We start from the raw sequence: 72,089 nt of genomic DNA on the forward strand, positions 1-72,089 counted from the left end.
AGCAAGCCATATAATATCTTTGCTCTGAGTTTGTGCATCAAAAGTCTTATTTTTAATTTTATATTAAGTTTGAGTTCTTAAAGCTTTAAGTACATCTATTTTTGTAATAAACTGGATTCAGGTTTGTCATTTCTTTATAATTAAAGAAAAGTGGCAAAGTACATAAGCAAATATCATAAGCACATAAGCAAATATGCAGCAGATATATATACACAGAAATACTTATAAACTGTATACATAGATATGAACAAGACAATTTTTTATCTAACATTAGAAATAAAATGCTATTATTGACACACACATATATATGGATTTCTCAGAGAATTATCCAGAACACTTATATTAAAATAAGCTAAGTCGCTTCAGTCGTGTCCGACTCTGTGACCCCACAGACGACAGCCCACCAGGCTCCCCCGTCCCTGGGATTCTCCAGGCAAGAACACTGGAGTGGGTTGCCATTTCCTTCTCCAATGCATGAAAGTGAAAAGTGAAAGTGAAGTCGCTCAGTCCTGTCCGACTCTAGCGACCCCATGGACTGCAGCCTACCAGGCTCCTCCGTCTGTGGGATTTTCCAGGCAAGAGTACTGGAGTTGGGTGCCACTGCCTTCTCCATATATTAAAATAAGCAACGGTAATTGTGAAAATGCACATTTGTACTCCAAATATTCTGATTCAGCAGGGCTAAGGAATATGCATGTTAAACTAATAGTACGTAACATACTTATGCACACTAACATTTAAGGACTTCTGATACTGAGACTCCAGGATAGGAGAGAGCTGGAGCTTGTCACCATGTGGCCCTAGATTGGATAGAGAGACTCATGTTGCAGGGGCAAGGTTGGCAGGAAAGAAGGCAGGCACCCAATCTCCCAGTGGAGTTAGGTACAGAAGGTACCTGATAAGTAAGTGTTCCAAGTGTGTTAATTTCCTTTCCTCTGCCACACCTCAAATATAACACAACCAGCAGCTGAGCATGCCTGGGGGCTTCTTACCGTTTTCTCCTCAGTTTAGTGTATTTTATTTTGTCTTCATATGACCTCACTTGGGAGGAGATCCCTAGATTTTCTTCTGAGAGATGGGAAATCCTTGTTGTTCAATCGCTAACTTGTATCCGACTCTTTGCGACCCCATGGACTGCAACACACCAGGCTTCCCTGTCCTTCACTATCTCTTGGAGTTTGCTCAAACTCACGAGTCAGTGATGCCATCCAACCATCTCATCCTGCCTAGTCTAATTTACCCATTGATTTTATTATTTGTTTTAATGTTTGTTAAGTGCTGATAAAAGTTCAAATACCAGGGTACAGAGGCTTGTGGGATTTTACTTCTCACATTTCACAGAAAAGTTTAACAGCCTACTGGTTTCAGATCAAAACTCTAGAAGCCTCCATCACCACATTTCCTGTTTGTAACTGAACAAAGTACACGCAGAAGATTTTAAGAAGAGAGAAAAAACTGAGGTACAGATAAAGTTTACTGACACTTATAACAACAGAGCAACATTACTTAGAAAAAAAAGCTTGCGGGAGTATTTTTAATTCATACACTTGCTTATGGCTACATAAGGATTTCTCAAAGAAAAAAAGCATGTCAGGTAAGTGGCATTTTAAATTTTGCTCAATTCATATGCCTAAGAATTTACATAATAATGTCTAAGCCTCTAGCAAAAAGATACTTAATAAAGATTTGGAAAGTAAGTTTACACAATTATTTTAAAAGTGTGAGATGAACTTTATAATAATTAGAATGTATTTGAAGTATATCAATGATCATAAATTGCCTGTTTTAAAAAAGTTGGATAGTATTTTATAACATAAAGCTAAATGTAGCTATTGGGTATGTGTTCCTTGATGCATGGTAAGTTGCATCGGTCACGTCCGACTCTTTGTGATCCTATAGACTGTAGCCCACCAGACTGCTTTGTCCATGGGATTCTCCAGGCAGGAATACTCCAGGCAAGAGTGGGTAGCCATTCCCTTCTCCAGGGGATCTTCCCGACCTGGGGATAGAACCTGGTCTCCTGCATTGCAGGCAGATTCTTTTTTGCTGAGCCACTGGGGAAGCCCCTGTTCCTTGATAATCATCCCATTTAAAGTACTTGTTATTTTTAGAGGATCTTTCCTTGACCTTGCATATTCCTTTTTATAGTTTAATTATAAAGCAAGAAAAGCATTCTGGGATTGACATTTATGCACTGCTATATTTAAAATGAATAACCAACAAGGACCTACTGTATAGCACAGGGGACTCTGCTCAGTGTTCTATAACAGCCTAATCAAGAAAGGAATTTGAAAAAGAACAGAGACATGTATACATATACCTGAATCACCTTGTTGTACACCTGAAACTATTAATAACATTGTTAATCAACTATACTCCAATATAAAATAAAGTTAAAAAAATAAAGCAGGTTAGAAGTAACAACATTCTAATTCCTTACACTTTAGGCATTATCTTCCCAGAAATCAATTCAATCATCAACTTTCAGAGAGATGACAATTTGCAAAGGCCAGTGAAAATACCATCACCTTTGGAATGGACTATAAGGGTTGAATCCACATTTATTAGCCTAATTTCTGCTCCACATTGACTATCATTCCTCCTTTATTCTTTAATGTACTTTTAATTTCTTTTTTTTTAAGTTTTTTTTTTAACTTTACAATATTGTATTGGTTTTGCCATATATCAACATGAATCCGCCACAGGTATACATGTGTTCCCCATCCTGAACCCTCCTCCCTCCTTTTTAATTTCTTTAAATAAATGTTATAAAAGAAAAGTGAAAGTCTCTCAGTCCCGTCCAACTCTTTGCGATTCTATGGTCAGAATACTAGAGTGTATAGACTTTCCCTTCTTCAGGGAATCTTTCCAACCCAGGGATCGAACCCAGGTCTCCCAGATTGCAGGCAGATTCTTTACTAGCTGAGCCACAAGGAAAGCCCCAGAATACTGGATTGGATGGCTTATCCCTTTTTCAGCCGATCTTCCTGACCCTGGAATCGAACCAGGGTCTCCTGCATTGCAGGCGAATTCTTTACCAACTGAGCTATCAGGGAAGCCCCATTATAAGAGAAGATATGTATAATATATAAAGTAGGAGAAGTGTGGAATACAAATGAAAAAATTTCGTTTCCGTCACTTTAGAAAATATTATGTTATATTTCCTTCCAACTTTTGCTTCTCTGTATTCTACTTGGTTTGCTTTTCATAACTAAAATAATAATGTTTATAAAATCATATGTTCAGTGTTTTTCACTAACATTATCACCATCTCCATCTTCATGGTAACTTCTGCTTAGTTGTTTTATATGAATGCACAGTGACATCAATTGAGTTATAGTTTACTTAGTCATTTGTTTATTGTTAGACATTTATGTTGCATCCAGTCTTTTTGTATTTTAAATGACAGAGGGATGAACAACTCTGTAGCTTTTTCTATATTAAGGATATTTTCTTAGGAAAGATTCCTAGACGTAGAATTACTGAATAAGAAGTTATGAACATTTTAAGTATCATTATTGTCAAATTGCTTTTCCAAGGTTGTTGTCAATTCACTCTCATCCTAGAAGTGTTTCTCCTTAACAAGCTGGTCTCAGTTTTATAAATCTTTACTAATTTGATAAGCACAACATGCTAAGCCATTGTTTAATATGTATTACTCTGATTATAATGAAAATGAACATTTTTGCATGGGTTTTTAAACTGTTTATAATTCTATCATTTGTGAATTATCTGATTATATCTTTTGCTTTTAATTGTGCTAATAGTATTTTTAATATCAATATGTATGAGTCATTTGTAGAAGATAATAGATATTATAATATCTGTGAATTTGCTTCCCAGTGTTTGGTTGATGGATTTTAAAATTGATTGATTGGATTATTCCACAGGGAACATAAATTGATGTATGATTTTCACAATTCTCTTTATCTTTCCCAGGTACATGTACATATATTAGCAAAGAACGAAAACAATTATACCAGTTTTGCTAGTGCCCTGCAGAAATGAACATAACAATACTATGAATAATTGCTATGAGCTAACAGTCATGGGGAACTTGGCAAGTGTGGGAAGGCTGAAGGCAGTGAATTTGACATTCAACTATTTCCCATCAATTAATTTTAAATTTGGAGGAGATGATAAAATTTTCTCCTTAGGATTTCATAATTTATATTTAGATTTTTTCAGTGTAATGCAGGAGTTCCTCCATTAACAATTAAGACCTAAAATTCCACAGAAGATAAAATATGTACAGTATTTGCCATTAAAGCCTCATAGATCTTAAAAGCCAAGAAACAAAATGAAACATGCTTAATATGAAAGGAGAGACTCAGATTATAGTATTTTTTAAATTAAATAGGTGAAGTAAAGGAGAAAATAAATGTGAACACCATGGAAAAGTGAGATTATTCCTAGTTGAGTGAAAACAATGTATGAAAAATAAAATCCAAAGTTTTCCTTCTCTCCTACCTAAATGGCTTGTTGGTAAAGAATGGGCCTGCAATGTAGGAGACTCCAGTCCAATTACTGGGTCCAGAAGATCCCCTGGAGGAGGTCATAGTAACCCTCTCTAGTATTCTTGCCTGGAGAATCCCCAGGGACAGAGGAGCCTAGCAGGCTACGGTCCATGAGGTCACAAAGAGTCGGACACGACTGAGCGACTAAGTACAGCACAGCACCCATGGCTTGTAGTCCCCGCATCAGTAAATGTGCCAGCATCCCAGTTCCTACTGTGCTTCTGTATTCACATAATCAGGATTCGCTGAATCAAATGGCAAAAACAACTCCTTTGGGCTGCTATTAATTTAATTTAAACAATGATTCACTCTAGTTACACATTGCTGTTTTTCGAAGGAAAAAAAAAAAAAAGATTTTCATTGTCTTTACTCAGTTTCTTTTCCCTTGAGTCTCAGTCATCTTTTGAGAGCAATGAAAGCTTGTCTTTTAGAGACTAGATAGGACTTATTTATGAATCTTTTGAATGCAGATGTTCTTTAAAAGTAGGTCCAACACAGTCATTTAATCAGGTAATAATTGATAGTGATCTTAAGAACAGTTAACCCAGCAATGATTGTCACATAAAGCTCACAACTCTAAGAAATAAATACCTACAAATTGCTAGTTAATAATAAATAAATATTGAACTCTTTTCCAGACATTTTTTTTCATTTAATTTTCTCAGCATTCCTGACTTAAAAAGGAAAGAAACAATTAACAGGCCTTCTTAAAACATTAAAGAAGTGTAGTAGTTACAGTATTTTGTTGGATGAAGTTGCACACACCTGTGCCATCTTCAGAGGCTCTTACCAAGGTGGTTCTCCCGCAGGAAACAGTAAGTACATATACAAGATGGAGCAGCTAAAAGTACAGAAAAATACAAATTCATCTACAGTAGGGAATTTGGCAGACTTCAAAATCCCAATAGGTCTTCCCAAGCTTACCAATTCTGAGTTTAATTATGAAAGAAATGACGAGTCTAATACTAGAGGAATCATAACATGCTGTCTTAAAATCTACCCTCTGTCTCACTCCCCTATGTACACTTTCCTCAGGTAAAATCAATAAGTATTGGTTAATAGGAATCATGATGTACTAGAAAGAGGGGACCTTTGTGTCACATAGATGGTTTCTGAACACCAGATTTATAGTTGGCTTAGTGTGACAGTCGGGCTTCCCTTGTGGCTCAGCTGGTAAAGAATCCACCTGCAATGCGGGAGATCTGGATTTGATCCCTGGGTTGGGAAGATCCCCTGGAGAAGGTAATAGCTACCCACTCCAGTTTTCTGGCCTGGAGAATTCCATGGACTGTATAGTCCATGGGATTGCAAAGAGTCGGACACAACTGAGCGGTTTTCACTTTCACTTTATGGTGAGGGTCAGTGATCTGCAGAAAGTCACATCTTCTGCCTCTTTCCCTATACACTGTTCCAAAACAGACGTTCCAAAGCTTCATATTGCTAATGTCCCTCTTCCCATTATGGCCCCTTCCTAACATGTATCATTCACTTTTCAAATAACCTATTCATAATAGGCACATTTAAGTTTGGCAGTTTTCAACTTTTGCATTAACAAGTTTGTTATTTACTTGAAAGCCTGGGACTAGATTTGAGAATCTCTTCCAGTGATCCAGTCCATGATTCTAATGCCTTTTATTGATGGGATAATGCATATGGACAGTAGTGGCAGAGGCTGTGTAGACAGTGGCAGTGTGCAACAAAGAGTCATCAGTAATGTGCCTAGTTTGCAACCAAATGATCACCACAATAAGAAATGTTTATTTCATGAGTAGAATCCATGGAGACTGTAATATCAGAACTTTTATGTTGAACTATCAGTTCAGTTCAGTTGCTCAGTTGTGTCCAACTCTGTGCGACCCCATGGACTGCAGCACGCCAGGCTCACTGTCCATCACCAACTCTTGGAGCATGCTCAAACTCATGTCCATCGAGTCAGTGTTGCCATCTAACCATCTCATCCTCTGTCATCCCCTTCTCCTCCTGCCTTCAATCTTTCCCAGCATCAGAGTCTTTTCCAAGGAGTCAGTTCTTTGCATCAGGTGGCCAAAGTATCTGAGTTTCAGCTTCAGCATCAGTCCTTCCAATGAATATTCAGGACTGATTTCCTTTAGGATGGGCTGGTTGGATCTCCTTGCAGTCCAAGGGACTCTCAAGAGTCTTCTCCAATGCCACAGTTCAAAAGCATCAGTTCTTTGGCGCTCAGCTTTCTTTATAGTCCAACTTTCATATCCATACATGACTACTGGAAAAACCATAGCTTTGACTAGACAGACCTTTGTTGGCAAAGTAATGTCTCTGCTTTTTAATATGCTGACTAGGTTGGTCATAGCTTTTCTTCCAAGGAGCAAGAGTCTTTTAATTTCATGGCTGCAATCGCCATCTGCAGTGATTTTGGAGCTCAAGAAAATAAAGTCTGTCACTGTTTCCATTGTCTCCCCATTTATTTGCCATGAAGTAAAAGGACTCGGTGCCATGATCTTAGTTTTCTGAATGTTGCATTTTAAGCCAACTTATATTTAAACTCGGAGAAGGCAATGGCAACCCACTCTTGTACTCTTGCCTGGAAAATCCCAGGGACGCAGGGGCCTCGTGGGCTGCAGTCCATGGGGTCGCTAGGAGTCGGACACGACTGAGTGACTTCACTTTATTTTTTCACTTTCATGCTTTGGAGAAGGAAATGGCAACCCACTCCAGTGTTCTTGCCTGGAGAATCCCAGGGATGGGGGAGCCTGGTGGGCTGCCGTCTATGGGGTCACACAGAGTTGGACACAACTGAGTGACTTCACTTTCACTTTTCACTTTCATGCATTGGAGAAGGAAATGGCAACCCACTCCAGTGTTATTGCCTGGAGAATCCCAGGGATGGGGGAGCCTGATGGGCTGCCGTCTATGGGGTCACACAGAGTCGGACACGACTGAAGCGACGCAGCAGCAGCAGCAGCAGCATATTTAAACTACTACTATTAGCCCCTGGTGGGTTTTCCTGCTGGCTAAGCTGGTAAAGAATCTGGTTGCAATGTGGAGACCCGGGTTTGATCCCTGGGTCAGGAAGATCCCCTGGCAAAGGAAATAGCAATGAATCCAGTATTCTTGCCTGGAGAATTCCATGAACAGAGAAGGCTGGTGGGCTATAGTCCATGGGATCACAAAGTCAGACATCACTGAGCAACTCGCACACACACATTGGCCCCTGGTAGTTGAAAACTAGTTAGAAACTTCAGTCATAGTTTTTCTACCTGACATTGCCTCACTAATAACGTCCCAAAACTTTTAGTTTTTTAACAGTATAGATAACTAAATTAAAATTGTGTAAGAGTACTTTTTAAAAGCTATATGAAAGTAATTACAATTAATGAATAATGGTAATAAAGATTGCATTTGTCAGGCAAGAAATTTTAGGTACTTTGCACATCCACTGTTATAAGAGGCACTGTTAATATTGAACAGCCACCCACATGGGCATACTGTATATGGAAAGTAACTCAGTAAGAGGAGGTAAAGTATATGTGTGAGTCTGTATATGTGAACATTTACACAAAACTACCATTCAAGTTGAAAATCTCCACCATTTGGTTATTCAATATCTTCTCATCTCTGTGTTTTTTGTTTTGCTTTCCAAATAGGGCATTTATTGTTGGCAATCAAAAATTTTGAAAGATATCAAGAGTGTCCTGAAATACAAAGCTTCCAAATAAAAATATTCCTACTTTTAACTCTGATCGCATTACAAAAGAAAAGTATCTTGGGAAATAGAAGGGTTACACAGGAATCATAGACTCCTAAAATCAGGGGAAAACTAGAGACCATGTGAAGCAAATCCCTACATATTAGAATTTAGCCTGTTTTAAAACGTCTGCAACTGATAAAGCAAATTTACTGTTCTACAAATGACAAAACCCAGCCTAAAGGGATGTACAGTGCGGTCCAAGTTCTTTCCTTGGAGTTGCTGATGTATTTCATGAAAATTATTAGGGTTTTCCTAAAGCCTTTAGTCGGAGAAGGCAATGGCAACCCACTCCAGTACTCTTGCCTGGAAAATCCCACGGGCAGAGAAACCTGATAGGCTGCAGTCCATGGGGTCGTGAAGAGTCGGACATGACTGACTTCCTTTCACTTTTCATTTTCATGCACTGGAGAAGGAAATGGCAACCCACTCCAGTATTCTTGCCTGGAGAATCCCAGAGACGGGGGAGCCTGGTGGGCTGCTGTCTGTGGGGTCGCACAGAGTCCAACATGACTGAAGCGACTTAGCAGCAGCAGCAGCAAAGCCTTTAGTATAAGTGTAATCTTGTTATATTGCTTTGGTTATTTCTTTGCTGCTCAGAGCAAAATTATCTTCTTGTAATAATTAATGGATGAGGGAAACTTCATCAGTGAAATATATTTTTGTGAACGATAAGAATTTATAGCTAGAATCAGTGTACTTTTAAAATGAAATTGGGATTTTCTGCGTGCTGCTTTGAAGTACACCTTTTCCTACTCTGCTGTATTTTATCTACACAAAGCACAACTATTTATTGAGTATATACTAAATACTAGATTCTGTGGGAAATGGAAAGGGAAAAAAAGGTAAGTACAAAGGAGACTGATTTTGTTAGTTTCCGAAGGATGATTTTATTAGTTCTCCCAAGGATGATAAATTCTAGAGATTTATTATATTTTCTATGTGTTTATTTGCTCTCTTACCCTTCGTCCAGAAAGAGAAGTATTAGTATGTAGAATAGTACATATAAATAATACATAGAATAGTACACATAAAGGAGAACCAAAGAAATCAGTACAAAGAGAAAAAGAGCAAAGGGTACAATTAATTCACAAAAGTGAGTAGCATATAATCCTATTGTGTGTCAAATGATATACAAGGTTAGACAGATGATCAGTGACAATATTGACCAGTGACAATATTCACATGGATTATTAGAGTTAAAATTTATCCTTTCTTGAGGAGATCCCCAGAGTCTTATGCATTTTGTAACATGGTCTGAGTTACAAGTAGGAAGATTTTCATTCAGAAGCTTTGTATTTCATGACATTTTTTATACCAGTGATGTATTAAACAATATCTTCTAGTCCATAGCATCTCTATAATTAATGAATTCAACAGCAAGTTTCATACAGTTGGTTCTTTTTCTTAAAATAAGTTTTATTTTGTCCTGATAACAAAGGCAGAAATTGTAGAAAATGGAAGATAATAAAAAGAGCAATAAAGAGTTAATTTTTATTTTCTGACTACAACCTGAAGTTTAGCTCTGTTGCTGTTTTACACAGGTCATCAGCTGAGATGGAAGTAAGTTCTATATTCTCTTAAGAAATCTTGGGAACTTAACTAGGGCATGTCCTGGTGTAGAAATAATCAAAGCCTCCATTCAGAGGTTGACCTAAGGAAAATCTGCAGGGAGAGTCAAAAAATCTTCCAAAATCTGTTTTGCACCTTTTAACCATTTGTATAAATAAATGAATGATCAAATCCCTAAAATATATGACATGATGATTAGATGCAGTAATTCTAGATGGCCAGTGTGATCAATGCAAAGAAATAGAGGAAAATAATAGAATGGGAAAAACTAGAGGTCTCTTGAAGAAAATTAGAGATACCAAGGGAAGGTTTCATGCAAAGATGGGCACAATAAAGGACAGAAATAGTATGGACTTATCAGAAGCAGAAGATATTAAAAAGAGGTGGCAAGAATACACAGAAGAACTATACAAAAAAGATCTTCATGACCCGGAAAGCCATGGTGGTGTGATCACTCACCTAGAACCAGACATCCTGGAATGTGAAGTCAAGTGGGCCTTAGGAAGCATCACTACAAACAAAGCTAGTGGAGGTGATGGAATTCCAGCTGAGCTATTTAAAATCCTAAAATATGATGCTGTGAAAGTGCTGCCCTCAATATGCCAGCAAATTTGGAAAATTTAGCAATGACCACAGGACTGGAAAAGGTTAGGTTTCATTCCAATCCCAAAGAAAACCAATGCCAAAGAATGTTCAAGCTACTGCACGATTGCACTCAACTCACATGCTAGCAAAGTAACGCTCAAAATTCTCCAAGACAGGCTTCAGTGGTATGTGAACCATGAACTTCCAGATGTTCAAGCTGGATTTAGAAAAAGCAGAGGAATCTGAAATCAGATTGCCAACATCTGCTGGATCATCAAAAAAGCAAGATAATTCCAAAAAAAAAAAATATCTACTTCTGCTTTATTGACTATGCCAAAGCCTTTGACTATTTGGATCACAACAAACTGTGGAAAATTCTTACAGAGATGGCAATACCAGACCACCTGACCTGCCTCCTGAGAAACCTGTTTGCAGGTCAAGAAGCAACAGTTAGAACTGGACATGGAACAACAGACTGGTTCCAAATAGGAAAAGGAGTACGTCAAGGCTGTATATTGTCATCCTGCTTATTTAACTTATATGCAGAGTACATCATAAGAAATGCTGTACTGAATGAAGCACAAGCTGGAGTCAAGATTGCCAGGAGAAATATCAATAACCTCAGATATGCAGATGACACCACCCTTATGGCAGAAAGTGAAGAAGAACTAAAGAGCCTCTTCATGAAAGCGAAAGAGGAGAGTGAAAAAGTTGGCTTACAGCTCAACATTCAGAAAACGAAGATCATGGCATCTGGTCCCATAACTTCATGGCACATAGATGGGGAAGCAATGGAAGCAGTGACAGACTTTATTTTCTTGGGCTCCAAAATCACTGCAGATGGTGATTGCAGCCATGAAATTAAAAGACGCTTGGTCCTTGGAACATAAGCTATGACCAATCTAGATAGCATCCTAAAAAGCAGAGACATTACTTTGCCAACAAAGATCTGTCTAGTCAAAGCTATGGTTTTTCCAGTAGTCATGTACGGATGTGAGTATTGAACTATAAAGAAAGCTGAGTGCTGGAGAACTGATGCTTTTGAACTGTGGTGCTGGAGATCCAACCAGTCCATCCTAAAAAAATCAGTCCTGAATATTCATTGGAAGGACTGATGCTAAGGCTGAAACTCCAGTACTTTGACCACCTGATGCGAAGAACTGACTCCTTGAAAAAGACCCTCATGCTGGCAAAGTTTGAAAGCAGGAGGAGAAGGGGACGACAGAGGATGAGGTGGTTGGATGGCATCACCGACTCGATGGACATTAGTTTGAGTAAGCTCCAGGAGTTGGTGATGGACAGGGAAGACTGGCATGCTGCAATCCACAGAATTGCAGAGTCGGGCATGACTGAGCCACTGAACTGAACTGAATTCTAGAGGGACCATTTCTAAAGCAAGGCTATGCTGTGCTAAGTCACTTCAGTCCTGACTTTTTATGACCCTGTGGACTGTAGCCTGCCAGACTCCTCTGTCCAGGGGATTCTCCAGGCCAGATTACTGGAGTGGGTTGCCATGCCCTCTTCCAGGGGATCTTCCTGACCCAGGGATTGAACCCGCAGCTTTTGAGACTCCTGCACCGCAGGCAGATTCTTTATCACAGAGCCACCAGGAAGCCCAAGCAAGACTACAAGTCACCCTTAATTTGGCCAAAGGTAAATTATTAAAACATCTATTAAATTCTTAATTGTAGGCAGTGCAGCTTTTTGGTTAATATGCTATATTCTTAGATAAGTTATACTATACTACACTATATCATTTTCTAGGCCCCAAATAAAAAGAAATCATAAAGAACATCTACCAAAAACTTATTTGAGTTTTAAATGCAGGAGTTAGTCTTCCAGTATTTTCTGACAAAGAATAGCTAAAACAACTATCTTATGAGGCAACTCTTGATTTATGTAGATAGAACCTTGTTGTCAGCTTATAGGAAGACATCCATTTTTCTGTTCTCATAGTAGGAAAGAAGTGTACATTTAATACATAAAAGTAAACATATGAGTTTTTTAAGGTAAAGGTTGAGAAGAGAATGAAAGCACATCTCCATTTCATGCTTTTCAACATGATTATGTGGTCTGTGACAACTGTTTCTACTCACCCTGACTCTTGTGTTTTATGCAAGCATCCCAGTTTTATGCAAGCATATGTATCCTGGGTTGCAATAGAGTTCACAGCTTAGCTCAGCTAATGATATTTTCTAAATTCCTTTTTTCACGAGATTTTAATGGACACTACTCAAACTCCTCAAAGACTGATTTTTTAAACCAGAAAATAAAATTTTACCTTTATAGTTGTGACCACCCATAAATTTAATCAGATAGCCAGCTGTTAGCACTAGCTTACTTGTATCCTAGGATACAACTTATAGGTAGATTTTTTGCAAATACAGGCTCAGGGCAAAGAGAATTAGGATGGTAAATTGATGAGTAGCCTCACCAAAGCGACAATGAGTTACTCCTTTCTCAGGGGTTGTTTCCTAGCTTCTGGGAAATAGGTCATCTTCTCAATAGTACTAGATACAAATGTAACAGAATCTTCAATCTGTCTTTTCCTGGGTTGTGGATGTGTCTAGATTTGATACTTGAGCAGAACCCTTCTGTTGGCCCTGCTTATTAAGTTGCCCTCTTCACTTTACTCTTCATTTAGTCAGTTGACACATAATTAGTGAGCACCTACTTGTGCTGAATAGGATATAGAAATAATAGTAGGAGTCTTACTATTATGTGTGTTCAGTCGCTAAGTCATGTCCAACTCTTTGTGACCCTGTGGACTGCAGCACACCAGGCCCCTCTGTCCCTCACTGTCTCCTGGAGTTTGCCCAAGTTCATGTCCAGTGAATTGGTGATACCATCCAACATCTCATCCTCTGTCGCCCCTTTCTCCTTTTGCCTTCAATCTTTCCCAGCATCAGGGTCTTTTTAAATGAGTCAGCTCTTCACATCAGGTGACCCAAGTAATAAGATAATAACAATAGCAATAGCTACCATATATTGAGCATTTTATTAGTGAGAAACATCATTACACAAATCTCTTTATATGAGTCTTATTAACAATAGGTGCATTGAGGAAATTGAAGTGTGAAGATAAAAGATCAATAAGATACTCTTTCTCTCCTTTAGGAAGTTCAGTCTAGCAGGGAGGAGTTTTTATACACAAATGATTATTTTGATATTTGTTGAAATGTAAAGGGATATATGAGATGTTACTTGGTGAGGGACAGGTGGTACTGAGTGAGTGCTTCAGAGGGAAGGCACTTTTGAAGGATGACAAGGAATTTGTCAGATGGCCAAGGAGAAAGGTATTTCAGGAAAAGGGGCAAATGTCCAGACATAAAGTATGGTCTCTATTGAAAACTGCAAGTGCTTCAGAATGATTGGAGCATGGTCTATTATTGGGTGTGTATAGTAGACAAGTCCTGAAAGACAGACAGAAAACTTAAAGTAATATTTTGTAGAAATAACTTTGCCGACAGAGGTCTGTATAGTCAAAGTTATAGTCTTTCCAGTAGTTGTGTATGGATGTGAGAGTTGGACCATAAAGAAGGCTGAGTGCTGAAGAACTGATGCTCTCAAATTGCGGCGTTGGGAGAAGACTCTTGAGAGTCTCCTTGCACAGCAAGGGGATCCAATCAGTTAATCCTAAAGGAAATCATCCCTGAATGTTCATTGGAAGGACTGATGTTGAAGCTGAAGCTCCAGTACTTTGGCCACCTAATGGGAATAAGCCAGCTCATTGGAAAAGACCCTGATGCTGGGAAAGATTGGAGGCAGGAGGAGAAGAGGGTGACAAATGATGAGATGGTTGGATAGCATCACCAACTCAATGGACATGAACTTGAGCAAACTCCAGGAGACAGTGATGGGCTGGGAGGTCCCTCAGGCTGCAGTCCATGGCCTTGCAAAGAGTCGGACATGACTTAGTGACTGAACAACAATGACAAAACTCATGGTAAAGAAAGAAAAGGGATTCCCAGGTGGCCCAGTGGTAAATAATCCATCTGCAATGTAAGAGACACGAGTTCAATCCCTGAGTCAGGAAGTTCCCCTTAGAAAGAAATGGCAACCCACTTCAGTATTCTTGCCTGGAAAATTCCATTGACAGAGGAGCCTGGCATGCTACAGTCTGTGGAATCACAAAGAGTTGGACACACCTGAGCACACAATCGGAGAAGGCAATTGCAGCCCACTCCAGTACTCTTGCCTGGACAATCCCACGGGTAGAGCAGCCTGGTAGGCTACTGTAGTCCATGAGGTCGCTAAGAGTCAGAGATGACTGGGCGACTTCACTTTCACTTTTCACTTTCATGCATTGGAGAAGGAAATGGCAACCCACTCCAGTGTTCTTGCCTGGAGAATCCCAGGGACAGAGGAGCCTGGTGGGCTGCCGTCTATGGGGTCGTACAGAGTCGGACATGACTGAAGCAACTTAGGAGCAGCAGCAGAGCACACAATATGCAAAGAAAAGTGTGATGTCCTCTATGTTTAGGGCAGAGGTAGGAGCAGCCACCTTCTCCTGAAGGACCTATGTCACAGGCTCCAGAGAAAAAAATAAAGGGACAACTTTCTCCAGAAACTCTGGAAAAGAGGAGTGTATGGGAACAGGGTGTGTAAAGATAGTAGTTGGGTTAAGAGTGGTGATTGATGGAGCAAGGATTAACACAAAGAGCCGTAAAGTCAGGGCCAATTGAACTAATAGGAACAGAGGCCAAACTGACCTGAGAAGGGTCTGCTTAGTACTCTGTTTTCAAACACTGGCCCTCAAGATGGCAAAATTCTTTGATCCAGTAATTCAGGAATTTTTACCTTAAAATAAATTAAGATTGGGTGTATAGTTTTGGTTAAAGATAATCATCACAAAATTTCTTACATAACTAAAAATTAGAAGCAACTTAAATGTCTAAAAATAAAGGATTGATTAAATTATGGGAAATCCATACAATGGAATATAGGGCAGCTAAAAGAAATGAAGGAATATTTAGCTTATAGGAAAGGAGCATGCTGTATTAATTATCAGGGGGAAGCAGATAACAGTATAGTCAGTATAATTAAATCATACGCCTCATGACCAAAACAGCTTCTACACAGAAAATAAGTTTGAAAGTGCATTAACCAAAGTGTTCACGGTGACTGTCTCTTGATAGTAGGATTATAGTTGATTCTTATCCTTTTTTTGCTTATCTGAGTTTACTAATTGTTTTTAACTTTGAACATGGATGATTGTATAAGTATGGCTTTTTTGTAGCAATTAAAGTTCATTTATTTAAGTGTCACCAGATGGACATGACTGAAGTGACTTAGCAGCAGCAACAGCAGCAGACACAGTGAGTGTAGAGGTGATGATGAGAGTCTACATTTGGTTGCGTGAACAACCTAAAATAATAGTTGTGACATACCGCAGTAGAAAAGACTGTGTGCACTCAAATTGCTTTAAAATGTGGAAGAATCTAGACTGTATCTAGACTGTGGTCCTAAAGGGACATATATAAGGAAAAGAAAGGAAGAAAAATCTTTAATAATAAAAATCATTAGTTTAATGATTAATAACAGAAGTCAGAAATTAATAACCCTGTATTGCAACAGTGGCAATTAAAGCATGGGCTTCCTAGGTGGTGCAGTGGTGAAGAATCCACCTGCCAATGCAGGAGACAAGGTTTCAATCCCGGGTTGGGAAGATGGCAACCCACTCCAGTATTCTTGCCTGAGAAGTCCCATGGACAGAGGAGTCTGGTGGGCTATGGGGTTGCAAAGAGTCGGACATCACTCAGCACATACACACACACGTTATGACAGCAAAGAAAGAAACTGAGAACCATCTGGCAAGAGAGAGCTTGCTGGTTCCATTATTCATTACAGTTAAATCAACCACCTGAAAGGGGTTGTTATCAAAAGGAGGTGAGGAACAATTAAGCTCCGAAAGTTTGCGTTAAAAATTTGCTTTAACCCAGCAATTCTACTGCCAGGAACCTTTCTGCAGATAAGCCTGCATACGTGGTAAATGTCCATCCGATAGAGTTTCTTGCATTATTGTTTATAAAAGAAAAATGTTTTTAAAAAATCAGAATGTCTGTCATAGAGAATCGGGTATGTAATTTATATTACTGCAACACTACGAAATTCTATATAACCACTAAAAGTAACATACTAACATGGTAAAAATCTGCCAAACACTTTGGCAGGTTTTTTAAAAAGTCTCAGTTCAGTTCACTTCAGTTGCTCAGTCATGTCTGACTCTTTGTGACCCTATGAATTGCAGCAGGCCAGGCCTCCCTGTCCATCATCAACTCCCAGAGTTCACTTAAACTCATGTCCATCGAGTCGGTGATGCCATCCAGCCATCTCATCCTCTGTCGTCCCCTTCTCCTCCTGCCCTCAATCCCTCCCAGCATCAGAGTATTTTCCAATGAGTCATCTCTTCACATGAGGTGGCCAAAGTACTGGAGTTTCAGCTTTACCATCATTTCTTCCAAAGAACACCCAGGACTGATCTCCTTTAGGATGGACTGGTTGGATCTCCTTGCAGTCCAAGGGACTCTCAAGAGTCTTCTCCAACACCACAGTTCAAAAGCATCAATTCTTTCACACTCAGCTTTCTTCACAGTCCAACTCTCACATCCATACATGACCACTGGAAAAGCCATAGCCTTGACTAGACGGACCTTTGTTGGCAAAGTAATGTCTCTGCTTTTGAATATACTATCTAGGTTGGTCATTATTTTCCTTCCAAGGAGTAAGCGTCTTTTAATTTCATGGCTGCGATCACCATTCGCAGTGATTTTGGAGCCCAAAAAATAAAGTCTGACACTGTTTCCACTGTTTCCCCATCTATTTGCCATGAAGTGATGGGACCAGATGCCATGATCTTCGTTTTCTAAGTATAATATTAGTGTCCTGCGTGCATGTGTGCTCAGTCATGTCTGACTATTTGCAACCCCATGGACAGTAGCCCACAGGCTCTTCTATCCATGGAATTTTCCAGGCAAGAATACTGGAGTGGGTTGCTATTTACTACTCCAGGGGATCTTCCTGACCCAGGGATTGAACCCTCATCTCATATCTCCTTCATTGGTGGGCAGGTTCTTTACAACTAATGCCACCTTGGAAGCCCACTATTTGTTTTAAAGCTGTTCATTTGCTTAGTCATGTCCAACTCTTTGTGACCTCCTGGACTGTAGCCCGCCAGGCTTCCCTGTCAAGGAGATTTCCCAGGCAGGAATACTGGAGTGACTTGCCATTTCCTTCTCCATTATTTTTTAATAGAGGGCCTTGAATGTTATTCTATATTTTGATAGTCAGACTTTTTAAAATTTGTACTCAATAAGCGCTTGTTTTTTTTAAAAATTAGACATAAAAATCAAATTCTTCTAAAAATATATGCAGTATCATGAAATAACTAGAATTTCTAATATATTTAAGATAATTTACTACATTATAGAATTCTATAAATATTTATGGATTATGTGCATGATGAGTAAACTAGGCCCCTCCAAATCTCAGTGTTTTAAACCAAATTAATTTGAAGAAGACTAGGAGAAGGCAATGGCACCCCACTCCAGTACTCTTGCCTGGAAAATCCCATGGACGGAGGAGCCTGGTAGGCTACTGCAGTCCATGAGGTCGCTAAGAGTCGGAGATGACTGAGCGACTTCACTTTCACTTTTCACTTTCATGCATAGGAGAAGGAAATGGCAACCCACTCCAGTGTTCTTGCCTGGAGAACCCCAGGGACAGGGGAGCCTGGTGGGCTGCCGTCTATGGGGTCGCACAGAGTCGGACACAACTGAAGTGACGCAGCAGCAGCAGCAGCAGCATGCCTATCTATGCTCATTTAAAAATAAATGATTCTGATAAATAAATAAAGCAATCAAGTACACAGAAGGCAGTTTAACAACCACTGCAAAGTCAATAATTTAAAGGAAATTAAACAATTCAAATGTCAAATCTGAGATACAAAAAATAAGTGAAATAGAGCAACACAAAGAACATTTGTGCTAGGGAGTCTTTATTTGATGGTTTAAAGGTAGGTTAAGGGCATAGAACTAATTTTCCTCCTATTAAGTTTTTGCCTCTACTATTTATTGTGTTTAACATCGTGGTATTTGGATTTCTCTGAAGGGGCTTAAAATGTTTAGGGAGTCACAGAGAGAAAGAGAGTGGGAACTATGAAGGAACATAATCTCTATTGCGATTGCTTTTTACACTGCACTTCTAATTATGTGTTTACACAATCATGTCCCCAACTAAACATGGTTCCTTGAGGACAAAGATTCTGTTTTCTTTACCTTTGATTCCATAATATAGGGCATAGTTCCTGGCATGAAGAAATGTCTAATTCATACTGAGTGAATACACAAATATGTAGTATAGAATCACATGCTATTTTTCTGGGGTCAGCATTCACATGGGTATATGAAACTAAGATAATTAGTTGAATTTTATACATGTATGCAAATATATCTCATTTATATTTTATAATATATTTGTAATTAGGCTAATTATCTTAGTAGCCACTCATCTATTTGTCAAGATTGACATAAATAACCCAGGGCAGCTGATGATCACTGCTGCTGCTGCTGCTAAGTCGATTCAGTCGCGCGACCCCATAGATAGCAGCCCACCAGGCTCCCCTGTCCCCAGGACTCTCCAGGCAAGAACACTGGAGTGGGTTGCCATTTTCTTCTCCTATACATGAAAGTGAAAAGTGAAAGTGAAGTCACTCAGTCATGTCCAACTCTTCGAGACCCCCTGGACTGCAGCCTACCAGGCTCCTCTGCCCACGGGATTTTCCAGGCAAGAGTACTGGAGTGGGTTGCCATTGCCTTCTCTGAGCTGATGGTCAGTATCTCACAAAATCCCCTTTATAGCTCAGGAACAAAGAAACACCTTCACAGAGGGGAAGGAGAACCGTAATCAACCCACCATTATCTCTTCTTGGGGCTCCAAATAGTATGAGAAAACTCCTTATGACTAGTCTTGACAAAACTGGTTACTCTGATTCCAGTATTATTGTTTTTATCCCAACACACAGCGTCCTGTAGTACTGGGATTAATAGAAGGTAATAAGTGATTCTCCACAGTAATGAAAGCATGTATGACTACACACAGAGGATTTTAAAAAAAGGGGATAAGTGTAGCCAATTATTGTGGGGAGCGAGCTCTGCCCGTGGCAAAGGTCATGAGGAAGGAGGCTCGGCATACGCAAAGGCGGGATCGAGCCTCAGGAGTCCCCCTGGAAATTCTCGAGCATCTACCCCCAAAACCAGAGTCTGCCTACTTTCTGCTTTGTGCTTTCACCTACACCTCTGACTTTACAGGGGGCTGTCCCCCACTACCTCTCTCTGAAAAAAGAGTTAGCTTACAGCTCCAGCTAATAATTCCTGGGTGTGACAGTGTTTAACCTACAAACTCCTTGGGAAATCCTCTAGCCTGCCTGAATAGGTTTTTCTGGCCACATGTGATTGTTCAGAGCCTCCCAACTGTGAGAGGCAGGAGATGTTCTAAACTGTCTAAACACAGATTCCTTTGAGTAGTTAAAAGATTGATTAGAAATTGTATTGGTGAAGGGTTTTTCACTTCTTGGGCCAATGTTTGCTGCTAAGTCTCCATACTCCTTACCTACTGTGTCCTTGGCAGTGTATTGATTGATATAATGGGTGTATAGAAATGTAAGTAGTAGCCTCAATGTTTGTAACCTTGGACCCTTGAGTTAAGTCTTTTCTTGATTGAGCCCACCTCACCTTTGCCCTATAGGAATGCAGCTTTGTCCAATGCTTTTTTGGAGGCTGGTGCCTGACTTTGGAATAATCACCTTTAGAGAAAGATAAGTTTCTTAAAATGTTAACAGGCCTCCTGGCCAGAAGATGATGTAATTCACCTGAACTTTTGCATATGATTAGTTTGAAAGCCTGGCTTCAATTAGGACCAGGAACTGCTGTCCTTGCATGACTCCACCCCTTCCCCCATTATCCTCTATGCGTAACTTAAGGTATAAAAACTACCTTGGAAAATAAAGTGCGGGCCTTGTTCACTGAAACTTGGTCTCCCCATGTCGCTCTCTCTCTCAAATTCTGGCTGAGTCTCCATCTGGAGCGCGGAATCCGCCATGCTTCCTAATTTTGCCTGGGCTTCTAAGATCCGACCGGGGAGGCCTTAGTGTCTCCTCTCCTTCAGGAGAACAGGAGGATGCCTGCGGCCTTCATAGGTGACATTAATTCCCTGCTTTGGAATTTTATTCAGCCTCTTTTCTTCACTGAATTTTCCTACTGGGCTATCCTTATTCTATTACTCTTTACATCTCTAATTAACATCTAATTGAAGCTATTGTATCCCGATCGTCGCCAACGCCGTCCCCGTTTCGAATACCCTGGATCAGCCGGGGCTGGTCCCCGGCAAATTATGATTCTGCATAATTTGAAGTTCTTGATTTAGAACTGAATCTTTAGTAGCTAGACTAACAAATGCTAGCTTATTTCTTGACGGGTTTGTCCTTCGTTCTGAAAAAATACAGTGGTTTTGATTTTGAGAATACCCAGTTCCAAAAAAATGAGTAAGCTAATATTACTAAGCATGTGTTTGCTTTTGTTTGCAGGAAACGCTGAATGCCACTTTTCCATCTGGGCAATTCTAGCCTTCTTGGGCTTAGCTCTGACTATATCGCTGATCTTCAACATTTTTCACTGTGTAGAAAAGCAGCGACAAGGTAAGACATTGAGAAATAGCCATATGATACCTGCTTAAATGGAGATGGAGTCACTGGAAAATCTGTAGAATAAGATAACTTTATAGAATGTTATTCATAATATGTTTTTATCTATAGAAAATCTATTTGATACATTTTTTTCACCCTGAGGGTTTGCTTAAGCATGTATTCATGTTAGAAATGTAGACAGAGTCCCAATTTTAGCTCTTTAAGGTTCCACTCAAGTCTACTCAAGCTTCTCAGGATTATTCAGGGCCTCTAAAGTGCAGCAGGCTTGGCTGGAGGATCAGAAGGGAATGGAAAAGTGATAGATTGAACCACAGGCTTGTGATCAAACAGTCCCAGGGTCAGCCACTGACAGCTTCTCTTTTCAATAAACGGGGCAGAAGTTTTAACCATGTGGCTTTCACCCTCTTGTGCCATGATTGAATTAGGGTGATGCCCAGTAAGTGGCACAGTATTTGCACACACTAGGCACTCAACGTAGGTATGTATGTTGAATACAAAGATGGGTGGATGGAGGAATGAAAGTTCAACTATTTCTAAGTGCTCTTAATATTCTAGAACCAAAAAACTCTTGGAAGTGGGACATTTAAGTGATAAACAGAAAATGTAAATACAGTTTCTTTAAACAGATGAAAATAAATAAAACAAAGTTAACAAAATCGAGTTAGACATATGTGTTCAAAAAAAAGTACATGAAGCTAATTTGGAACCAAGGTCAGTTTCCAGGGAGTCTCTTGCATTGGCAGGCAGGTTCTCTACCTCTAGAGCTACCTGGGAAGCCCACTTTCAACCATGTAGTCTCTTATTTCAGCCCTATGACTGCATTGAATTGTGGTAAATATGAGTGTGTAGAATCAATTTTCATTAACACGATAAGATCAGGACTGGTCTAATTTTACTGACCTGTTACTGCTGCCCCAAAAGTATTTGGCTGTGCTTGTCTGTTACAACACAATGTGAATAGGTTTTCCAGTTCTCATTTTTGATTATGCATTGGAATTTATTAATGCATATTCATACCATTTTACCACCATACAAACTTTTATCGGGAGTTGTTTATGATGATTAGTTGGCCATGGTTAAAAGACATGTTGCCTAAACTTAAAAAAAAAAAAAAAAAAAGGCAGGTTTTTTAAAAGACAGACATTTTTTCCCCTTATAATTGCACAATCCCTTACCACATCAGGCATGCTATAAATGACTCATGCCTAAAATCAGCAGAGTGGGAAAGAACATTTAAAAAAACCAGACAATTGTAAATTATGTTCAGTTCAGTTCAGTCGCTCAGTCATGTCTGACTCTTTGCGACCCCATGAATCGCAGCACGCCAGGCCTCCCTGTCCATCATCAACTCCCAGAGTTCACTTAAACTCATGTCCATCAGTTGGTGATGCCACCCAGCCATCTCATCCTCTGTCGTCCCCTTTTCCTCCTGCCCCCAATCCCTCCCAGCATCAGAGTCTTTTCCAATGAGTCAACTCTTCACATGAGGTGGCCAAAGTACTGGAGTTTCAGCTTTACCATCATTTCTTCCAGAGAACATCCAGGACTGATCTCCTTTAGAAGGACTGGTTGGATTTCCTTGCAGTCCAAGGGACTCTCAAGAGTTCTCCAACACCACAGTTCAAAAGCATCAATTCTTTGGCCCTCAGCTTTCTTCACAGTCCAACTCTCACATCCATACATGACCACTGGAAAAACCATAGCCTTGACTAGACGGACCTTTGTTGGCAAAGTAACATCTCTGCTTTTGAATATGCTATCTAGGTTGGTCATAACTTTCCTTCCAAGGAGTAAGCGTCTTTTAATTGCATGGCTGCAGTCACCATCTGCAGTGATTTTGGAGCCCCCAAAAATAAAGCCTGACACTGTTTCCACTGTTCCCCATCTATTTCCCATGAAGTGATGGGACCAGATGCCATGATCTTCGTTTTCTGAACATTGAGCTTGAAGCCAACTTTTTCACTCTCCTCTTTCACTTTCATCAAGATGCTTTTTAGTTCCTCTTCACTTTCTGCCGTAAGGGTGGTGTCATCTGCGTATCTGAGGTTATTGATATTTCTCCCGGCAATCCTGATTCCACCTTGTGATTCTTCCAGCCCAGCGTTTCTCATGATGTACTTTGCATAGAAGTTAAATAAGTAGGGTGACAGTATACAGCCTTGACATACTTTTTTTCCTATTTGGAACCAGTCTGTTGTTCCATATCCAGTTCTAACTGTTGCTTCCTGACCTGCATATAGCTTTCTCAATAAGCAGGTCGGGTGGTCTGGTATTCCCATCTCTTTCAGAATTTTCTGCTGTATCCACACAGTCAAAGGCTTTGGCATAGTCAATAAAGCATAAATAGATGTTTTTCTGGAACTCTCTTGCTTTTTCGATGATCCAGCAGATGTTGGCAATTTGATCTCTGGTTCCTCTGCCTTTGGTTCCCTCAATTGTTTTTAAAATCATGACTTTTGAAATCAAGGTGACCTGTATTAGAACTCTGCTATTTACCTGAGAGATCTTGTTGGAGTAATGTAACTTCTGAGTTTCAGATTTTTTATCTCCAAAGTGTCGGAAATACTATCTAGACCGTGGGGTTCTGTGAGAAGTATGTAGTCACCTTAGCACAGTCCTGGGGATTTAGTAGGTGGGTCCTGCACAAGGCACAGCCCACGCCACTGTTCTGTGGCTCTGGTCCTTCCTTCCACAAATGTTTGCTAAAGTCTTACTATGGCTTCATGTTACCCCTTGTTTCATTTGGGTATAGTTGCTTTACAATGTTATATTGGTTTCTGCTGTGCAATGGAGTGAATCGGCTATGTGCTGTGCTGTGCTTAGTCGCTCAATCACGTCCAACTCTTTGCAATCTCATGGACTGTAGCCTGCCAGGCTCCTCTGTCCATAGGGATTCCCCAGACAAGAATACTGGAGTGGGTGGCCATGCCCTCCTCCAGGGGATCTTCCCAACCCAGGGATCAAAGCCAGGTCTCCCTCATTGCAGGCAGATTCTTTACCAGCTGAGTGAGAATCATTTTTCTGTGTACATATATCCCCTCCCTCTTGGACCTCCCATCCCTCTGGTTTAACACAGAGCGCTGAGCTGAGCTCCCTGTGCTACAAGCAGCTTCCCACTGGCTACTTGTTTTATACATGGTAATGTAGATATGTCGATGCTACTCTGTCAGTACTTCCTACCCTCTCCTTCCCCTCCTGTACCCACAAATCCGTTCTATCTGCGTTATTTATTCCTGCCCTACAAATAGGTTCTTCTGTACCATTTTTGTAGTTGTCACATTACATGTTAATATGATATTTTTCTCTTTCTGACTTACTTCATTCTGTATGACAGATTAGATCCATCTACATCTCTACCAATGACTTAATTTCTTTCCTTTTTATGACTAATATTCCATTGTATATGTGTACCACATCTCCTTTATCCATCCCTCTGGCTTCGTCACCCCTCCTACCGTCCCCAAACTCTCCAGCTTTCATCCCAATTCCTGCCCTGTCTCTTATTTAACATGTCTGTACAATAACCTGGGTTTTAGTGATAATAGCTTGTTCAAATCACATACAGGTTCATTTTAGAGAATTTTCTGTAGGCTTCTTAGAATTCGTTCTAAATATCAACCCGGCTCAAATTAATTTATTTGAGCAGTAAAGAGCTAAAGACTTCTGGAATGTGTCCTTTTTCTGTATCCACACCGATTCCTTCATGGTGATTTTTATGCTTGCAGATGTATGAGCCCAGTGTGCTGCCCTGCTGCAGACCCTTTGTCTCCCTTTCTAAGGATGGTGAGAAAGAGAGACCCCAGGGATGGGGAGAAACAGACACCTAGAGGGAGGGGAGTGGAGCCACGCCCGAGTATCCCACTCCGGCCACAGGCCCCTGATGCTCAGGCTCCTCAACACAGCAGTGCCCCATCGCTTCCAGCCCAGGACTCTACACCCTCCCGAGGTCTGAGCCAGGTCCAGACTGTCTGACTACTCCAGGCAGGATGAGGTTTTCAGAAGGGAGTCCCAAGTTTCAGCACAGGGTCAACTTCACACATGGGTGTTACCTCACACCATTATGTGCACCTTCCCATTCTTAGATACCCTCTTTCTCCCACACCCGCTCCACAATCCCTTAGACCTGCAATCTGTTAGAAATTATGGTACCACTCTCTTCCACCAGGGGTTGGGCAGGGGTTGAGTTATGGATGGGCTCACCCTTGAGCTCATGGATCCAGGAAAAACAAAAGACTTTTTTTGTTTTGACTTTACTCGATCCTCACTCTTCAGGAGGAGCACATTACCTCGGGTCTTGCACTTCACCGGTGTGCAGACCTAAGATTAACCTTGGAACAGTGTTTGTGGATGTTCTTATCCCATCTCCCCCTTTTCTCTCTGTAGCCCATTCCCAACCACTGTGGTATTACAAATGATCACCATCCTTTCTACTTCACATGAGCAAAGAACACTATCTTTCTTTCTTATCCAGAGATTCCAAGGGGATTTGGGATTAGTCCTGCAAACTGTTTGATTCCTTGGCAGTCAACCTGAGGACTCTCCCTGACTTGTTTCTCCTGGACAGACAGACTACCAGAGATTCTGTCCTATTTAGCCAGCTTTTCTGTCCCTTGGTCTGTGTACACAATGCTCCTACATCTGGCTTCATGTAACTTTTATTTCTACATCTTTGTGCTATTCTTTGCAGCTAAGAAACTTACAAGATATGACTCCACCTCGGTGAACTGTTAGTGAATAAGTTTTTCTGGTTGTATTAAATAGCTTGCAAAAGAAAATCTCTATTCCAGCAACAATGCAGTATCTACACATTCAATCAGATAGACAAGATAAGTCTCTCCTTGATGTTTTCTGTAGCAGGCAGGGCTCCGTAGAAACTTTGAAATGGAGTTCTCCCTTCCCCCCAAGAAAATCTTTCATTTTTATGTGATTCTTTGTCCAAATATGTTCTTTAGGAGGATCATATTTATTTCTCTTTCTAATAGGAATGCATCCACTTTTTCTTCCTTCAAGCCTAAAAAATATTCTTTAACCTTTCTTCTCTGTTTTGAGAAGGATAAACAACTGTATGGTTTGCTCATACATCAAAGTCCTATCAGTGTATCTCCTATTTGCTAGAAAATTACGGCACATATTTCACAACAAAAGATGTATCATAAAATTTGTATTATGGAGTTTAAGCCACGTACTCTTGTTTCTTATTGTTCTGTATTGCACATGGAAGGGTGAACACCATAAAGGGAAAACAAAAGCAAATGTCAGCTCACACCCTTTCAACCATGAACCTGACCACAGCGTTTATATCTGAATCACAGGAGAGGATTATGAAAACTCACCCAGCTTTTCTCAAACCGAGTCTTGCAAACATACCTGCTTTGTAATAAAATAAAAACTGTGTTTTATTAAATATAACTGAAATGTTTAAGTAGCTTTTAAATCATGTCATTTATTTTTAAATAAACCTATAAGCACTCAGGACAGGGCAAGCTCTTTTCAGGAGTCTGAACTTACAGATCTTTTTCCTTTGCTGTAACCTCTAAACCTTTGATTGTAGTACCCCTATTTAAAGAGATCATATTCTATCACACTTCTTATGATAAGCATTGTAAGGCTAAAAGGACATAAGTACTGATGGTCTCGCTTCAGATTATACATTTAAATTTTAAGAGTAGTGTGATATGGTGACCTTGAACCTTTAATGTTTCCTTTTAGGGTGCTTCTTCAGTATGATTCGTTCTGATGTACAAAGTCCTTTACCCATTATTGATTTTCTTCTTCACATTATTTTAGTTCCCTTTCTCTTTCCTTTTTCACACAAAACTTTTTGGTCTAAATCTTTGTTTTGCTTTTCTCTGCTGCCAATACATTGAACTACATTTTCCTTCTAGAGAGCTATCCTTCTTACATATTACAGCAGTGTATGTTCCAGGCACCATCATTTATACTCTAAGCACCTCCAGTTGGAAAACCCACATCATCTTTAAGAAGTATTAGTCAGTTCGGAGAAACATTTTTACTCCACACCTATTTCTTTTTCTTGTACCATCACTATTTTTGTTTAGTTTTAATCTTTTCCTTGAATTTACTACTCAGTTGATGACAATCTTCTTCCCCAAAGAAGATTTCATCTCAAATCAAGATTTATTTATAAGTCTTCAAAATAGCATTCAAATTATATTCTATCAGCTACTTTTCAGCTAATCCATTTAATCAGAAAACTTCCCAAATTCAAGTTAGCACAATTAAATGTGGCTTGTTACAGGATGTGGACTTAGAATGTATAATATTGATAGCCAACTTTGTCATTTTCTAAAATGTTTTTATATAAATTACTTCATTTATCTCCCACATCTACTCCATGATAGAGGCATTATTAACCCTACTGATGGACCAAGAATGAGTTCTACAATGATTTGCTTGTTCGTCTGCAATGAAATACATTGAAGAGCTGGTACCCAAATCCAGTTCTGATTCCTAACCCTGAATACATCAAGCTACAGTTTGACTAAATTCTTGTGTATGCACTTCCATTTCAGACAAATTTGAATAATAATGACCTGAGTATAAACAGGTAGTTCATATAAAAAGAAATCAATACATACTTTATATCTTCCAGTTAACAATTTTCTAGTCTATATTAACTAATTTTTATTCCTATGCTTATTGAACTTATTTACATTTTCTCAAGCTTTCTCATTTTGTTGGGCTTCCATTAACTTGTGGGTACTGTGCAGCAGTAGACTTCTCTAGGCTTCTCCCAGCATCCGTGTTACATTCATATTCACAAGACTAATCTGAAGGTAGTTGAAAACAGCTACATCTTTCAGATGCAGTCCATGGTAAGACATTTACTGTGGGCTAAAGAAGCATATTTGTGACAGATCCCAACTAGGTTACATTCACCACTTCTGGTCCCATAGCTGCTTGATGTTTGTGATTTGCAAAAAATTCCCACATTTGGTCGTTAACAGAATTCTTCCAAATATATTGACATGTGGCATGTCTATTTTACCCTCCAATATGGTGATTTTAATAATTTGAAACATTATTGAATAATATTTCTCTAACATTTAGTGACTTCTCTGGATAATAACTTTGTCATACACAAATCTAAAAACAATTTTGGTAGTTGTTTGGTGACTTGTTCAATTATTTGGAAACATTTGTTAGTTTATTACCAACACACAGTTGTCTCTGAGTCACTGTCAGATAGATAATATTGGGCTTCACTTTCGTGTGATAGCCTTTGCAAGATTTTTATTTAATGCCAGATTAATAACATGCAATCAAAATATAATAAATATCACAATATATATATCTATCCAGTTCAAAGAAATTTTATTGATGGTCAGATAATTTTTATGTGATTGTCACACACCAAGAAAAATTAACGAGCACTCCAAAATTAGATAAGTAAATAGAAGTGTCTTCTAGGGACTTTTTTGTTTGTTTGTTTTTTGATAGGAAGAAAAGCCTATTCAAATCTGCAAGGGCAAAGAGGACAATTTGTCAGTAAGAAGCAGAGGTGTTTTGTGGAACCTGAAGGCAGAAAAGTACAGCTGTGCCCCACAACAGACTGGAACCACAGAAAAGGCAGGCACAGGGTTCCCCTGGTCTCAGCTTGGTGTTTCCCCTGCGTAAAGTGGCCACTCACTCGAGCTCTGCGTCATCTCCAAGCTGTACTATGTCTGCATTCCAGATTACCAAGACAGAACGTGATTGGCCCAAATCAGAGAATATCTTTACCCCTAAGTGATAGTTAAGTGGCTTGATTAAAGATGTTAACTGACATTGAGACTAAGCTCCTCTCAGAACATGCTCTAAAATGTTTAACACATGTCAAATTTTCTCTTAATTTGTCTATTTTGAATATCTTTCAGAAAAAATATGCACATACTCCGACGACTACTTTCCCAGGTATGTAGAAAATAAATCATGGATTATGATTCCCAAATAATATGGAAAGTAACTAGTGTTATATTGCTTTATAGGTTTGACTTAGGAATGTTTCACTTGGGTTAAAATAAAAAATGAGTTTTAATTACTTTTACTTCCATCTGAAGATTAATAGTTATAACATTATCTACCCTAGTTATTTACTCTCCCTGAGTCAATGAGAGAGCTGGATGAAGGACAAAATGAAACTAATCTGGTATCTGCAGAATCCTCATTAACTTTGGAAGAAGATATCCTAGATTATGATTCAGTTCAGACTGTAAGAATGTAGTATAATTAAATATAGAATTTTGTGGCTCTTAAGAATTCAAGGTGGAAGGAAATCTGACAATACCTAATACAATTTAAGATATGTATGCACATACACAAGAATGCCGTGCCATTTTAAGGGTATTGCCAACAAATAACTCTAAATAATATGCAGTTATGGATGTAACATAACTTAATCTCTTATATTTATTAAGCAAGTTGCAGATAAATTTGTATAATACGTTTTTAAGAGAAGGTTTATGATGTTACAGGAAAGAAGTTTCATTTTCTTAGTATATTCTGACCCAAGTGTGTCGTTAAATTGGAAACTTCTCTTTTGGGGGAAAAGAAAATCTAAATATAGAAAGCTTTCTAGAGGATTCTTTAAGACCTTTTTGAAATGGCAAACTGAAAGGTTGAAAATGCCTTTGAAAAACATAGAGCTTTCTCATTGGTATAGGGTAACACTGTAAGCTTTTTATTTTTTTAGGTAGTAACTACTTTTATTTTTTTATTTTTTTTAAATTTTATTTTATTTTTAAACTTTACAAATTGTATTGGTTTTGCCAAATATCAAGATGAATCTGCCAGAGGTATACATGTATTCCCCATCCTGAACCCTCCTCCCTCCTCCCTCCCCATACCATCCCTCTGGGTCGTCCCAGTGCACTAGCCCCAAGCATCCAGTATCGTGCATCGAACCTGGACTGGCAACTCGTTTCATACATGATATTATACATGTTTCAATGCCATTCTACCAAATCTTCCCACCCTCTCCCTCTGCAACAGAGTCCATAATACTGTTCTATACATCAGTGTCTCTTTTGTTGTCTCGTATACAGGGTTATTGTTACCATCTTTCTAAATTCCATATATATGCGTTAGTATACTGTATTGGTGTTTTTCTCTCTGGCTCACTTCACTCTGTATAATAGGCTCCAGTTTCATCCACCTCATTAGAACTGATTCAAATGTATTCTTTTTAATGGCTGAGTAATACTCCATTGTGTATATGTACCATAGCTTTCTTATTCATTCATCTGCTGATGGACATCTAGGTTGCTTCCATGTCCTGGCTATTATAAACAGTGCTGCGATGAACATTGGGGTACACGTGTCTCTTTCCCTTCTGGTTTCCTCAGTGTGTATGCCCAGCAGTGGGATGTAAGCTTTTTATTGTCCTCTAAAACGTCCTTTAAAAAATTCTCTGTGTGAAAATGTCTCTGGAAGATTCAGATCTGGGCTACAAGAAGACCCACACAATAAAGAAAATCTATATTTTATGATTATTTTTAACATATTTTACAACATGAGATAATTTAAGTCATTGGTTCATATCAAGAGTGATTTGCTGATTCAGTTACAACAAAAAAATGTGACAAAAAGAATCCTACATAGCCATGCAGAACTTAATCTGACAAATGATTTTATACTCTTCACTTGAAAGGTAATTAAGATGCATTGTTATAGAAAGTAATGTGATACAATCATTCTACCAAAGACGGGACTGGTGGTTTTTGAATTAGGATGGTAAGAAATCAGAAAGAAAAATTGGTAAAATACCCATCTCAAAACAAGCAAGCTCTTGGCTGCAGGGAAAATTCAGAAAAAAAGGCTGGTTCTTTTATAACATTCATTCCTCCAATAAATATTCATTTAACAAATAAGCATTTGTTAGACAATAGAGATATAAAGATGAAAAGATGAGGATCCTTCCCTCAAGGATTTAATAATCTGTTATCAACTGTAATAAATCTCCATTTAGGCAGAATTTGAATATACAATGCAGATTGTATCTATAAAGAGGCTATCTTATTAATTCACAAGTTTATGTATGTACTTCACAGCTTGTCTATTTCTCTGATTATGTAGTTTGGAAGCCAAAGTCACATTTATAGGAGAGCATGGAGGCTTCAGGGAAAAAACAAAAAAACAAATGAACTATCTCCTGCCATTAAGACATTAATATTAAAACAGCAAGTGGAAATAAGGGCTACCTTTCTTTCAGTTCAGTTGCTCAGTCATGTCCAACTCTTTGCGACCCCACGGACTGTAGCACGCCAGGCTTCCCTGTTCCTCACCAACACCCAGAGCTTGTTCAGACTTATGTCCATCGAGTTGGTGATGCCATCCAATCATCTCATCCTCTGTCCCTTCTCCTCCCACCTTCAATCTTTCCCAGCATCAATCAGGGTCTTCTCCAATGAGTCAGTTCTTCACATCAGGTGGCCGAAGTATTGGCATTTCAGCTTCAGCATCAATCCTTCCAATGAATATGCAAGACTGATTTCCTTTAGGATGGACTGGCTGGATCTCCTTGCAGTCCAAGGGACTCTCAAGAGTCTTCTCCAACACCACAGTTCAAAAGCATCAATTCTTTGGTGCTCGGCTGTCTTTATAGTCCAACTCTCACATCCATACATGACTACTGAAAAAACCATAGCTTTGACCAGACAGACCTTTGTTGACAAAGTAATGTCTCTGCTTTTTAATATGCTGTCTAGGTTGGTCATAACTTTTCTTCCAAGGAGCAAGTGTCTTAATTTCATGGCTACAGTCACCATCTGCAGTGATTTTGGAGCCCCCCAAAATAAAGGCTGTCATGTTCTCATTGTTTCCCCATCTATTTGCCATGAGGTGATGGGACTGGATGCCATGATCTTAATTTTCTGAATGTTGAGTTTTAAGCCAACTTTTTCACTCTCCTCTTTGATTTTCATCAAGAGGCTCTTAGGTAGGACTGACTTTTCCTAGGTGGCACTGACTTTTCTTAGGTAGGACTTAGGTAGGTATCTTTCTTAGGTAGGGCTATAATAGTGGATGTTTCCACAGTTCCTTACATGGTCTGAGGCCAGAAGAAGGGAGGCAAGCTCCCTCTACTCTGGGTTCCCTGCTGCCCTGTCTCCCTGCTCCTTCTCAGCAACTGGTTTAGGTGGGAAGCTATGCTAGAGGGGAAAGAAATTTGCCTCTCTGATCTTCTCTTCTTGCATTAGTAAGTCAGGAACATGATCACTTAAAGGACAGCAAAGTGTCTACATCTAATGAAAGTTAAATACCTGCTTCCTGGTATGTATATCCCAGGGCACTTTATTTTTCCTTTAAATGTAATTCTGCACAATTCTTGTCTTATGATCTGTGTTAAGAGGATAATGCAGTGAGAATAACATGGGTTTGAGATCCAAACAGTTCTGGATTTTAATCAAACTCTTGCAATTACTAGGTTTGTAATCTTGGGGAAATGAGCATTTCTGAAGTTGAATCATAACATAATACTACACTTACAGAGAGTAGCTGGTAAGAAAAAAAAAAAAAAAGCTGACTATAGGTCTAAATTAAGGTCTAAGAAAATACCCACCCATTTGGATTATATTTACCCCTTAATTAAAGAAAACAGTTCAGATAATTAGGAAAGCAGTTCAGATTTACATTAAGCTTATTATAGCTCCTTAGTTTTCAGAGTCTCTCTCAAGGACTTAGGACAAATTTCCAGCAACTTTTGCATGGTCTCCTCCTGCATGGCACTGAAAGGTGCTTTTATCACAAAACGTATCTCATCTCAGTTATTCTTCTACCTAAAATGATCTCTTGGATTTCTAGAGCTCTGCAGGTTGAGGACCCCACTTCACTTCCCCTCTTTGCTGAATATACTGACCTGGTGCCCTGGAACAGACTTTAGTCTCAGCCGTCATCTCTACCTGTTCCCAGGGTTGAACATCCTAATGATTGTGGAACTCCTGGGTAGCCTTCCCTGGCATCAGATTTCCAAGTAGATACACAGAAGAGGCCCTCACTGTGACCACTGCTGCATTTGGAACCAAAACATATCCATGTTCTCCAGCCTTCTGTTTGTTTTAATGTACAAGTAACCATAATCCAAACTCCAACCCTGTGTGAATGCAAGAAGTCCCATCCCTTGCCCAAATCTTTGTGAGAATCCTGCAAAATGTACTTACAGGTTTCAAAAATCTTATTCTTGATTGTCTTTGGGGCACGCCTAGCTCTGTGTCACTGCTCTAGGTTTCTTTCCCATCTCTTTACAGTTCTTCAAAATAGCAGAACTTTCCAGCCTCCCTTCTCTCAAACTTTGAGGAAAAAACACTTTTTAAGTGTCCTTTAAGTGCTCCAAAGCACTGGCAATACAAGCTTCTGTGTTTGAGTTTATTTAAAATAAAAAGTGGGCATTATTAGAAGAGCACTTGAACACTGATCAAAATAAAAATTTAGTATTAGATGTCATATCTCTGAGATCCTGTTAACATATCTCCTCATAGGAAACACTACTGGTTCTTAGCTAACCCTGCTGCTGCTGCTGCTGCTAAGTCACTTCAGTCATGTCCGACTCTGTGTGACCCCATAGACAGCAGGTATTCTCCAGGCAAGAACACTGGAGTGGGTTGCCATTTCCTTCTCCAATGCATGAAAGTGAAAAGTGAAAGTGAAGTCGCTCAATCGTGTCCAACTGTTCGAGACCCCCTGGACTGCAGCCTACCAGGCTCCTCCACCCATGGGATTTTCCAGGCAAGAGTACTGGAGTGGGGTGCCATTGCCTTCTCCGTAGCTAACCCTAGCCATACAAAAATCGCTAGGATTTACGTTTTTCTCCTGGATCAAGTGTCTATCTTTGATGTTTGCTCATGCCAAGTTCAGGAAACCTATACTCATGGTACAGTCCCTATCAAAGTAAAAATTTATTGAGCGTATACACAGGAACATATTGCTGCAGCAACTTCCCCTTTTCTCTCTTGCATCATTTTTTTTTTTTTTTTGGTCTTTTTGGTCTGATTCCCATCAGTATATAAACAGACAGTAACATCTTACATCTTTAAGAAAAGACAGACTCTCTTGATACCAGATTGCCTGTAGTCACCTCTTCATTGTTCTGTACTCTTTACAGGAAAACTTGGAAGTTCCATGTACATTCTGTCCATATTTGCTGGCTTCTCTTCCTCTTCTTTCTTGAACCTACTCTATTCAACTCTCTGTCCTCAATAATCCACTGACTCAGCTCTTGTCAGGGTCACCCGTGAAATATGTGGGGCAAATCTTAGTCTCACATGTGGTCAATCTGGAGCGTGACACATTGTCATTCTCTCCTTGTGTGTGTGCTGAGTTGCTTCAGTCATGGCTGATTCTTTGTGACTCTATGGACGGTAGCCCACCAGGCTCCTCTGTCCATGGGATTCTCCTGCAAGAAAACTGGAGTGAGTTGCCATGCCCTCCTCTAGGGGATCTTCCCAACCCAGGGATTGAACCCACGTCTCTTAGGTCTCCTGCACTGACAGGCGGGTTTACCACTAGTGCCAATTTTGAGACAGTTGCTTATCCAGGCTCTGAGGCCCACCTCCATTTTAGCTTTCTTCCTCAATTACCTGCAGCTCCTTCTCCTTTGCTGGCTCCTAAACCATAGATGACAGAGTGCCCAGGGCTCATCTAGTGAACCTCTTCTCTATCTACACTCATGTCATTAGTAATTTCATCCTCTCTCATGGCTTTAAGTAACATTTATACACTGCGCAAAGCCCAAACTTTTATCTGCCTACTCAGAGAAAGTGAAGTCACTTAGTCATGTTTGACTCTTTGTGACCCCATGGACTGTAGCCTAGCAAGACCTCCATCCATGAGATTTTCCAGGCAAGAGTACTGGAGTGGGTCGCCATTTCCGTTTCCAGGGGATCTTCCTGACCCAGGGATTGAACCCGGGTCTCCCACGTTGTAGGCAGACACTTTACCATCTGAGCCACCAGGGAAGTCTTTCAAACAAATATCTATTAAACAAATAAAGTTGATCAAAACCAATGTCTGACAGACATTGCTCAATCTTTCAACTTTCCAGACCCTTAAAATAGTTTTATTTAGTTTTCCAGAACTGTTTTTCATTTTTATTTGGATGTTGAAACCCACATTTATGTCTTAGAATTTGGAAGCTGAAAAGAACAACATAGGGAATAATATAATATTTCTGTTTTTTTAAATCAGGAAATTTAAACTTCAGGAATTTATGTTTAAAGTCACCCAGGCAAAAGTAATGATTTTTTAAAAAATTGAACTCACTTATTTAATCTGAAATAATAAAGTATGAGGCATTTTCTTTAAAAGGACTTCACAATAAAAATGATAAAATATGAATAAGAACTTTAAAAATAGAGACTAGAGAAAATTTAAAATTGAAAGTGGAAAATCTGAACCATAAAGATGTAGGCTGGAGGCAAAAGAAGAGGGCGGCAGAGGATGAGATGGTTGGATGGTTGGATGAGATGGTTGATCACTGACTCAATGGACATGAGTTTGAGCAAACTCCGGGTGATGGTGAAGGAGAGGAAAGCCTGGCGTGCTGCAGTCCCTGGGGTTACAAAGAGCTGGGCATGACTCAGTGACTGAACAGCACAATCACAATATTATTTTAAATGTTGGAGTGTCAGTAAATGTGCTAATTGGTTAGAGGATCATTTCAGACATGTTGAGAACAATAGAGAACCTGATCTGGCCCAAAACTCAGTGGTGCACTAGCCTCTGGGCATATTTATTAATTTACTCTAACTAGTAATGTCTTCAGCATAAACACTGCCAAACATTTGTGCTTGAAGTTTATTAGATATTTGCAATAGGCTGGAGCTATTTGGCATTGCCAAGTAAAAATATACTTATTAATTTGTTGGTTAGACTGCTTCTTTATAATGGATTATTTGTGATGATTAATCATTTGAGACCTGCCTGCAGACGCAGGCCACTGCATTATAAATCACGTCCTATTTTCTTCATAGGGAATGAAATGTTCATTTTCTGGACATGATTTATCATCTGCAGGTTGTATCTGCTATTCATGTGCGCTGGGAAATGGATGGATTGTCTTATTAAAAATTCCTCACCTTTTGCTATTTTATTCTCTGCATAGCCAGAGAAAAACCATTAGCAGGGACTTAACTTTGTATCCCAATATTAAGCTGTAGTGAATTACCAACAGACAGAAAGGGTGTGGACGAGTTTCTTTGTTATCAAATAAGGCAAATACATACCAGCAACTGGACTTTTCAAATAATATCATACAGGTATCGTTTGATCTTTTTTTAAGGATACATTCTTGATATTTAAGTATACTGTCTTCTTTCAGAAGCATGGGACTAACATAGGTGTTATGCCTTGTGATAAGAGCTTTTCCTTTTGATGCAATTCCCTCCAGCTCTTGGTGATACATAATCTCAAAGTTAAAGCAGTTGCTGCTATTTTATGAAATGCCACTCACTGCCTAAAATGTTCTTCTGTTGCCAGCCTGCTATTGTGAAAGCTGGTCACCAGGACTATCGTCACTGCCTGTGACAATAGTAGTTGTCTACTGTAATCCTAATAGGATTATTTAGATGAAGCAATAAGGAAATTTAATCAAACATCAAGAGCAAATAATATTTAGAGCTTTAGGGCCAGACTTGAATCACAATCCTAGCACTGTCAGTTACTATATGTCTTTTGACAATTTGCCTCTATAGCTTGGACATTCCTTATGCGCACGAAGGGGGAGTTCTGAAAAATGAATCTCGTAGAGTTGTCCTGAGGGTTGAATGAGCACTGGCATAAAGAAAAGCTTTGACATTTGCTATTTATTGCTGATATTACACATAAGGTTAGGGAAAATATGTTAATCTATCTGAAAAGTGGGAAATAATATTTCTGTAGAATTTCCCTGGGTTTTTTATATAATGTACGTAAAACAGCACAGTATTTGGATGTAATAGGTAATCAATCATTTTATTGCATCTGCCAAGCTGAGTCTACAATATTTCTCTGGCCTCTTATTTTTTAATCACTGCCAATATTTAGTAAACAGTGTTAGGGGTCAGAGTGATATTCTTGGCAAGCAAACAGGAAGTACAGTGTATAGTTTCAGTTTAGTTCAGTTAAGTTCAGTCGCTCAGTCATGTCTGACTTTTTGTGACCCTATGAATCACAGCACGCCAGACCTCCCTGTCCATCACCAACTCCCGGAGTTCACTCAGACTCATGTCCATCAAACCATCTCATCCTCTGTCATCCCCTTCTCCTCCTGCCCCTAATCCCTCCCAGCATTAGGGTTTTTTCCAATGAGTCAACTCTTTGCATGTGGTGGCCAAAGTACTGGAGTTTCAGCTTTAGCATCATTCCTTCCAAAGAATACCCAGGGCTGATCTCCTTTAGAATGGACTGGTTGGATCTCCTTGCAGTCCAAGGGACTCGAAAGAGTCTTCTCCAACACCACACTTCAAAAGCATCAATTCTTCAGCACTCAGCCTTCTTCACAGTCTAACTCTGACATCCATACATGACCACTGGAAAAGCCATAGCCTTGACTAGACGAACCTCTGTCGACAAAGTAACGTCTCTGCTTTTGAATATGCTATCTAGGTTGGTCATAACTTTCCTTCCAAGGAGTAAGCATCTTTTAATTTCATGGCTGCAGTCACCATCTGCAGTGATTTTGTTTAGTGCACAGATAATCTAGGTTCTAATCCCAGCTCTGCCAGTTCCTGGTTCTGTGACCTTCAGCATATTATATAACCAATCTGTGTCTCAGGTTCCTTATCTATAAGATGGGAATGCTATAGTGCCTGTCTGGTTAAATTATTGTGAGAAATATAAAAGGAATGAATATATATAATGCACTTCAAGTAACTCCTGACACACAGTAAATGTTAAATAAGTAATTGCTATTATTCACTAAAAGAAGATCCAGAATACACTTTTCAAATTCAGACACACACATGCATGCACACTTGTATTTACTGACTTACTTGCATATCTACCTTGGGTGGTCAAGGCTGGATAAGAATGTGCAATAATTTACCCAATACTGAAAATAGTTGAGAAATTAGATATGAACTATGTAGATTCTAACAAGGCAAATTATTTTCTTCTTATAGGGAAGATGAGTATGATCTTGAAGACTCACCAATTTATGGTAATGTAGATAATGTGGCCTTAGGTAAGTTTTATTTTTCCAAAAATTAAATTTACCTATAAATCAATTACCCCCACATAATTCCACAGAGAATTTGAGGTAGCTTATTTTTTGTCACAATCATATTTAAATATTTCAAGGGTAACCATACATTTGAGTATATTTAGCATATCATTTATCAAGTATTTTCAAAGCTGCATATTGTAAGTTGTATTGCAACAGTGAATCAACATCCTGTTTTTCTATATTCTCTTTATTTCACTCTAGTTTGTAGTAAGAATACCGGAAGACTCAATTACAATGAATTGTGACACACACAGATTTCTATGAAATAAAGCTATTTCTAGAACAGAAGATTGCCCAGGGGAACAGTGCTTTATGCTCTGTATACAAAAGAATATCTACAGTGAATAATTTGGAACAAAAAACAGATTCTCTGATTTCCTTTGTTTTAACTGGTTCTTTTAAAGTAGCGAATATAGGGTTACACTGATGACAAGCAGGGAAAGAGAAGAGCCAAACCATCACTGAGTGATGGGTTGTACACTTTTTGTTCTTTTGTAACAAGTACTCTTCAATTCCCAGCATCCTTTATTCCTTGAAACGTTCCACTCCCCCACAACTAAAAAACCCCTAAATGTCTCAAAACAAACAGCTGTGATCTGATCTGATCCCAGCCCTCTGATGAGAGAAGCTGTCAGACAAGGACTACCAATGATCTCTATCCTTGCCCTGTAAGCACTTAATTCATGATTGGTGGAGGGTGGGTAGGTGGGGTTAACTCCTGTTGATTGGCGTCTCAAACACAGATTCCCAGTAATGAATTAAATTTATCTGAACCTCTATATATCAAGACAGTATGAAATCTCCTAAAGTTAAACACATGAGAATTTTATAGGAGTCAAGAATTTAAATAATCTTTGTCTCTCCCCACCCCCCGCCACCATTGTAAAGTATCCTTTAATCATCTGCTCTCTGAGGAATCAAAACTATTTTACAGGAATAGACTATTAAAGAATTTTCCTTCCTGTTTCCCTTTGCAGAATTGTGGTGCCCACTTATACTATTTGAGAACTTAATTTCTTTTGTATCCTGGTAGCTCAAAGCCCACCATATCTGCAGTCTTCATGAGCAGTGAGCACAGGTGCCTCTCTTACAGGTTCTGACTTAGTAATTCCACAGTAGGACTTAGAACCTCCTATTTAACAAGCCTCCTGGGTGATTCTAATTCATGTTTCCCGTGGTTTATCTTTGAGAAACATTATGGGCCAGTTCTCTACATTGCTTTTCAGAAAGGGTTGGAGCATTACAAAGTACCTTGTATTATAAACACATCTTTTCATCTATGGGGTCAAATTGGTGCAATCAACATTTCTGCAACATTATTCTCCATCCTACAAGTCATTAGCTTTCCTTCCTCTCCCTTTTAAATAGAGTATCTGGGGAAAGAAAGGTATGGATGACTCAGTAAGCATCCCCCACAGAAGGAAATAGGTTCATGCCTGCTGGCTGGTGGACATGGCGAAACCCCCCCAGCAACTTAGTATCAGCATTATATACCCCACTGTATACCCCTCAAAACAGCCTGGATGAACTGTCCTGTCACTGATATGTGGAATAACAAACATAATCTAAAATATATTTTTTCAAAAATAGTATAGGGTTAAAAAGGCCTCTGAGTAAAATATTTTTCTTATGGAAAAAATTACCAAATTTTGATCATCAATATATGTGCTCCGTACTTTATGCCACCTGCACCGTTTGTAATCATACTTAAATAGGAGGGCACAGGCAAGCCTTTAACTCATGGGATCCCCGTAACATATAAATGGTAGTTTGAGCAGAGACTGTCATGTCCTGTGATGGTATAAGAAGAGTAATATCCAAGTGACCAAGTAATATCCAATTTTGTCTAATTGTTAATACTGTTGGGCAACAGGCTTCTCCACAGTCTGACCTGCAGAGAGCAGTTTGTACCTCCTTATCTTTGCACTGCCACAAAAATAGACTAATCAAATGACTCCTGAGGGTTTCACATTTATAGCAAAGTGGTGTTTGGGTCATGCATTATGATTTGTGCCAGCATTTTTTAATTTTTCCATTGTAAATCTCTTTTCAACTCCCCAGAACCGGTGGATGAAAACTGCTATGAACAGATGAAAGCACGACCAGACAGATCTGCGAACAAACTGCAAGACGCCCCACCTTCACAGGTGAGTTTTGTTTTCTGTATCACGGGCCAGATTCAGCTTAGGTCACGGCACAACCGCCTGTTTCATGAGCATAAAGGCAGCATATTCTGATAAACATCAGAAGCAGCCTGTTAGAAATTTTGCATTCTGAACTGCTGTCAAATTCTAGCACCTAAGCTCTAATGAAAAACTCAGAAGGCAAATAGTTTTCAGAGCTGCACTTAAAGACTCAAAATTGTGTACAACTACAAATGCAGTAGATTTCAAGGGAAAAGTGGATTCTCTTCCTAAATAATTAAGCTTTTTTTCTTTCAGAGCAAAGAAAAGTTACATATATCATAGAAATAATTATAAAAAGTGACACATACAGAGTGCTCAGAAGACCCGGATGTCAGGAATGGATGGTGGATGGGGAGAGAAAGACCTTAGTGAAAAGAAATTAACTATAAAAGAACATACTCTGTTTTATAAGGAAAATGAGTGTAAATTTAATACAAGCTCTATGGCTATTGTCTTATGGCAAGATTTACGCACGGCTTGTGGGGGATAGGCAGGACTAAAGCATAGGCAGAAATAGAAAAACCCAAGAAGAAATGAGTAGTTTATACTTTTCCTAGGATAAGGCGATGGCACCCCACTCCAGTACTCTTGCCTGGAAAATCCCATGGACGGAGGAGCCTGGTAGGCTGCAGTCCAGGGGGTCGTGAAGAGTTGGACACGACTGAGTGACTTCACTTTCACTTTTCACTTTCATGCACTGGAGAAGGAAATGGCAACCCACTCCAGTGTTCTTGCCTGGAGAATCCCAGGGACGGGGGAGCCTGGTGGGAGGCCATCTATGGGGTCACACAGAATTGGACACGACTGAAGTGACTTAGTAGTAGCAGTAGCAGAAGCGACTTAGCAGCAGCAGCAGCATACTTTTCCTACCCACATCAGTTCAGCCTCCTCAGACATAGCACTACTGTTCACAGTTCTTAGTGTATGTGTGGTTGAAGTGTTATGAATTTCAGTTATAATGGTTCTTTCTTCTCTTTCTCTATCCCATCCCTTTTGTTATGTGCTCTCATGCTATTTCCTAGAAACAGGCATATGGCCAGCATTTCCTATGTAGTCATTATACGTCAGACTTGTCTTATGTGCTTTACAGGCATTAGCATTTTAGGTTCCTATGAGGGAGACAGCATGATTATTCCCATTTGACAGAGATGATATAAAACTTGCCCTAGAGACTCAGAAACTAAGTAGGGAAACAGATCCAAACTTAGTCCCACTTGACAGAAAACATTTTCCTCCCAAAGATGGGTCAAAACTTGGAAAATTCCCATTAAGATAGAATTTCCTTTTTCTTTATAGGAGCCTTCTAAAAATCAAATTCTTAAAAATTTTTTAATGAAAACAAGATGTGGTGAAGTTTAAGCAGAATGTAAAGTAACTCTCTCATGGGCAAATCTGCCGTGTGACATTCAATTAATTGTTAAATGTATTTTAGATAACAGGTATGAAAAAAACTGCTTGTTATAATATGATTTGCAAAATTCACGATAATAAAAAGAAAACCTTTTGAGAAAGGTTAAAATATAACTATGCCACCGGACATGCAGAGATCCACAGCACCTTAGCTGTAATAGAGCTGAGACTTCTGTTGCTGTTTGAATAGAAGTTGCTGTTTAATACATGTAAATTAAATAGGTCACAGCCTTATTTATGCTGCATCTAGTTTGTACTCAAGAGGAAATTGTGCAGAGCCTTAAAGTGTCTTTAAAAGTCTGTTATTTTATAAATTATATATTTAAAGACACTTCTAAGGGAATTAGTCTTTATCCTTCTCACAAATTTAATTGCACAAATTAGAAGTAATCTCTCCTTTTAAATTAATTTTTATTGGAGTATAGTTGATTTACAATGCTGTGTTTGTTCCAGGTGTACATCAAAGTGAATCGGCTATATATGTATATTCACTCTTTTATAGATTCTATTCCCATATGGGTCATTACAGAGTATTGGGTTGAGTTCCTTGTGCTATACAGTAGGTTCTCATTAGCTATCTATTTTACATATAGTAAGCAGTGTGCATAGATCAATCCCAATTTCCCAATTTATCCCACCAGAAGTAATCTCCTTATATTTGCTCAATTCCATTTTATTAGAGGGCTTCCCTAGTAGCTCAGTTGGTAAAGAATCCATCTGCAATGCAGGAGACCATGGTTCAATTCCTGGGTGGAGAAGATTTCCACTGGAGGAGGAATAGGCTACCCACTCCAGTATTCTTGGGCATCCCTGCTGGCTCAGCTAGTAAAGAATCCACCTCCAATGTGGGAGACCTGGGTTCGATCCCTGGGTTGGGAAGATCCCCTGGAGACAGGAACAGCTACCCACTCTAGTATTCTGGCCTGGAGAATTCTATGAACCGTATAGTCCATGGGGTCACAATGACAGTTATCATCAAAACACTGCCCCGTTAGTTACTATGGTACTCAGTTACTTTGGTCATTTACATTACAAAAGTGTGAAGAATCCATAATGCAATGCAAAAAAAGCTTATGGATCAAATATTGGAAACAGAAAAAAGCTCCTTGTCCTTTGAAAATGATGTGTACAATTCAAAAGTTGCAATTTCAGTCTCTAAGTCTGCTATTAACCAGGAAAAGTTGACTGGGAAACTTGGTGACAAAATGGGTTCATGAGAGTTCCCTAAAAAATTTTAGGGGCATCAATGTGAACTTATTTTTCTCTTATCCTCACATCAAAACCTCACCCATCCCTCCTTTCCCTCCATGTCAGAAGCACCCTTTCCCCTTTCCAAAGCCAATAGTCCTACTTGGGCTCTTGACTATTTCTTCTACTTCTTTCAAGATCTTGCACCTTCAATTATTTGTCTCCATTTCTTTAAATGAATGAAGTACTATTGACTTACAAATATACCCAAATCTCTGCAATATTTAAAAACACAAAACAACAAAACTTTTATTTCAACCTGTTTTTGTCTCTAATCCCTAAACTGGTTTTTACTTTGCTCCAGTTCCCATTTATATTCACAGATACACATGTTTTTTTATCCCTGTCTATATGTTTTCTGGGCCTCCCAAGTGACTCAGTGGTAAAGAATTCGCCTGCCAATGCAGGAGACAGGAGACACAGGTTTGATCCCTGGGTCAGGAAGATCCCCTGAAGGATGAAATGGTGATTCACTCCAGCATTCTTGCCGGGAAAATTACATGCACAAGGAGCCTGGTGGACTATAGTCCATGGGGTTGCAAAGAGTCAGACACAACTGAACATGCATGAGCATGCAATGCACGTGTATTTTCCACCCATCTATTCAACTGAAACAATATTTGGTAAATCACAAATAACCATTACACGTACAATTTGTGGTCTTTTCTCAAGACTCACATTCGATGAACTCTGCAGGACTTGATAAATGTTGACCAGTTGTTGACCAGACAAACATTTGGAATGCTTTCAGTAATAAGTACAAAAACTCAATTCAAGCTGTATCATAAAAGGGAAGTCACTGGCTCATATAACTGAGATATGAGGGTGTTGTGTTTTTGAAATGATTGAATGTGAGGGCTCCTCCATTTCTTCTCCCTATTTCTTTGTTACTAACTTTATTCTCTTCTGTTACCAACAGGCTCTTCCATTGAGGCTGGGAGAGCCATAGGAGACCCAGATTTTCTCTTTCCCAAATCCAGGGAAAGATATCTTTTCTATTTCTGCACCTGTACCTCAGTCCCCAAAAGGCCATGTAACTGGCTCTGCTGAAGTCATATGCCTACTCTTGGCCCAGCTTCTGTTGGCAGGAGGATGGGTAGTGTAATTGGTCCCAGCCTGGGTCGAATGCTTATTCCTGTGCTGAGATGGGATACAGTATTGTAATTGATAGTCTCTCCAGGACCAGATAGAGGAAAGAAATTTCCTAAAACAAAGTGGGGAATTTATTAAAGAAAGAGAATAGAACAAAGTGCTAGACAGTCAAAAAAGTTACCCACCCCTCTCTATTACGGAATGCCTTTTGGTAATTTTGCTCACTTCACTGACATATTCTCTATCTAGGCAAAGGCAAAGCAGGTCTTAAAACATGAGTTATGTTAAGAAAGCAGTGAAATGTCCAGTTTGCTTGAAATACAGAGTTTATGTAGGAGAGTACTGGGAATCAAATAGAAGGTGTGAATTATGAGCATAGGAAACCTTGAATGTTATGCTATCAAATTCAGACTCTAGGCTAAAGTTTCAGGGCCAGGATGGTAAAATATAAAAGTTATGCCTTAGGAAGATAATTTGAAAATAGTATATGGGCTAACTGGCAGAGTATAGAGATGTGATGGCAATGATACCAATTACCTATCTACAATTATCCAGAAATTATTTTAGAAATAAAGTCAGACCAAAGATACCAGAGAGGTTGTAAATAGAACCATCCCCCTGCCTGGTAGAGGAGATAAGACTTTTTAACTTTTAGCATGAAAACAAGTGCCAACAGGGAGAAGCTAATCCATGCATTGGGGGGGTGTTAATCCAAATGTTGCTTCTTTAATCCAAACCCCACAAATTGATATAACTTTGGCTTACTCTGAATGGTAAACCCTTATTTTTGTTTATTCAATGGCTGTTCTAAAGTTTTAGCCTACAGCTCTGATAATTATAATACCACCATACCTTGGACCTTATCTTGGTTTGAAAACCAGGTTTGAAGTGTGCAGTCTACTTAAAACATTGGGTTTTTTCACTAGATGCATACTACAGAGCTATACAGCAAGGGGTTAGTTGACTTTGTGGGTACAGAACTGTGGATATGGAGGGCAGACTATAAAATTATATGTAATATTAAATTACATATAAATTATATATATATTTACCTGCTCAAGGGGTTGGCATCCCTCACCCCCACATTGTTCAACTGTAAATTACCTCCATTTGCTAATAACATTGTAAGATGCGTGTTAAGTCACTGCAGTCATGTCCAACTCATTGTAATCCTATGGATTGTAGCCCACCAGACTCCTCTATCCATGGAATTCTCCTGGCAAGAATACTGGAATGGGTTGCTTGCCCTCCTCCAGGGGATCTTACCACCCAACATTCTAAGATAGGTACTCTCATTTGATAGCAAGAGGTTAAAAATATTGATAATTAAAAAAAAAAAAAAAGAACTGCCCAGGGTCCCATGATCAGAATGTCACAGCTGGAATTCAATCCTAAAACTTTCAAACACCAAATTCAAGATCTTGTCTTCGGGCTTATTGCTTTCTGCAAGTTTCTCTAGTCTCCTGCCCTTCTTAATCTAGTGCTGACCCAGCTTTAGGCCAGAGAGGACCGCCAGGCTTTCTTGGATGCAAATGAATCCAAGACCAACCTAAATGAGCTCAAAGAGGATCTGGGGACAGGTAGGCAGGAAGGAAGTAATAGGGGAAAATGGGAAATGCAACTCTTGCCGAATGCTGGTCATATAAATGGTTGTTGGTTGTTTAGTTGCCAAGCCATGTCCAACCATTGCAAGCCCATGGTCTATAGCCTGCCAGGTTCCTCTGTCCATGGGATTTCCCAGGCAAGAATGCTGAAGTGGGTTGTCATTCCCTTCTCCAGCGGATCTTCCCAACCCAGGAATCAAAGCTGGGTCTCCTGCATTGCAAGTATCTTCTTTACTGACTGAGCCACCAGGGAAGCCCCAGTCATACAAATAAACCCTGTTAACCTTATACTTCTGAGTCTCAAATGTAGAGAAAATAGAGACTTTTGTGGGTATCAACCAATTATTAAACATATGTAAAGCATATCTGATTGGTTATATTCCTTCCTGTCATGCTTTGTTCCCAGTTTAACAAATCAGAGTATTGTTACTTGGTAGGTGAAATACAGGGCAGGCACTCCCTGAGGTGAATGCAGGGGGAGAAACTGGTTAAAAAAATCCATCTAAAAAGTTCATGTGTATTCTGAGTATAAGAAAGAAAACTGCTTTCTTTTAAGCATTTTCCACTCCAAAATCTTGAATTTACTATTTGTAGTTATCACTCTGATTGACAAATTTGGCAAATAAGGCCGTGAAGACCAGAAAACAAACTTGTGTGTTTTTGGTAGGCTTTAGAGTTTCCCAGTGGAGAGGGCAATGGCACCCCACTCCAGTACTCTTGCCTGGAAAATCCCATGGACGGAGGAGCCTGGTAGGCTGCCGTCCATGGGGTTGCTAAGAGTCGGACATGACTGAGCGACTTCACTTTGACTTTTCACTTTCATGCATTGGAGAAGGAAAAGCAACCCACTCCAGTATTCTTGCCTAGAGAATCCCAGGGATGGGGGAGCCTGGTGGGCTGCCGTCTATGGGGTCACACAGAGTCGGACACGACTGAAGTGACTTAGCAGCAGCAGCAGTAGCAGCAGCAGCAGAGTTTTGCAGAGGTCAAAGTTAAAGAACGGCTAACAGTGAAAACTTACTATGCTTTTCTCTTTTAGGAAACTGCAGGAAGGGTATGCTATGCCTCATTAGATCACAACAATGAGGGGAAGCGAAGAAAGCCCAGGAAACAGAAAACTCATTTGTCAGACAAGGATGAAGAGGGGCAGATGCATGCAAAGGATATCAGCCTTTCTAAGACCACTTTGGTGGACAGTTACCCACCAGAAAGTGAGGCAATAGAGGAAAACATTCATGATGATCCCATCAGGCTGTTTGGATTGATCCGTGCACAGAAAGAAAGTTTACACTCGCTAGACTATGATCTAGCTCAGTAAACTGGCTCTTACTGGACGTGTTTGTCAAAGAAATGAAGACCCATTTGACACAGCATGACTTGTCATGGTGATGATCTGATCGTCTGTTGGTGGGATGGTTGCTTACCTTTTATCCAGAGGTTATGTTATGCACGCCAAATGGAATACCATACAAATTAGCTATTTAGTTATTTGAATTCACTTAAAAAACACGTATGTAGTAAAATGTAAATAAAATCAAGTTTGCAGATTGATCCTGATAGAAGCCATAACTTCACAACAATACTCAGTGACATAAACTTCCCCCCCAAAAAGGTTTTAAGCATATGTTCTTGATCATGTTGAAAGAAGTCAATTTTTTTTTTAAGTTCTCCTTTCTGAATGTGAAATACCCCATAATTGGAGAAAATTTCTGATTGAAAGGCATGGGAGGCATTTAAACTTATTGCTAAGAGTAGAGGGATAAGCTTCTTAATATTTTCCACAAATGGAAATTTTAGTTCTAGAAATGAAATTAATGCATACTCCTTATAACAACAAATAGTATAAAAAATAATTTAGATATTCCACTAGCCAGAGATAATTGCAGTGATCAACTTTCTATATATTCTTTTAGATATTTTTCTCAGCATGACCATACGTATACCCATATATAGGCCTAGTAGTTTTGTTTTTTTTTTAACAAAAAAGAAAAAGGGGGAATGATGATTGTACACTTATTATTTAAGCTTTTTTCACTTAATATATCATAAATTTCTTTCCACTGTTATTTTTAACTATAACTAACTATAGTTAATAATTTTAATTTAATGATTGCATAGTATTTCATTGATGATTGTACCAAAACTTAAATAATTTTGAAGTACATTTAGCTCATTTCCAATCTCTGTTTTTTTTGCTTTTACAAATAACATTTTAATGAGGATCCATCTTTGCACATGTTTGGTACTTTTCTGACTTCTTGTGGCCAAATGTCTAGGAAAAGGATTGCTGCATTAAAAGGTGTGCATTGTGTAAGTCTCTATAGATTATATTTCTGAAAGGCTAAGAGTTAGGTCAAAGTGTGTGCCCTGTTTAAACGCTAATAAGCACTCTTAAATTGCTCTCCAAAATTTTTTTTTCTAAAATGCTTTCTATCTTGCTCCATTTGGAGTAGAAAATTTGGTTTAAATCACTGAACAAAAACATTATACTTGACAGCTATTGCTCCTGCCCTCTGACCAGAACTTAGATTTTAGTGACTCTTCAATTACCTGTGGAGCTCCCATGGCTGTTGATATCATAAGTTATGCAATGACGATGGAAACAGGCTCTGCACCCATTGAATAGAAGATGAGTATTAGGTTAAAGAAAAGTGTAGCTACTAGTAAAAAAAAAAATACTATTAAGAAAAAGTAATGAGAGATAATAACAGCGCGAGGGCATCTCTGAAGGAAATCTTAATTCTGAGAACTGAACAATGAGAAGGAACCACCCACATAAAAAGAGGAAGAAAGAACACATTTTGTGTAAAACTTCTATCCCTATTTGGAAGTGCCTACATCTATCAATAATTATTTTCCATTATGAATCTGTAGAAAAATAAATGCTGATTATAAAATTTTTCAAGTTGTCCACAGTGCCATAGAAAAGGCAAAAAATATTAATATCTAAGGTCAGAAGAAGTCAGGTTTCTGATTCCAAAGAACCAAAATGAAGTTAATAATACATATTGACTTTGTGTTTAATGTTTAATTTAAAATAAAATTTTTGCTATCACGTTTATGTTGTTACATGTTTATATATTACCATGGTTCAATAAAAATAAAGTTAGATTGTGTTTACGGCAGCTATTTTTTCCTGTAACTATTCCACAGGATTCACTTGTATTATTTACCTGGCATCTAGAAATATTTGAATTTTTTGCCTCTGGTTTATATCATTTGAATTCTAAAATATTTTAAAGTTTTGTGTACCAGATATATCTGATGCCCATTAGGAAGATTTTTAGCTACAAATTTAAATTCTTTAATAAATATAAGGCTCTTTAAGTTACCTGTTTCTTATTGTGTGATCTTGGTGAATGTGTCTTTTGAGGAATTTGTTAAATTTATTGGCATTAAGTTGTTCAAATACTCTCAATTATTCTTTTAATATCTGTAGGATTTGTAGTGACTTTTCTTTTATACTGATAATTTGCTTATTTTTACCTGCATTGGCAACCCACTTCAGTACTCTTGCCTGGAAAATCCCATGGGCGGAGGAGCCTGGTAGCCTGCAGTCCATGGGGTCACAAAGAGTCGGACACGACTGATCGACTTCACTTTCACTTTCCACTTTCATGCATTGGAGAAGGAAATGGCAACCCACTCCAGTGTTCTTGCCTGGAGAATCCCAGGGATGGGGGAGCCTGGTGGGCTGCCGTCTATGGGGTCGCACAGAGTCGGACACACTGAAGGGACTTAGCAGCAGAGGTTTGTTAATTTTGATACCCTGAAAAAGTTATTGTTCAATTTCATGTTGTTTTTATATTTTCTGTTTCATTGACTTACCCTCTGATATATGTTATATCCTTTCTTCTGCCTATTTTATGTTTCATTTTTCTTTTTAAAAAAAACATTTTAAGGTGGAAACTGAGGTCATTAATATAAAACCTTTCTTATCTAAAGTAGTCAGTCTCATAAATTTCCTCTTTCTAAAATATTGTTTTGCTATATCCCACAAATTTTGATGTTTTCATACTCATTCATTTCAAATACTTTCAATTTCCCTTTTGATTTCTTCTTTAAGCAATGGGTTACTTATAAATGTATTTTATAGTTTCCAAATATTTGAGGATTTTCCAGATATTTCTGTTGTTGACTCCTAAATTAATTCTACTGTGGTCATAGAACATATGACTTGAATCTTTTTATATTTATTGTGGCTTTACTGTCAGAATATAGTCTATCTTGGTGGATAACAGTGTGCACTTGAAAAATGTGTATTCTATTGTTGATAGAGTGTTCTGTAAGTGTCAATTAGGTCAATTTGGTTGATAGAGTTTTTCAAGTCTTCCAGGTGGCACTAGTGGTAAAGAATCCCCCTGCCAACGCAGAAGACACAGGAGACGTGGGTTCTTCCCTGGGTCAGGAAGATCCCCCTGGAGGAGGCCATGGCATCCCACTTTAGTATACTTACTGGGAGAATCTTGTGGATAGAGGAGCCTGGTGGGCTACAGACTGTGGGGTGGCAAACAGTTGGACACAACTGAAGTGAGTGAGCATGCACACACATGCATATCCTGATTTTGCCTCTGTGTTCTATCAATTATTGAGAGGAGAGTGTTGAAATCTGACTGTATTTGTACTTTTGTCTATTCCTCTGTACCAGTCTGTCAGTTATCGCTTCGTGTTTTTTAAAGCTCTACTATTATTAGGGCATACATGTTCAGAGCATTAGTTTCAGATGAATTTAATCTTCATCACTATGATATAACCATCTTTGTCCTTGGTAGTATTGTTTGCTCTGCAATCTACTGTGTCAAATATTAGTATTGTTATTTTAGCTCTTTTGATTAATGTTAGCATGATATATCTTTTTATATCTTTTCAACCTAGTTATATCTTGTATACTTAAAGTGCACTTTTTGTGGGCCACATATAGTTTTGCTTTTTTAAAAAAGCCAGTCTGAAAATCTATCATTTAATTGGGGTGTTTATTTTCATTTAGTGCAGTTATTGATATTATTGGGTTCAAAATAACACTTTTGATATGTTTATTTGTCCCATCTGTTCTTGTTTTCTTCTTTTTATGACAGCTTCTAGATTATATCAGTATTTTATGATTCCACTTTATTTTCATGGCTGGATGATTAGTTATAAATCCGTTATTTTAGTATTACATATCATTATAAACTTTCACATTTCAGCTGAAAAAATGTAAAGAAAACAGAGAACATTTTGACTCAAAAAACAGATGAATTCCACAGTCTTAAGATTTTCACTGAAAATTTCTTAAGGTTCCAAAAAGCTCAACTCAAATCTCAAGAGTAGGAGCAGTAACTCATTTTCCTTTGGTATTAAAGGATTTATTTCTAGCAGATTAAAGGCAGTATGATTAGTTTTGACATATACTTAAATCTCTGAGGTTTTTGCCTTCATTTGATAAAAAGAATTGATAATTTATATTAAGACAGTGAAAAACAAGAACATTAAAATTTACAGAAGATAATAAGACAAATTCAACAGATGCAGTAATAATGATGCTTGTGTTCCTTTAACCTCTTCGAAGAAGCCACCCTGCCGACTCACAGCTTCTACTGTCATGGCTGACTGTATCTGAAGTGGGTACCTGAATCAAGATAGCTGTCTAATCTATAGATTGGTGTAGAAGATGCACTATCATTGGGGGCAGAGCCAACAGGATGCTATTAAAGAGAATTTGGTGCTTGGTAAACAAGGCATAATTGCAAGGGGGCAGAAACTAAGAGTAAACACAAGAAGATTGTTGCTAGAGAACAGAATTCAAGACTGTGATCAAGAAAATCATAACAACACTTATTTATTAAGAACTTACTAAGGGCAAGACCCTGGGCTAAGTACTTACCTGCATACCTAATTTAATCATGTAACGCCCTAAAAGATGGATGCTGTTATAATCTTACATATGAGAAAACCAAGGCTGATAAAGATTAACTTGCCCAATATTTCACAAATATAGATTCAGAATTTAAATAGCAGTCCAAGTGCAGAGCTGGATAAATTGAGAAATTGACCCCTTCAGTTGGTTAAAAGCACCTTAGGCCCAAGTTTTGGATTGTCCCTAGTGAAGTGAAGCAGCTCAGTTGTGTCCGACTCTTAGCGACCCCATGGACTGCAGCCTACCAGGCACCTCTGTCCATGGGATTTTCCAGGCAAGAGTATTGGCGTGGGTTGTCATTGCCTTCTCCACTTGCCATTGCCAAGCACTGTTACTACTAAGTGCTTTAAATAAAATAACCCATTCAACTTTCTTGGGTTAGGTACTATTATCTCTCATTTTACAGATGAAGTCTCTGCAGTATAGAGTGGTTAAGAAACTTGTCAAGGGTCAAACAGCTAGTGAGTGTTGGAGCCAGGATTTAATTACAGGCAGCCTGACTCCAGAGTAATGAGTTCTCAGGTACCACCCTTCTCCTTCCTCTGGTCATGGGTCTGTCTTAGGTGACACCATAGATGGTTGTAGCCATTGTGCCAGCAGTTACCTGGGACAACAGAGCCAAGACTGAATGAACATAGGGAGCCAGGGTCCTTTCTAACAGCTCCATGGTGGTTTAGTCATCAAGTCATATCTGACTCTTGTGACCCCATGGACTATAGCCCACCAGGCTCCTCTTTCCATGGGATTTTCCAGGCAAGAGTACTGGAGTAGGCTGCCATTTCCTTCTCCAAGGCCTGATTGTCCCTACATCCTGCCTATTTAATCATAATCATCTCTACTTTAAATACATTGGGTTTCTCATATTTAAAAGTAAAAAAGGTTAACTAAGACAAATTGAAGAAAAAGTATTAGAAATGTTGAAAAATAATAAAAATTTATTGTAGTTTTCACAAACTAAGAACATCTCTAATTTAGGATGAATCTAAGTATAAATCCATGTAAATGAGAATTTGCAGCTTTTAATAAACACCAAGACATCTGCCACAACAGGTTCATATTAAAGTGTTTTCACAGGCAAGTATTTTATTAATGCCACTTGCTTTTAAATGCCTTGCCTTTACCAGTCTCTATCCCAATTTTAGGGGGAAGAGAGGTCATCACTTCAGTGACTTTGGATGCTAAAGTCACGTTCACATCTATAAAAGACAAAACCCAAAACAAACTTGCAAAAAAATTTTCAGTGTTACAGGTAACACCTGGTTTTGTGCCCAGTTTTGTCTAATATTGAACATGGGTGTGGAAAGCTATCTCATTTAGAAATTTTTATTTAAACAAAAATGGAAAGAATGGAATAAGTGTTTCAGTCAGTACTATCTTTGGCCACTTCTGATATAATTAACTTTCTTAACAAGTCAGTATCCATCACCAAACTTGAGAGTTAGACATTTGGTTTGTTTTTCATCTAAATTGATTGAGACAGTAGATTAAAAAACTGGTCCAAGTGTTGAGTAATAAAAATGTACCATTAGCATTTTAACTTGAGAAAGCAATGGCACCCCACTCCAGTACTCTTGCCTGGAAAATCCCATGGATGGAGGAGCCTGATGGGTTACAGTCCATGGGGGTCGCTTAGAGTCGGACACACCTGAGTGACTTCACTTTCACTTTTCACTTTCATGCATTGGAGAAGGAAATGGCAACCCACTCCAGTGTTCTTGCCTGGAGAATCCCAGGGACGGGGGAGCCTGGTGGGCTGCCATCTATGGGGTCGCACAGAGTCGGACACGACTGAAGTGATTTAGCAGCAGCAGCAGCAGCAGCATGCATATATAAAACTGAATCACTTTGCTGTACACCAGAAATTAACACAATTATGTAGGTCAACTGTACTTCAATTAAAAAGATGTGATGGATGAATTTGAACAGCCATGTTAGATCACAGGACTGATGCCACAGGCTAAGGATGGCAGAGAAACAACAGAAAGCATGTAAGCCTCTAACACATGAAGCATCACTCCAGCCTTGAGCCAACTATATCCAGCTTTCTTAATGTGAGAGAAATTTGTTTTCTTTAAGCCATTGCTATTTTGAGTTTTCTGTTTACTTCCAGGCGGGCCTTATCCAGGTCATGCATCCACAAATACCTTGGTTTCACGTTTTACCTAACTTTTCTCCAAGAGGAAATAAGAAGTGCTAAAATTGTGTCCTTTATGGTGCAGGGAAGTTTGTAAAATGAGATCCATTGACATACATCCATGGTTAGCATCTGTTTTATACTACTCAGAATAATCTTAGAGATCATAGAAAAGCCACTTTTTAGGAAGAAAAATGCATATTGAAATTTCTCACATATGCATAAGCTTGTTTCTTCTTTTAAATTTAGACGATTACATATGATTTTGAAGACTATACTTGTATACCTTTATTGGTTATTACAAGTTCAGAGGAAACACAAAAGAACTGTGCCTTAAGGAGATCACTAAAAATTCAGCAAGACATTTACAGACATTTTAAATAGATATTAAAACAACCAGTTTTAAAACACCAACAATTATCTCTTAACTGATTACACTTCACCCACTCTAAATCTTAGTATAAAATTGTTAGGACAATAACACTTGCTATGTTTTTAATTACCGAGTTGGTATCAGTTTGACCTAATTCAGTCAGCTTAGCTGTCTCTGAAAGACAAGGTTCCAGCAAAGACGTAAATCAAGTGGCCTGCAGAGTTCAACTCTGATACAGGTCAGAGCAAGCAATGCAGATGTGAGGTGATCAGATTCTAACAAGAAGGAAGGCAGGTCTGCAGCCTCTTGCAGGGCACTTAGGCAAGCAAGTTTCTTTCTTCCTCCAGCCAGGACTGTTGCAGTGTCCTCTGCTCTATAGTTTTGAAACTTTAGTTATCCTAAAAATAGGAATACCTTTTCCTGGATCTTTTGACATCGTCTTGTCAATTTTGCCATTCTTGCATGCTTTGCACTCAATGAGGAATAGCACATATCTCATTTGCAAAATCAGAATGTGGAAGATTAATGCTATATGCACCCTCTCTCACTGTTAATAAATAAAATCCCATTCATCTCTTGCCGGGAGCCGGCATATTGCATATTGAGTGCATATTGCATATTGAGTGCAGCACTTTCCACAGCATCATCTTTCAGGATCTGGAATAGCTCAACTGGAATTTTATCACTGCCAGGAGCCAGCTTGAGGAACTCCGCCCATGACAAAGGTCATGAGGAAGGAGGCTCGGCATACGCAAAGGCGGGATCGAGCCTCAGGAGTCCCCCTGGAAATTCTCGAGCATCTACCCCCAAAATCAGAGTCTGCCTACTTTCTGCTTTGTGCTTTTACCTACACCTCTGACTTTACAGGGGGCTGTCCCCCACTACCTCTCTCTGAAAAAAAGAGTTAGCTTACAGCTCCAGTTAATAATTCCTGGGTGTCACACTGTTTAACCTACAAACTCCTTTGGAAATCCTCTAGCCTGCCTGAATAGGTTTTTCTGGCCACATGTGATTGTTCAGAGCCTCCCAACTGTGAGAGGCAGGAGATGTTCTAAACTGTCTAAACACAGATTCCTTTGAGTAGTTAAAAGATTGATTAGAAATTGTATTGGTGAAGGGTTTTTCACTTCTTGGGCCAATGTTTGCTGCTAAGTCTCCATACTCCTTACCTACTGTGTCCTTGGCAGTGTATTGATTGATATAATGGGTGTATAGAAATGTAAGTAGTAGCCTCAATGTTTGTAACCTTGGACCCTTGAGTTAAGTCTTTTCTTGATTGAGCCCACCTCACCTTTGCCCTATAGGAATGCAGTTTTGTCCAATGCTTTTTGGAGGCTGGTGCCTGACTTTGGAATAATCACCTTTAGAGAAAGATAAGTTTCTTAAAATGTTAACAGGCCTCCTGGCCAGAAAGATTATGTAATTCACCTGAACTTTTGCATATGATAAGTTTGAAAGCCTGGCTTCAATTAGGACCAGGAACTGCTGTCCTTCCATGACTCCACCCCTTCCCCCCTTATCCTCTATGCACAACTTAAGGTATAAAAACTACTTTGGAAAATAAAGTGCAGGCCTTGTTCACTTAAACTTGGTCTCCCCATGTAGCTCTCTCTCTCAAATTCTGGCTGAGTCTCCATCTGGAGCACAGAACCCGCCATGCTTGCTATAATTATGCCTGGGCTTCTAAGATCCGACTGGGGAGGCCTCAGTGTCTCCTCTCCTTCGGGAGAATGGAAGGATGCCTGCGGCCTACATAAGTGGTGCAAACTTCTTGTCTTGAAGTTTTATTGGTCTCCCATGTAAACCAAGCTACTCAGCCTCTTTTCTCTACTGAATTTTCCTACTGAGCTATCCTCATCCTATTACTCTTTATATCTTTGATAAAATATTTAAATAAATAGGTCGCCGACGCGGTCCCCGCTTCAAATACCCTGGATCAGCCGGGGCTGGTCCCCAGCAATCTCTTATTCCATTTTTTTGCAAATAAAAATGAGGTCACAGGCCTGCTTTTTACTTTTTATGCTAAGTAATGAAGTTTACAAAGACTTGCATTAAAAAAGTAGAAGTCTTCACAATTAACAAGAGTCTAAAAGAAATGATGTCCCCTCTCTCCTGAAGTTACAGAAAGAGCTTTCTACATCATAAAACAAATTCAAATGATCTGATTTGATAAAGTATTAAATAGAGAGTATTCACAAGAATATCAATCGTGTTTCCTGTGCAACAAGGGGATTTGTGAATATTCATAACTCTTCTATTAATATAAATTTGTCCTTGGAAGCAGCATTTAAAGATAAGATTCTTGTAAGACTTTGAAGACTTTAGAGATTGTTGCCATGTCTTGTAATAATAACCAAAAGAAATTTGCAGTTCTGATTAGTTATTTTACCCAAACTGACAGTATTATAACTGTCTTCTCAGGGTTTTTTAAGATTGTATTAGGTTGGTGCAAAAGTAATTGTAGTTTTGCATTATTAAACTTTGCAATGATATTGGAATACATCCTTAAATAAATGTGGTTATGTTATACATCATTTTAATGCACATTTCTCACTTTGTTTTTTTGCTAATGATTTATTAGTTGCTGTTTATTCTAGACTATAGAAATGATGTTAGACAAAAAGCAAATTTGAGCAATTTTCTTATTTGAATTCAAAATGGGTTGCAAAGCAGCAGAGACAAATTGCAACATCATCAACAACAACATCAACATCAACAACAATTGGCTCTGGAACTACAAATAAATGTACAGTGCAGTGGTGGTTCAAGAAGTTTGTAAAGGAAATGAGAGCTTTGAAAATGAGGAGCATAGTGGCTGGCCATTGGAAGTTAACAATGACCAACTTAGAGGATCATTGGAGCTGATCCTCTTACAACCACATGAGAAGTTGCTGAAGAACTCAATGTTGACCGCTCTACAGTTGTTCAGCATTTGAAGCAAGTTGGAAAGGTGAAAAAGCTCAATAAGTGAATGCCTCATGAGATGACTGCAAATTTGAAAAACTGTCATTTTGAAGTGCCTTCTCTTATTCTATGCAACAACAATGAATCATTTCTCAATTGGATTTTGATGTGCAACGAAGTGTATTTTATACAACAAACAATGAGCAGCTCACTTCCCAAAGCCAAACTTATGCCAAGAAAAGGTCGTGGTCACTGTTTGGTGGTCTGCTGCTGGTCTGATCTACCACAGCTTTCTGAATCCTGGTGAAATCATTACATCTGTGAAGTAATTTGATGAAATGCACTGAAACCTGTAATGCCTGAAGCCAGCATTGGTCAACAGAAAGAACCCAATTATTTTCCATGACCACGCCCAACCACAGGTTGCACAACCAATGCTTCAAAAGTTGAACAAATTGGGTTATGCCTCATCTACCATATTCACTTAGCCTCTTGCCAACTGAGTACCACTCTAAGTATCTTGACAACTTTTTGTAGGGAAAATGCTTCTACAACCAGCAGGAGGCAGAAAATGCTTTCCAAGGGTTCAGCAAATCCTGAAGCATGCATTTTTACACTACAGGAATATACAGACTTATTTCTTGTTGGCAAAAATGTGTTGATTGCAATGGTCCCTATTTTTATTAGTAAAGATGTATTTGAGCCTAGTTGTGATTTAAAATTCATGTCCAAAACTTCAATTATTTTTGTACCAACCTAAAAAATACTTGTCATATTAGTAAGTCACAACAGGAAATAATCATTAGCATTTTCCAATTTTGTCACAATCATGATCAAAAAACTTAAAGCCAATGACTGCAATTTTTCTTGTTTTAACTAGGAGATTGAATCAACTAACTTATCAGGAATAATATTTTACAAATATTTTGAGAATGGAGGAATAATCCACCTATAAGTGCCCTACAAGTAATATATCCAAAAAAAAAAAGGATAAAAAAGTTGAAAATAAAGATTAAAAACAGATATAATAAGCAAATAACATAAAATAAATTGACAGTTACAATAGTGTTAGGCAAAACAGACATGACAACAGAAAGCAATAATAAAGCACTGCAGTTGGTAAACTTAACATTTACTAAGAATATATAGTGTTTCTAATTTGGGTGAAGAAAGCTGAGCGCTGAAGAATCGATGCTTTTGAACTGTGGTGTTGGAGAAGACTCTTGAGAGTCCCTTGGACTGCAAGGAGATCCAGCCAGTCCATTCTAAAGGAGATCAGTCCTGGGTGTTCTTTGGAAGGAGTGATGCTGAAGCTGAAACTCCAGTACTTTGGCCACCTCATGCGAAGAGTTGACTCATTGAAAAAGACCCTGATGCTGGGAGGGATTGAGGGCAGGAGGAGAAGGGAATGACAGAGGATGAGATGGCTGGATGGCATCACCGACTCGGTGGACATGAGTTTGAGTGGACTCCAGGAGTTGGTGATGGACAGGGAAGCCTGGCGTGCTGTGATTCATGGGGTCGCAAAGAGTCGGACACGACTGAGTGACTGAACTGAAGCCAAAATTTACAGAACCAAAAGGAGAAAGTATAAAAGTAAGACTCTGAGGAGGAAATTTTTCCTCTACTCTTACTGGTTCTTTTGGCTGGTGTAATAATTGATATAAGACGGATTAATAGAAGAAAAGCCAACTTAGCTTTGTAACTATGGGGTCCCCCCAAAACCTGAGACTCAGAGAAGGTACCAAAGCAAAGAAGGAAGCTTTCATACATTTTAGACAAAGAAAGAACAAATTCACGAGGAACTGACAAAACAAAGAAGCTTAGGTCTGAGTACTAATTAGTGAAGAATCTAACAGAATTTGTTTACACAGCCTTCTCAGCCCTAATTCCCTGTCTCTGGGGATAAGGATGTCTCTCTACGTCCTGCTACAGGGAGGCTACCTTTCTCATGGGAGATTTATCCCCTACTTTCAGGGGAACAAAGGAAGGGGACAAAGAGGGTCAGAGTGTCCTTCTGGCACTGGCTGTTACTTAAATAACTTTAATCAATATGCCACTCTGGCATATTTTGTCATGGCCTGCCCTGAGCTACATCAACTTAAACACAACTTTCTCTGTAATTTATGGATTAATACACAAAGAAATCAATAACTACTTGGAAGATGCAGAAAATATAGTTAATATTGACTCAATGAAAAACTTATAAGCTGCTGTCTCTGGCAAACTGTTATGCTGTGAAAGGGTTACAAGTTGGCCCAGATCTTAAGCCTCTCTGCCCTAGGAGTGCTGACACTAGGTGTCCTGAGCCTCTCAGACCAGTCTCATCTGACCTCAAGTAACCTCATTCATTTATGCTACTAATACATGATATGAAAACATCTGAGGAACTGAGACAGTGGGCTTTTATAGAAAACTGTATTCAGCAACCAGACATTTTCAGGAACACATAGAACAGTTATGAAAATTATTGACTACATTCTAAGCCATAAACTAAGCCTTGGTATATGTCAAAAAAGCAGAATTACAGACACATTCTTTGACAATTAAGATAGAAGTTGATTTTGTTAAAAGATAAGTTAAAAAAGTAAGTAAATTTGAAAATGATAAACACATTTTAAATATCCCATGGATAAAAGAATAATGAAAGTTAAAACTGAGAGATAAAACTAAACTATGATTCCACCTACTTCTGGGTTGTTTTAACTGATACTTAGAAGGAAATGTAGTCTTAAAGCTCATGTTAAAAAATAGTGTGAAAACCAAGCATTAAATATCAACTGTAAAATGTTGGCGATAAACATGAGTCTAAATAGAGAAGGAAATAAAGAGCAGCAATTAATTAGGAAAAGATATAGAATTTGCAAAGCCAAAATTAATTCTTTGATATGATATAATGTCAATACTTTCAAGCTTCTATATCAGTCATCTGCAACTGAGAGCAATTTTGCTTTCCTCGTCTTCCAACCCTTCCCCAGGGAACATCTGGCAATGACTGAAGACAAACTGTGATTGGAAATACAGCCTGGGGTGGGGTGTGTCACTGGCATGTGGTGGGTAGAGTCCAAAGATGATGCTAAAAATCCTCCATGTGGGCTTCCCTGGTGACTCATTGTTAAAGAATCCGCCTGACAATGCAGGAAACACAGGTTCAATCCCTGATCCAATAGAGTCCCACATGCCACAACAACTAAACCAGTGTGCCACAACTATTGAGCCTGTGCTCCAGAGTCCCAAACCGCAACTACTGAAGTTCATGTCTCAAGTCGCTTCCCTGGTGGCTCAGAGGTTAAAGCATCTGCCTGCAATGCAGGAGACCTGGGTTCGATCCCTGGGTCAGGAAGATCCCTTGGAGAAGGAAATGGCAACCCACTCCAGTATTCTTGCCTGGAGAATCCCATGAGTGGAGGAGCCTGGTGGGCTAAACAGTCCACGGGGTCGCAAAGAGTCGGACATGACTGAGCGACTTGACTTCACTTTCACTTTCACTGAGCCTGCATGCTACAACTACTGAAGCTCAAGTGCCTAGAGCCCATGCTCTACAACAGGAGAAGCCACCCCAATGCGAAGCCTGCACACTGCAACTAGAGTAGCCCCACTCACCGAAAACTAGAGAAAAGCCTGTGCAGCAGTGAAGACCCAGCACAGCCAATACATTAAAAAATAAATTTAAAAAAATCCTGCAATGCACAGGACAGCTCCTATTAACAAAGAATCATTGACCCAAACTGTCAAAGTTGAGAAATCCTATTCAGTTAAATGGATTAAGTATAGGGAGAAGCCATTATACACAATATTAGGAATGAAAAGGGGCTCATGTCCTCAAATATAGAAAAATATTAAGATAATTAGAATCTTAACATTGGTGACATAAGATGGAGGAGTGGAAGGATGTATGCTCATATTCTCCTGTGAGAACTCCAAAACTACAACTCACTGCTGAACAACTGTCGACTGGAGAATATTGGATCCCACCAACAAAAGATACCCCACATCCAAGGGTAAAGGAGAAGCCACAGCATGATGGCAGGAGGGGCGAAATTTCATTTAGAATCAAACCCCTTATCTGCCAGAGATGCTCAGAGGGCTCAAACAAACCTTGTGTGCACCAGGACCCAGAGACCCCACAGAGACTGAGCCAGAACTGTGTTTCAGTGTCTCCTGTGAAGGTATGAGTAAGCAGTGGCCTGCTGCAGGGGCAGCGGCAGGGGCAGGGGCTCTGAGCACAGCAGACCTGGGTATGGCACAAGCCCACTTGAAGGAGATTGCGATTAACCCCACTATAGAGCTGCCAGAACTTACACAGGACTGGGGAAACAGACACTTAGAGGGCACAAATAGAGCCTTGTGCAAACCAGGACCCAGGAGAAAGGAGCAGTGACCACACGAGAGACTGACCCAGACTTGCCCATGAGTGTCCATGAGTCTCCGGCAGAGGTCGACAGTGGCCAGCTGCAGGGTCAAGGGCACTGAGTGCAGCAGTGCCTGCATGGGACCTTTTGAAGGAGGTCTCCATTATCCTCCTTCAGTCAGTTCAGTTCAGTCACTCAGTCATATCCGACTCTTTGTGACCCCATGAATCACGGCACGCCAGGCCTCTCTGTCCATCACCAACTCCTGGAGTTTACCCAAACTCATGTCCATCGAGTGAGTGATGCCATCCAGCCATCTCATCCTCTGTCGTCCCCTTATCCGCATGCCCCCAATCCCTCCCAGCATCAGGGTCTTTTCCAATAAGTCAGTTCTTCGCATGACGTGGCCAAAGTATTGGAGTTTCAGCTTCAGCATCAGTCCTTCCAATGAACACCCAGGACTGATCTCCTTTAGGATGGACTGGTTGGATCTTCTTGCAGTCCAAGGGACTCTAAAGCGTCTTCTCCAACACCACAGTTCAAAAGCATCAATTCTTCAGTGCTCACCTTTCTTCACAGTCCAACTCTTACACCCATACATGACCACTGGAAAACCATAGCTTTGAATAAACAGACCTTTGTTGGCAAAGTAATGTCTCTACTTTTTAATATGCTATCTAGGTTGGTCATAACTTTCCTTTCAAAGAGTAAGCATCTTTTAATTTCATGGCTGCAATCACCATCTGCAGTGATTTTGGAGCCCAAAAATTAAAGTCTGACACTGTTTCCACTGTTTCCCCATGTATTTCCCATGAATTGATGGGACCAGATGCTGTGATCTTAATTTTCTGAATGTTGAGCTTTAAGCCAACTTTTTACTCTCCTCTTTCACTTTCATCAAGAGGCTTTTGAGTTCCTCTTCACTTTCTGCCATAAGGGTGGTGTCATCTGCATATCTGAGGTTATTGATATTTCTCCTGCAATCTTGATTCCAGCTTCTGCTTCTTTCAGCTCAGTGTTTCTCATGATGTACTCTGCATAGAAGTTAAATAAACAGGGTGACAATATACAGCCTTGACATACTCCTTTCCCTATTTGGAACCAGTCTGTTGTTCCATGTCCAGTTCTAACTGTTGCTTCCTGACCTGCATATTGGTTTCTCAAAAGGCAGGTCAGGTGGTCTGTTATTCCCATTTCTTGAAGAATTTTCCACAGTTTATTGGGATCCACATAGTCAAAGGCTTTGGCATAGTCAGTAAGGCAGAAATAGATGTTTTTCTGGTACTCTCTTGCTTTTTTGATGATCCAGCAGATGTTGGCAATTTGATCTCTGGTTCCTCTGCCTTTTGTAAAACCAGCTTGAACATCTGGAAGTTCACAGTTCACGTATTGCTGAAGCCTGGCTTGGAGAATTTTGAGCACTACTTTACTAGCGTGTGAGATGAGTGCAGTTGTGTGGTAGTTTGAGCATTCTTTGGCATTGCCTTTCTTTGGGATTGGAATGAAAACTGACCTTTTCCAGTCCTGTGGCCACTGCTGAGTTTTCCAAGTTTGCTGGCAAATTGAGTGCAGCACTTTCACAGCATCACTTGAAATGGCTCAACTGGAATTTCATCACTTCCACTAGCTTTGTTCATAGTGATGCTGTCTAAGGCCCACTTGACTTCACATTCCAAGATGTCTGGTTCTAGGTGAGTGATCACACCATTGTGATTATCTGTGTCGTGAAGCTCTGTTTTGTATAGTTCTTCTGTGTATTCTTGCCACCTCTTCTTAATATCTTCTGCTTCTGTTAGGTCCATACCATTTCTGCCCTTTATCGAGCCCATCTTTGCATGAAATGTTCCCTTGGTATCTCTAATTTTCTTGAAGACATCTCTAATCTTTCCCATTCTGTTGTTTTCCTTTATTTCTTTGCATTGATCACTGAGGAAAGCTTTCTTATCTCTCCTTGCTATTCATTGGAACTCTGCATTCAGATGCTTATATCTTTCCTTTTCTCCTTTGCTTTTTGCTTCTCTTCTTTCCACAGCTATTTGTAAGGCCTCCTCAGACAGCCATTTTGCTTTTTTGCATTTTTTTTTCCCTTGGGGATGGTCTTGATCCCTGTCTCCTGTACAGTGTCATGAACCTCCATCCATAGTTCATCAGGCAGTCTGTCTGTCAGATCTGGTCCCTTAAATCTATTTCTCACTTCCACTGTATAATCATAAGGGATTTGGTTTAGGTCTTACTTATCTTCCTTACTAGTACTACTACTAAGTCACTTCAGTCATGTCTGACTCTGTGTGACCCCATAGACGGCAGCCCACCAGGCTCCCCCGTCCCTGGGATTCTCCAGGCAAGAACACTGGAGTGGGTTGCCATTTCCTTCTCCAATGCATGAAAGTGAAAAGTGAAAGTGAAGTCACTCAGTCTTCCTTACCTCCACCATAGTTTGGCCTCAGATCAAATAACAGGGAGGGAACACAGTCCCACCAATCAACAGAAAATTGGATTAAAGATTTACTGAGTGTGGTCCCGCTTATCAGAACAAGACCCTGTTTCCCCCTCAGTCAGTCTCTCCAATCAGGAAGCTTCCATAAACCCCTTATCCATCAGAGGGCAGACGGAATGAAAACCACAATCACAGAAAACTACACAAACTGATCACATGGACCACAGGCTTGTCTAACTCAATGAAACTATGAGCCATGCCATGTAGGGCCACCCAAGATGGTGGTCTGGTTGGAGATTTCTGACAAAACATGGTCCACTGGAGAAGAGAATGGCAAACCGCTTCAGTATTCTTGCCTTGAGAACCCCATGAACATTAAGAAAAGGCAAAAAGACAGGACACTGAAAGATCAACTCCCCAGGTCAGTAGGTGCCCAATATGCTACTGGAGATCAGTGGAGAAATAACTTCAGGAAGAATGAAGAGACAGAGCCAAAGAAAAAGCAACACCCAGTTGTGAATATGACTGGTGATGGAAGCAAAGTCTGATGCTGTAAAGAGCAATATTGCATAGGAATGTGGAATGTTAGGTCTATGAATCAAGGCAAAATGGAAGTGGTCAAACAGGAGATGGCAAGAGTGAACATTGACATTTTAGGAATCAGTGAACTAAAATGGACTGGAATGGGGGAATTTAACTCAAATGACCATTATATCTGCTACTGTGGGCAAGAATCCCTTTAGAAGAAATAGAGTAACCAATATAGCAAACAAAAGACTCTGAAGTACAGTACTTGGATGCAATCTCAAAAATGACAGAATAATTTCTGTTCGTTTCCAAGGCAAATGATTCAATATCACAGTAATCCAAGTCTATGCCCCAACCAGTAATGCTGAAGAAACACCCAAAAAAGATATCCTTTTCATTATAGGGGACTGGAATGCAAAAGCAGGATATCAAGAGATACCTGGAAAAATAGGCAAATTTGGCCTTGGAGTACAAAACAAAGCAGGTCAAAGGCTGTTAGGTAGGTAGAATAGGGAAAAGGAGTCCAAAATGGCGGTGGCTAAAAGACAAGGAAGGTCTGACGACCAGAGTGAAGACTTCAGGCAGAACAAACAGCACTCCTGGCTAAGCCCAATTTGCATAGGGCAGGCCCAGGTGGAGGAAAAAACATATAAAAGGAGGAACCAAAGCGCTTTCTCACGGACTCTCTCTCCCACGTGCGTGCACTCTTTTCTTTCTCTCTCTCTCTCTCTCTCTCTCCTGCTATCTTCTAAATAAAATAGAGCTGTAACACTGATTTGCCTAACAGCTGTAGCACGGTTTGTCCAAGACCCAAGAGCTGTGATGCGCCGAGGGCTTTAATGTCCGTCACTCCAAATCTTTGTTGTGATGAGACAAAGAACCGAGGAACATACACTCGCGTGACAAGGCTAACAGAGTTTTGCTAAGAGAACACACATCATAATAAACACCCTCTTCCAACAACACAAGAGAAGACTCTACATATGGACATCACTGAAATCAGACTGATTATATTCTTTGCAGCCAAAGATGGAGAAGCTCTATACAGTCAGCAAAAACAAGACTGGGAGCTGACTGCGGCTCAGATCATGAACTCCTTATTGCCAAATCAAGACTTAAATTGAAGAAAGGAAAACACTAGACCATTCAGTTATGACCTAAATCAAATCCCTTATGATCATACAGTGGAAGTGACAAATAGATTGAAGGGATTAGATCTGATAGACAGAGTGCCTGAAGAACTATGGACAGAGGTTCGTGACATTGTATAAGAGGCAGAGATTAAGACCATCCCTAAGAGAAAGAAATGCAAAAAGGCAATATGGTTGTCTGAGGAGGCCTTAAAAATACCTGAGAAAAGAAGAGAAGCTAAAGGCAAAAGAGAAAAGGCAAGATACACCCATTTGAATGCAGATTTCCAAAGAATAGCAAGGAGAGATAAGAAAGCCTTCCTCAGGGATCAATGCAAAGAAATAGAGGAAAACAACAGAATGGGAAAGACTAGAGATGTCTTCAAGAAAATTAGAGATACCAAGGGAACATTTCATGCAAACATGGGCACAATAAAGGATAGAAACAGTATGGACCTAACAGAAGCAGAAGATAGTAAGAGGTGGCAAGAATACACAGAAGAACTATATAAAAAAGATCTTCATGACCCAGAGAACCACAATGGTGTGATCACTCACCTAAAGTGAGACATTCTGGAATGCAAAGTCAAGTGGGCCTTAGGAAGGATCACTATGAACAAAGCTAGTGGAAGTAATGGAATTCCCACTGAGCTATTCAAATCCTAAAAGATGATGCTGTGAAAGTGATACTCTGAATATGCCAGCAAATTTGGAAAACTCAGCAGTGGCCACAGGACTCGAAAAGGTCAGTTTTCATTCCAATCCCAAAGAAAGGCAATGCCAAAGAATCTTCAAGTTCAGTTCAGTTGCTCAGTTTTGTCAGACTCTTTGTGAACCCGTGGACTGCAGCATGCCAGGCTTCCCTGTCCATCACCAACTCCCAGAGCCTACTCAAACTCATGTCCATTGTGTCAGTGATGCCATCCAACCATCTCATCCTCTGGCATCCCCTTCTCCTCCCGCCTTCAATCTTTCCCAGTATCAGGGTCTTTTCCAATGTGTCAGCTCTTTGCATCAGGTGGCCAAAGTATTGGAGTTTCAGCTTCAGCATCAGTACTTCCAGTGAATACTCAGGACTAATTCCCTTTACGATGAATTGGTTGGATTCCTCGCAGTCCAACAGACTCTCAAGAGTGTTCTCCAACATCACAGTTTAAACTACCACACTACTGCACTCATCTCACATGCTAGCAAAGTAATGCTCAAAATTCTCCAAGCCAGGCTTCAACAGTATGTGAACTGTGAACTTCCAGCTGTTCAAGCTGGATTTAGAAAAGGCAGAGGAACCAAAGATCAACCTGCCAACATCCAATGGATCATCGAAAAAGCAAGAGAGTCCAAAAAAAACATCTACTTCTTCTTTACTGACTATGCCAAAGCCTTTGACTATGTATATCACAACAAACGGTGAAAAATTATGAAAGAGATGGGAATACCAGACCACCTTACCTGCCTCCTCAGAAACCTGTATGCAGGTCAAGAAGCAACAGTTAGAACTGGACATGGAATGACAGGCATGTCCATGAAACGACATGGTTTCAAATCGGGAAAGGAGTAAATCAAGGCTGTATATTGTCACTCTGCTTATTTAACTTATATGCAGAATACATCATGAGAAACGCTGGGCTGGATGAAGCACAAGCTGGAATCAGGGTTGCTAGGAGATACATTAATAACCTCAGATATGCAGACGACACCACCCTTACGGCAGAAAGCAAAGAAGTACTAATGAGCCTCTTGATGAAAGTGAAAGAGGAGAGTGGAAAAAGTTGGTTTAAAACTCAATATTAAGAAAAATAAAATCATGGAATCTGGTCCCGTCACTTCTGGCAAATAGATGGGGAAAAAGTGACTAACTTCATTTATGGGGGCTCCAAAATCACTGCAGATGGTGACTGCAGCCATGAAATTAAAAGACGCTTGCTCATTGGAAGAAAAGCTATGACCCATCTAGAGAGCATATTAAAAAGCAGAGACATTAGTTTGCCAACAACGGTCCATCTAGTCAAAGCTATGGTTTTTCCAGTGGTCATGTATGGATGTGAGAGTGGGACTGTGAAGAAAGCTGAGCGCCGAAGAATTGATGCTTTTGAACTGTGGTGTTGGAGAAGACTCCTGAGAGTCCGTAGAACTGCAAGGAGATCCAGTCCATCCTAAAGGAAATCAGTCCTGAATATTCATTAGAAGGACTGATGCTGAAGCTGAATCTCCAATACTTTGGGCACCTGATGGAAAGAACTGACTCATTGGAAAAGACCTTAATGCTGGGGAAGATTGAAGGCAGGAGGAGAATAGGATGACAGAGGATGAGACTTTTGGATGGCATCACCAACTCGATAGACATGAGTTTGAGTAAGCTACAGGAGTTGGTGATGGACAGGGAAGCCTGGTGTGCTGCAGTCCACGGGTCGCAAAAAGTAGTACATGACTGAGCCAGTGAACTGAACTTAATTAGAATCTTACTAACAAATGTATACAGAAATGTATAGACATTTAGAGAAAATGCAAAAATTTCTAGAAAAATACAAATTTATCAAAACTAAAGAAAAAAATAGAAAAACTAAATTATTATATAATTATTACAGAATTTGGCTCAATACTTTATAAACTTCCTAGTGGAAACAGATATTCTCCTGTGTGTTAGTCGCTCAGTCGTGTCTGAGTCTTTGTGATCCCATGGACTGTAGCCCACCTGGCTCCTCTGTCCATGATATTCTTCAAGCAAGAATACTAGAGTGGGTAGCCATTCCCTGCTCCAGGGGATTTTCCTGACCCAGAAATCAAACTCGGGTCCCCCACATTGCAGCAAGATTCTTTACCATCTGAGCCACCAGGGAAGACCAGATACTCTCCTCCTCTACTGGTAAAGAATATAATACAGTACACAATGGAGGACAACTTGGCAATATATTTAAAAATTACAAATTCATTTGCTCCATGAAATTCATTTGCAGCCATGAAATTAAAAGATGCTTACTCCTTGGAAGAAAAGTTATGACCAACCTAGATAGCATATTCAAAAGCAGAGGCATTATTTGCCAGCAAAGGTCTGTCTAGTCAAGGCTATGGTTTTTCCAGTGGTCATGCATGGATGTGAGAGTTGGACTGTGAAGAAAGCTGAGCACCGGAGAATTGATACTTTTGAAGTGTGGTGTTGGAGAAGACTCTTGAGAGTCCCTTGGACTGCAAGGAGATCCAACCAGTCCATTTTGAAGGAGATCAGCCCTGGGTGTTCTTTGGAAGGAATGATGCTAAAGCTGAAACTCCAGTACTTTGGTCACCTCATGTGAAGAGTTGACTCATTGGAAAAGACTCTAATGCTGGGAGGGACTGGGGGCAGGAGGAGAAGGGGACGACAGAGGATGAGATGGCTGGATGGCATCATTGATTCGATGGATGTGAGTCTCAGTGAACTCTGGGAGTTGTTGATGGACAGGGAGGCCTGGCGTGCTGTGATTCATGGGGTTGCAAAGAGTCGGGCACGACTGAGCGGCTGAACTGAATTGAACTGAACTGGTAGCACTCCCATTTTAAAGCATTCATTCTATAGGTACATTAGGACATATTAGGATATCTTTGAAATTATATTTCTACACAAAATTTATTGCAGTATTTGTAATACCAAAAGTCTGAAAGCAATATGAATCTTTTAAGTGAATTCTGATATAGTCACTAAATAGAATACATGCCACTATAAAGAAGAATGAAGACACATTGTGCATTGATATAAAAATCTTTCAGGGTATAGGTTAAAAAATTTTTTAAAAGTCTATAATAGTGTATAATGTTTGCTGCCTTTTGTGTAAGTCAGTCAAGGCTGGAGGAATAAAAATATGCATATTTTACATTTACTTATATTTATATAAATAGAGATCTATTAGTGTTAGTTGCTCAGCCATGTCGTATTCTTTTGTGAACCCATGGACTGCAGTCTGTCACACTCTTCTGTCCATGGAATTCTCTAGGCAAGAATGCTGGAGTGATTTGCCCTTTCCTACTCCAGGGGATCTTCCTGAGCCATGGTCTGAACCCTGTCTCCCACATTGCAAGCAGATTCTTTACTGTTTGAGCCACAGTGTAATTCCATCCAAATTCCAACAGGCTGTTTTGTGAAAGTTAAAGGTTTATTCTAATATTTATATAGAAATGTAGATGCCAAGAATAGCCAATATGTGTTTGAAGGAGAATAAAGATGGGGAGAGAAGTTGTTGCTGGGACATGAGGCACACCAAAAAATGAGGCGGGTGGTCAAGGAAGAGGAGGAAGGAAGAAGGAGAGAGACAGAGAGGAGAAAAAGACAGAGGGCTTTTGCAGGCATGTGGGCGATGGCGGGTTTTAGGGGGTATATTCAAAGGGCAGATATATGTGTCTTACTTACTCTTGGGGCCCTATATTTGGTGTTGGCTGTGAAATGTCCTTGGAAGCAGGCTCTGAATCAGACACACTTGAGAGTGGTGTTAAGGATTTCTGAGACAGAATGGGGAGAGGACTCCTGTGAGAAACAGGTCAACAGCAGCAGGCAGCAGGAGCAAAGATGGGCGCAGGACCTCTTGTTCATACAATATGAAAGACTCCCTCTAGAGAAGTGGAGGGGTTTCCAAAAACACTCCAGACTGAATTTCACACAATCTTAACAACTGAAGGAATGAAGCCAGAATTAATTTGATTCTCACAATAAAAGCAATTTAACTTTTGTTTCAGAGTCTGATCTACTCAGACACACCAACCCAAATGAACAGGGTTTCTCTTGCAGAAATAAATCACAGCACTACAGCCAGAGAAAAGGCAGAAAGGCAAAAATATGGAGCACAACTTCTTTCAAGGCTTTTGTTTAATAATTGTCTTTGCCTCAGATGGCCCCGACAGTAAGTGTACTAAATGCTAACAAAGCAATATCATAAAATTGACTTTTTAAATGTTAACATTTTTGTGTCCTGATCATTTTATTTGGTTGCTGTTTATTAATATAAAGCTGTACAAAGGTGATACAAATTTCTGTCTTGAAAATTTTATTGGCCTTACTTTCTAACTAGGATAATTAAACAACAATAATTGGGCAAATGAAGATGAAAAAAGCATGGTAATCACTTGTCATTTTAATGTCATCAGAAGATAATTCATGTAAGCTCAGACATGCTACTATTTAATCTACTTCCTTTCAATTTGGGTAATGTTGCATTCTAATCAGGGTAATTAAAGCTTACTCAATTATAAAGGAGGGTTCCATAAGGTAGGAGAGCGGAAGCAGATATTTGTATGTGCATTTTGCTTAATAGCACCTGCTTATGTGTCACCAACAAAAGGCAAACTCTGAGTCTACTTTCAAAATCAATTGGTTGTTGAGTGAAAAGTAAATAAATGTTTGCTTAATAATCAGTATCTTGTGTTCAATAAGGAAAAGATTCTGAAGTGAAAACAAAAGTCTCTGTTAAAATTTGAAACTAGCCCAATTTTTCCAAAACTGAAATATACTCATTAAATCATTCCATTGGTTCTTTGGGCTTTAATAATTTTATCATGATTTACTCATAATAGCTTTTTCCTTTCATCATTAGGTATGGCGGTGTGGAAGAAACCCACCAAACAGCATACTAACCAACAGCTGTTGGAGGTGATAGAAATTTCCTGGGAAAGAAAATATGTTTAATATGTTTTATATCTTTTTGTTGTGTTTTGAAAGCTGCTTGTCACAGCACAGTTTGTATATGAAGTATTTTCATATTACATAAAATGTGAGAGATTTTACACTGAGCCTAATTATGCCCTGTGTGTTGGAAACAGTTTTTGCCTGAGTATAGCCAGAAAAGAATTCTTAACCAAAAATTCCAAATGCACACTGACTCCAGACTGCCGTCCCTTACCTATCATGCTTCTCAGCACTTAGTTCTGACATTTCTACTTTATTTATATGCTTCCAAAGAGCTCAGAGAGCTCAAAAAAGCACTGTAGTGGAGCCATAAGATCTGAAACATGGCACCGCCCTCCCCCAATAACTCTCAAGGGTTTTGTGGGATCCCTCCAGGATATACTGCAAAGCGAAGAGTGTTGTCACTTTTCTGACAATGCTTAAGCTCAAGAGGAAAGCTTTCTTCTGTTTGTTTTGTATTGAAATTCAATTTCCTTTCAAAAATAAAAGTTGAGTTAAATTAAACTATTTGTTATTTCTTGCACATAGATTCTTAAGTTCTTCAAGGGGCAAAGTCCTCTACCAGACAGAATGTCACAGAGGTCAGAGAGCTCTTTGATAAATGCAGAATCATAATCTGGTTTCCTTTTCTCTAATGTGTGGGATAACCTGTACACAGGTATACTAGTCAAGGAAAGAATTTAAGGATTTTAAATTTGTAAAAATTTTTGCAAATTGACAGAGTGGTTCAGCATATGAGAAAAGAATCTACTCCTCTCTGGGCCTCTGCCTTGCCCACTTGCTGCTTTTGAGAGAACTGCCCAAAGCAATTTATCCAGCTGAGGTGGTCACATACTATACCACTCGACCCACAA

At 39.4% G+C, this 72,089-nt stretch overlaps 1 protein-coding gene across 1 annotated transcript; it reads left to right on the forward strand.

Annotated features, from left to right (window-relative positions):
• Positions 1-1,363: 1,363 nt before the first annotated feature.
• On the forward strand, positions 1,364-49,165 carry LOC133230776 (T-cell receptor-associated transmembrane adapter 1). The gene is made up of 6 exons (XM_061388697.1): positions 1,364-1,594; positions 20,981-21,091; positions 28,978-29,014; positions 38,191-38,252; positions 40,356-40,441; positions 46,874-49,165. The coding sequence occupies exons 1-6, from the start codon at positions 1,588-1,590 to the stop codon at positions 47,150-47,152; spliced, it is 582 nt and encodes a 193-aa protein (XP_061244681.1). The 5' UTR covers positions 1,364-1,587; the 3' UTR covers positions 47,153-49,165.
• The last annotated feature ends 22,924 nt before the right edge of the window (positions 49,166-72,089 follow it).

Source organism: Bos javanicus, chromosome 1 (assembly GCF_032452875.1).
Source record: "Bos javanicus breed banteng chromosome 1, ARS-OSU_banteng_1.0, whole genome shotgun sequence".
NCBI lineage: Eukaryota > Metazoa > Chordata > Mammalia > Artiodactyla > Bovidae > Bos > Bos javanicus.

Excerpts from the sequence above, each read along its gene's own strand:
- LOC133230776 (XM_061388697.1), top strand. Across the intron at positions 21,092-28,977 it reads TGTAGAAAAGCAGCGACAAG|AAAAAATATGCACATACTCC; the intron begins GTAAGACATTGA and ends AATATCTTTCAG. Across the intron at positions 38,253-40,355 it reads TGTAGATAATGTGGCCTTAG|AACCGGTGGATGAAAACTGC; the intron begins GTAAGTTTTATT and ends TCAACTCCCCAG.